At 42.0% G+C, this 66,006-nt stretch overlaps 1 long non-coding RNA gene across 1 annotated transcript; it reads left to right on the forward strand.

Moving 5' to 3' along the window:
- The first annotated feature begins 20,537 nt into the window (after window positions 1-20,537).
- LOC128440079 (uncharacterized) lies at window positions 20,538-41,394 on the forward strand. Its single transcript, XR_008338474.1, has 3 exons — window positions 20,538-20,781; window positions 20,935-21,023; window positions 37,719-41,394. It is a non-coding gene; the product is annotated as an uncharacterized LOC128440079 (long non-coding RNA).
- Window positions 41,395-66,006: the final 24,612 nt, after the last annotated feature.

Here is a 66,006-nt window from a genome sequence, read left to right on the forward strand (position 1 = left end):
ACACACACACACGCTTACACATCCTTCCTAAGAGGTATACGATACTTTCTGTACGCACACATGTTTATTTATATCAGTATGTGTTTTTGAACACACGGTTCAAGTGTGTGTGGGAACCCCTCGAACAATCATACAAGAATCTGCTCACTTAAAAGAGAAATCAGACTCCACCCGTCCCTGCCTCTCCCGTGCTGGGCCAGAGGCGTTGGAAATCAAAATGTCAGGCATAGTGACGAGCGATGGTTTTTCCTTGTGCAAGGCCGAGTGATTATATTAGGCTTTAATTCCTCCATCCACAGCATATATGTCATCTTAGTCTCTGCTTTATCGGCTAATGTTATGCTCAATCACTTGATATTAATGGAAAAACAGAGAGCTAGGAGGCCCCGTAATGGCGGCTGGTGCATGTGTGTGTCTTTGTTGATGAGCGGCAGGATGGGGTTGGGTTGGGTGCGCTGGGATGGAGAGGGTTAATGGTCTAGGGTTCACATGCATATCAATGTCGGAGAGTGCCATCAAGAAATATTAGCATGTTTACAGCGCCAAGCCATGTATGAGGCTCATTTAATGAGGCTTAGAGTCACACATGCTTTAATGTGGCTGCGGACGCTCACCACAAGGCCTTGTTTTCACTGGCTTTCACATTTCTTTACAAGGATTGAGGTATCATTGTCATTTATGCTGACATGTTTGAAAATGTGGAATTTATGAAGCTGGGTTTTAGGGCGACTGTCCGAATTACAGCTGTAATTCTATATTTATTAGAAACAAATGTCCCCAGGAGCAGGAGAGGATGAGAATAATCCTCTAAAGTGAAGACGGTTTGCTTCTCCCCGAGTATGAAGACCAACAGCGTTAAGATAAAGTTAAGATTAGACGTGCAGAGACTTCTAAGGAGCGTCACAGCTACTTTTCTTCAATAACTTATTTTCCAGGATTTCAAAATTAAGCTGGTCAATATGTCAAAATGTACGATGACAGCACAGAGTAAAAACTGCAGCGAATGATGCCATGGACACGGAGAACACAAGAGGTCTCCACACTGTAGATCTTCATCTCTGTGTCATTCACTTACATCGGTTGTTGAGTTGAGTCATTAATGTCCCCGCTGTTACTTTCCAAATACCATATATCACCTGTAACTTTAGTTCTATTTATTCTTACTGCACTGTCTGTTCTTGTGTCTTTGGCAGCAACCACTGGTGTTTTCCATGCCAATAAATGGAACGTGAATTGATGGGAGAAACAGATCTGCATACTAACATTAAACAACTTGAGTGACAATTAAGTTGCCACCATTCCAATGTGTGTTTCCATGCCTAGTTGCACCCCTGGAGAACATATTTTCCTTAAGGCAACATTTTAAAACCTGTTTATAAGAAAAAAAAGCTGTCACACAGTTTTCTGTCTCTCTGTGAGTTTTAGTTCAACATTGATACTGTAGCTTGAGAACCTCCTGCATGTCACCCTCCAACAAAGGTTTGAGGATTTTTTTCCTAATAATCTTTATATGATTGAACTTGTCCTACATCATCCTTGCCGTAACATGCAATTAAAATGCAACCTGAGAACTCTATAAAGCTATTTTTCCTTGGCCTTGATATTTAATAACTGTGTTGTTAGCATGCTAGTCTGACTCTAGGCACAGTACATAATGGATCAAAGCGTCAGCACCTTTCCTCTTGGCCATTGGTTGGAGCATGTGTCTGAATGGAGTTTAACTTTCAAAGAACTGAATTTGTGTGTTTGCGACAGTATGTATGCATTTGTACCAGTGCAGTAAATACACACAGCTATGAATTATTTCAGGAAGGAGACACCATGTAATTAGGCCTGAAGACCAGCGGAAAAGATTAGGAAGGTCTCTTTAATGTCAATGTGTGTGTGTGTGTGTGTGTGTGTGTGTGTGTGTGTGTAAGAGTGTGGCCGTGCATTAACATGCATCTTGGGTGATGCGGGTACAGTGGACTGTTCTAAGTACAGCTGTGAATGCACTCAAAGTGCATTTGCTTTTGAGATACCATCACTCAGGCGGAATTTTGGAAGTGGCCTTTGATGCCTGTAGATACTTTCTGTTGGCATTGTGAATATGGTTGTGCATTAATAACTGAAGTGACTTTTTTTTATAGCAAAGTACATGTTTTTTTGCAGATAGAACTGGGAAATGAGATCCGATCACAGGTGTTCTTTCAAGACACATGTGGAGACACGTTTCAATGGCAGGTGCGAATTGATGCACTAAGAGCTTTCCACTTGTGATGGATCAGCAAGATGCATGTTAATGCCACATCTGAACAGGACCTGTGTATGTGTGTGTATGTGTGTGTGTGTGTTCACCTGTAAAACCAACCTCAGCATATGAGACATGTAACCCAGGCTACAGGTAGAACAAGATGGCAAACAGGGCCTTACTTCACAACCTCTGAGTGCTGTTATGGCAACCAAACCTTAAGGGATTACATACACATGCACACACACTTACATGATACACACAATAACTCTGGTGCTGCAGACACATAACTGTGATTTGTGACAGCTGTGTGCAGGACATCATGTGACAGCTGCACACATGCACCCCCCCCCCCAAGCACACCCACCACCCCCCACCCCCAATGTAAAACAGACCGTTTGCCATGTCTGCCATGCCTTGACACCGGCCGCAATTGATTAGTGTGATTTACAACATAACTCCCACACGTACAGACACATGGTGCACACACATGCAGACACTCCATATCGGTAAGATGTGTGTTTGAACATGGTTAATCGTGTGTGTGTGTCTGTGTGTGTGTGTGTTCTGGTTTGGTCTACGGGATCAACAAACATTGCGTCTAGCCGTATGTCTCTTGTAACACAGCCTGTGATGTTAATGAAAGTATCTCAACTATGAGGGTAAAGGAGCTTTTTGATCACAGAATAAAAACCGCACCACACAAAACTGTGTCTGCACCTGATAACCCTCGGCACTGGGAATAGAATAGTTTTTTTTCAAATGCACAAGCACCAAAATGAGACAATTTGGGCTTTTTGATTAGCTCAAATTGAAGGGACGTGGAGAAATTACGTAATTAGCATTGCACAGTGTTTTACCGTCTGATGTTACAGATGTTGATGATTAAGACCTTTGTTTCAAAGCTGAACTTAACTTTGGGGGAAGAAAGAAAAAACATGTGTTGACACAGCCTCTATCTTTCAATAAGTGCTCGGGCTATTTTTAATTTAATGCTCTGTGCACCAGCAAACAAAACTCTGCCATAGCCAGGGCTGAATGTTTACATCCTCATTGAAGTTAAAGCCTGGAGATAACTTCAATAACATTTCTAATAGATTCTATTAGATTTTTGTGGAATAGTGGATATCTCATTTCACTTTCATTCCACAGTGATGCAGCCTCCGTCCCCGGATCTATCCGTCTTAATCTCTGAAATTCTTGACTGAGATATGTAATGGTTGCTTTGGCTTAAACCGTGTGGCGATGATTCATGCAGCATGGCCAAGTGAAATGAAGCCCATATGACATAAGGGAATTATTTAACACAAATTGCTGGGAATGTTTTGAAATTCATGAGCGATTAGAGTCTGAAAGATGATCAACAATTAATTGATTTCTCAGAAATCCCCCCCCCCCCCACCACAGTTTTGGTTTCAGGACATTGGCCCTCGCACACCCAGATTAGATTTCATTCAAGTCAGACTAAATGGAGGACATGAATGAAAATGTATCCTATTTTCAGGCCTTCACAAATTAGTTTGAGTGTTCCAGGGTAGATTCCTCTTGAACAGTAGCAGTGTAGTCATGTTTAATACCCTGGCAGCTGGAGCCTTAAGCTACAGCCCAGCTTATAATGGTCAATTAATCAATAGCTACATGTTAACCAATCAAGTGTCTATTGACTAGGTTATAAGTGCTAATGAAAGACAAACACATGCACACACACACACACACGGTGATTCACTCATGATCCTGTGATGCCAATGGGCCTTTAAATAGCCTGTGTTCTTTCATTTAGTTCAATCAGAACAGAGGCTTTCATTTCGGTGACATTCTCTGTTCTCTCTCTCTCTGCACACATGTGTATCTGTATGTGTGTGTGATAGGAGAAAGATAGAGTTCTAGAGCGAGAGAGAGAGAGAGAGAGAGACAGAGCCTGAATATAACCCGGGGCAAGGCTTGAGGCGAAATAAATCCTGGAAGAGTGCCAGAAAAGGTAGAATGCAAAATGTTAAATGCTGACTGATGCTCTGTGTGCTGCTTCCATCTCTGCTCTCTCTATCTCTTCCTCTCTCCCTCAGTCTACCCCTTTGACTTTATCTCCAGTTCAAAATATGTGAGAATATCATTTATACCCTAAATAAAAGGTTTTTGGTTTGCTCATTCCGATACATCAATGACTTTTTTACTTAAAAAAAAATTGTCTTTAACAACAAATACAGATTTAAAACATAAATAAAAAGGTCTTCTCAAACTTCCTTGTACAGCAATGGAAATCAATGATAGCAACAAAAAAAAAATTTTTAAAAAGAAAATCAAGTTATTTGCCGGAAGATAAGACACAGTAAAGATGAGAGACAGCCTACTGGTATTTCATATTCTTACATTTTGAAGATAATAGGCAGTGTGGTGATTTCCAGACTTCCATTACAGCTCCGCTCCGGCCCCTCTCTTGCTGGACCACAGTTTGTTTCTTGGATCAGTCATCAGATAAACTTTTTCATTTTTTAGGGGTTTATTTCTTTCACGCTAATGCAACAGGTAACAATAACCCACAGAACACTACTTTCGATGCTGATAAAGTGACAAATAGAAACCAGAAAGCCTGAAGCAACATTAAGGCCAAAAATAACCTTGAACACCAACAAGTCCTCCAACCTAAACGACCACATGGTTCGACTGCTGCTACCATCGATACAACTCATAGGCGTGTACCAGTGGCTGCAACATGTTTTCACTCCTGTCCTTTTTTTAAATGTGCTTTTGTTGCCTAAACCTAACCACAGATGTGAGTCTTTCCAAAGTGTGATGTGACAGTTGTGAGCTTTGTGTGCCCACCATCCACCACAATCACTTCCTGGTCCCTCCATTGCTGCTAATACATGTAGCCCCTCATTAATGCTGTGTCCTGCACAGGGCAGAGGTACGAATGGAGCCAGTGTGTTAGAAAGTGACAAAGCATCTGCACCAGGAGACATTCATAACCTTAACCGTTTAGGGAACAATGAAGCTTTGGGTGAAGCATACCTCCAGTTTTCCCCTGTTACCTTTTCAACAAGTAATTACCGAACTGATCAGAAGCAGGTGAAACCTTGTAAATGTTTATAAATCATATAAATCTTTAAATAGAGTGGATCTTCTCTGGGAGCTTCATCACTTCAGACCTTCTCAAATCAGCCGGTATGTGTAATATTAGATCATCGGGTTGCGTCTTCCTGTTTGTCTCTTTCTGTCTGTTTCGCCCTGTGCCTACATTTCTCTCTCCCATACTGTTGTTATGTCTCACAGCCTGGCTGGTGGTGTTTACAGAACATTGGGTTCCATCGGTGCGCTCGCTCTGTATAAACTCCGGATAATAAATGGTGGTGAGAAAATGAGGGGTGTCAAAACAAGCAGGGACCCGGCATGGGAGATCAAAGATGTGACACAAGAGGAGAAGGCTGGAGATCCTATCTAATACTTCAGCACTGATGTAAATGCACATATGAAAGCTAAGCAGAGTGTGCAAGCAAAATGTACACACTCTGACACACACACACATACACACACACACAATCTCATATGTATATATCTTTGGAAACAAGATTTTTAGGTTTGTGAAAAAAGTATTAATCATTCCTTACCTAGCTAAAGAACAAATTTTTTCGATCACTTATGTTTTTAGCAGAGTTATAAATTATTCCTGTGCATAACAAAAAAAAGTGTTTTATAATCTGTACTCACGGTGCTTTTAAGTGGAACTGACAGCTGCAAAGGATACTCCCAATGGGGAGTCACACAGTAATGCCAGAATAACTAACTTCATCACACACACACATTTTTTTTTGTTTGCAAAAATATACTGTGGCAGACTTCTGATGTTTGTAGGTTTAATGTTTTGAATTTTGTTCCTAATAGAAAACCAAAGTAAAAGCCGAACCTCAAGGTTCCGGTCCAGGAAAAATTAAACCAAACTCACCTGTAGATTTTCACAATCCACTACAAATCCATTCTCAACAAAAAAAGTCTGAACAAGTGTGTCTCTTAAGAAAAGGGGATTCAAAGCTTTTATGAAACAACACAATGCTTACTTTAATTAAAAATTTTAAAAAGAACATTTCCTACTAGCAGTCAGCAGCTTGACAGACACAGGCCCGTCACACTGCGGAGCTACTGTCCCATGATGACAACAAGTGAGACAGGAGAGCAGGTAGAGGGTTTTTAGCACGATAGTTGAAGCATCCTGACACCTTAATGGGTTCTCTGTCTAAATCAGACATCAAGCTTCTGTCTCGTCATACTCGCCTCTCGTTCCTTCTTCCTTTTGTCTCCCTAGCGGTAAAATTCTCCAAAAAAAAGAAAAAAAACGTAAAATGCCAAAAAAATAAGCCATCTCTGAAACATTGACAGAGCAGGGGCTTATCACTCAGTCTGGTCTATTGCTGCATAAGTGCGACTGCGGGTGACGGATGAATCCACACCAGTTTGAAGAGCTATTTCCTTCTCGCTGCCTTTTCTTTTTTTCTTTTTTAAAATCCTTTCACTCCTTTTTCCCGCAGATCTCCTCCTAATTAATTAGAGCGGGTGGCACTGACTAACAGGAGCGCTTGTTTTATCAGCACTCGCTCATTCCACTCCTCTGTGAAATGGGGGGGGGGGGGTGTCTAAAGTTACTACAAAAAGGCAGTGAAAGAAGCAAGAGCCCTCTTTTTCTCACCTTTTCTATTTTACCTCCTCCCCCTCTCTTCCTGGGCGAACCCAGGGCGAAGTGCCGGCAAGGGTCATATCTTTTTAATTATCTTTCCCTGCTTTGATTAATTATTCGGCGTGACAACGGCGCGTTCATAATGCTTTTCACCTGCCGCCGCTGACTGACGGCCCCTCTGTCGAACTCAAAAGCAAACAGCTGCTGCCATGATCGCCTAGCAACCGGCCGGTGATGGATGAGTACGAGAGATGGATGGCCACAATAAATCACCACATCTGCCTTGGCGCAGTAGAAGGCAGGGAAGAGTGAGAGAGATGGAAGAGAGCGAAGGAGGGAAGGGAAGAGAAGGGGGGGGGGGGCATACCATGTTATTTAAAATGATTACATAAGTGTGAACGAGTTTTGTGAGCAAAGTTTGTTGTTGTTGTTCCCTCCTCTTTTTTTTTTACTTCCCATCTCTACTTCTACGTATCCTCTTGTTTTTATGGATTCATTTCAGCTCAACTGCTCAAAAGGAACATCGGATAATCAATGAGGTGTTCGATTGTCTCGCTTTGACACAACCGTTCCATATCAAACGGTGTAGCTGATCCAGACTGTGGCATTAAATCACTTTGGACCACCACTGACATCAAGAGAGCCTGTAAAACTTAAACGTTACACTTCACTGCAGACTGATCTGTGATCCGGTCATACCACATCTGTGATGGTGACCCAGACTGTGATTGTACGAAAGCATTGTAGAATTAAAAAAACATAAAGAAACACATATATCCATTTAAGTTATACATTCTGAAAGTACTGCCTGCTACGGGGTTTTGAACGCACCACCTGCAGGAGAGTAAACAATTATCAAAATATCACAAATGGTATTTTACGTTGTAATATTATTATATTGAAACACGGATATCCATGCCACTGTAAGTGTGTTTGCTATGTCACTGTCTCATGTGCGTTGGCAGACAAATCCTTGTTATATATTGGGGCTGTTCGGTGAGAGGATGCCAAGGCTGCAGATCTTAGAGCCAATAACACATTTGTGCAAATGTCCAAACATAATCCAGCAACTGGAGTATTTTGGCCACGATCATAAATGAACACAGCCACGATTCTTTCATTGCCTACTTCAGACCTAATCATTAAAGGAATGCATGAAAGTCACCAGGAACAGCACTGGGCCGTGAGGCCGGGAGGTGGTTGTGACGTGTAGTCTGAACTGTTTGTTCCATGACACTGTTTGACCCAAATAGACAGAATCTCCATACTACAAAAGACGCTGATATAAAGATCATTAGGCAGATTCAGCCTTCAGATAACTGCATCAGTCACAGAACGCTGTATGTAACTTATTTCATGACATTCATGTGGAAAGCCAGCATGACGTCATGCAGCTCAGGCAGGGGACGACTCTGAAGAAAGGCTGTGAAACTTTGGTGCCTTGCTCAATGAGCAGAGATGAGGGGCAGGTTACAGATGCCTGGTGAGGTAACTTCTTTAAAACTCACTCATAAATCAGAATTCACAAATATAGTGTGCGTATGGACGGACATTGCCTCATGTAAGAACAGATACCCATCATCACCAGCGACCTTTGACCTTTTGTGTTTTTATTTGTTGCACAGTTTTGGTCACTTCCTGTCCTCCCTCACTGTTGTGCTCCTTCCCTTCCTTTCTTGAGACCCTGACTGTCCCCTCTTCCTCCCACCCCCCCATTTACCTGCCACGTCCCCATAGACCCACACACACACACACAAGCACGAAGCTGTGGCTCAGGTTACAGCTCTGTAGTGATCCAGTCTAAATAATATAGCAGTGATGAATGGCAGGGCCAGATTCATATCCATCAACGGGTCCTTTTTTTAAGGGGCATCCATCTTCTATAAGGCCTCCCTTTGAATCAGGGAAAAGTGAAGTGAGAGAGAGAGAGACTGCACTGCCCAAACCCTTGGGAAACCCTTGTGTGCAGTCGCGACTGGTTGTGCACGTCCACGAATGTGTGTGTTTGTGCGCATTAGATAAGAGATTGTGACTGATACACGCCTGCAAGCAACCCCCTGAACACACATAAGCATGGGTGAGAGACATACAGAGATTGTTATTGACACACAAACACAAGTATATGCCTGCATATGCAGCAGGGAGATTAATGGAGGTGTGATTTACAATCTATAGTAATCTATCACGTGAAATGTGAGTAATTGTGTGTAAAATACTATTTAAAGTTGCTGTATAAATATCACATTCACATGCTGTTTTCCTCCCGATCACCCACAGGGGATATGGAAAGTGGCCCGAGCCAAAACATTAGTGAAACTAGTCCAGCCGATTCCTTCTTCCACCCCCCCTCCCCCCTTCCCCTCCTTTTCTTCGCACACACTCACTCATTCAGCACCAGTAATCCCCCTCTCTCTGTTTCTCCCTCTCCTCCTCACTCTTCATCCCTCAATTCCTCCCTCCTTCCCCGGAGGACCTCAGAGGCAGAAGGAAGGAACTCGCCTAAACGCTGAAATACACATGTGCTCTCGTATACACACAGAAACGTGTGCACACACACCGCTGTGCACGCACACATGTGAGGGCCTGGCAAAGCCCAGTTTGATAAATGACACACGTCATTGTGTCAGGAGAGAAGGGTGGGTCTGTGATGTATGGTGGGGACAATGAGAGGGGGAAATCGACTGTTTGGCAGTGAGACGGTGCTCGTCTATTCGCTGCTCTCCTCCTCTGGTTTCTGGAAACACGCACAACCCCCCCCCCCCAGCATGCAACCAAACATACAGCACATGCATCCACGTAACTACTTTAAATACACCACATCAATGCACAGTCTAATACGTGAGTGCACACAGACATGCGCTCAAACCTGCACCAGATAGCCGCTCTGGCTGAGCGTGTTTGGAGCAAAGAAAAGGTTGCCCTATTTTTCTTTTTTCAGTTACTCCTTTTTCTTTTTTCTTGTGCTCTCTCTTTCTTCTTACGCCTTTTTCTCACTTTATTTTCTTTCAAGACCTTCACTTTCCCGGACTGAGTTACAGAGAGGAAGAGTTCATCGAGGAAAAAGAAAAAGAGAGAGAGAAGCAACTGCTGGTTGTGGGCAGGCAAGCGGCAAGAGGGGCGCAGCGATATTAATCACAGTCCCGTTTGGCAACAGAGATACTAGTATTACAAATAAAACAGCCAAACCTAGACAAATAGCCTTAACATGGGGCTGTAACCTGAGCGGCCCCCAGCACCACCCTTAAACTTCTCATAAAGTGGAGAAACAGAGAAAGGCTTCTGCTTTGTATTTCTTCTTTTTTTCTCCCGATCTTCCTCACCGACTATCTTTCTCCTGCCTCTTTTCTTTCTTTGTCGTTAGCAGGCGAGTTGGCTGACATCTGCAGAGTGCATTTAAAGAGAAAAAAATGTGTCAGAGGAGTGTGATGCACTCTTTTGCACGCATGCACACACACACACACATACGCTCACGCACGCAGGCGGCCCCCCTTGCTCGGTTTCATTAGCTCACTGGCAGGGTGGCACTTCTCAAGCTCATTACTGAGGAAGGATTTATGGCGCGGCAGCCAGTGGCGGAGAAAAGGCATCTGTCAATAATTGCAGGGAGCAGCAACTCCCATCTCCACCAGCTTTGAAATCTCATTAGGTATGCAGTTATCAGGCATAAAGATCAAAAACATTACTCAGCTCCGACAGAAACCGACCAAGAAACATTAATTAGCAACAGGCCCTCGCAGTATAAAATAAAACAGCCTTCTTCCCAGCTCCTTGCATCTCTCTCACTTTTCTCGCTCTGTTCAGCATGGTCGACTCTCTCTCTCTCTCTCTCTCTCTCTCTCTCTCTCTCTCTCTCTCTCTCTCTCTCTCTCTCTCTCTCTCTCTCTCTCTCTCTCTCTCTCTCTCTCTCTCTCTCTCTCTCTCTCTCTCTCTCTCTCTCTCTCTCTCTCTCTCTCTCTCTCTCTCTCTCTCTCACCTGCCTTTCCTCTTAAACCTCCTTCAAACCACGCACAAAATACACACTCCGAGGTGAGTTTGCCACTCAATACGCACCTCTACTTCCACATCCCTGTCAAGCTGTGCATTTCCTTGATTGACTCACAAACCTTCAGACAGACATAGACACAGTTGTGGTGCTGTGGAGGGTAACAACACTTTGCAGCCTTTGAAACAGATCAAACCGCGATGGAAGAATAGGACGGCCTTTTGGTAGTGACTGAGTGGTGACCATTCTGCCGACTGTGTTGGTGTGTGTGTGTGTGTGTGTGAGGAGAAAAGAGGAAGATGCTGTCAGTTTGAGAAGGATGTCAGTTCAGGCTGGCCCTGATTACCAGGGCCCGGGACGGGTCCTCACTGGCCCCCCTGCTTTTCATCAAAGCCACTGTCTCTCTCTCTCCCTCTCTCTCTCACACACACAAGCACGAACATGCACATAAACTCACACACAAACAAGACTGATGGCTGCCAGTCTCGTCTAGAGCCAAAGCCTCCGTGGGAAAGTGAAGCAAATGGCCCTGATAGTGTGAGCATGCACACAAACACACTCATACACACACTTTGCAGACATAAAGGCAACCCCCACTGAGGGTAAGAAGAAACCCAGACCTGGAGCCAAGCCCAGATGACACTCAAAAGACACACACACACACACGCACACACACACATACAAGTACACACACACACACACACACACACCTTGTCTTGACACTGTCTCATCCTCCTACTGGGTCTACAGTTCCCTACACACCATTACCCAGTTGTACATGCTAAAAAAGAGATTGTCCATCTATCTTAGTGATCAAACCATAATTTTGTCTCTTTATTTGATTGATATCAAGTATATGACTTAATGTTTTTGTGTTCTCTTTTTGCTTTCGAATGTAATATAGCTTGCAGTGGAATTTTAGGAGTAAATACACATACACTTGCCTTCAGTATATGTGTGTGTGTGTGTGTGTGTGTGTGTGTGTGTGTGTGTGTGTGTGTGTGTGTGTGTAAAATCAAACTCATTTCACTCCAATCCCTGTTTAAGCAGTTTTCTCAACATGGGCTCATCAGCCAATCAGACCACTGATCATAGAGCCACTGGCTGGCTTTGGACCAATACCCTTTGATTGCTATTATTACAGGCACACTTGACGTCTTTTCCATGGTTTCACTTTTTCTATTAAATGGAAGGAAGCACGAACCATGAATCTTATTCCGACACAAAACCGTAACATAATCAAGAGTTTGATTCACATTCGATATTTAAGCATTTTCATTATAGCTATCAAATGTTTTGCATGCTGAGAAATTGGGGCTCCCTCCTTCAACCAGGGCTAAAATACACATTGGTATTTTATCATCTTTATTACATATATTTAAAGTTTTTTCAATTTGATTCTTTTAATGTTTTATTCTTCTTTTTATTTCCTGAGTTAACTCTTATTCTACATATTAATCTTTACTGCATATTGGCCTTTTTTAGCACAGTCTCATAAGTGTGTGACCCTGCATTTCTGTGCATATACTTTATGATTGTGACAAATAAAAACTTTTGAATCACACACTTGCTTAGCGTAGTGTAAGCTATATGGGCTACAGTCAGAATACGTATCGTTCACAGCTATTTTACGAAATGTGATTTGTTACACATAGGGCATTATTAACAATAATATAATAAATATATTTAACCTTATTTGTCTCCTTTCCTTAACACATCTAAGGTTTATGTCCTAAACTAAACTTTGTGCCTAAAATAAAATGAACAGAAAAAATATAGATACAGATTCAAATACGTGAGCTTATTTCTCTCCTCTACATGCAGGCACAATCCACTGCTCTCTTCTCACAAAACAATCTTTTGGGAGAAAGAGGAGAACAGGGAGGGGGTAGACAGAGAAGTGAGGGGGGGTGCAGGATGCAGTCTTGTGAGCCAATTTAAGAAATAACTGCTGATGCATCAGCTATTGACTGTTTGAGCGCTCGTGATAACGCTCAAGGCGAAACTGGGAGCAAAATGACAGCATCAACTGCCTGCAATAAAGTGCAGTGCGCCAGACCAAGGGAGCTCTAATTGACAGCTGTCAACCTAATGGGAGCCATGACGGAAGATTCTGGGAGAGGGAGGAAAAGAAACACTGTTTATAAACCATCAGCCACTTATCCTCAAGGAAGCTCTCGCTCCCCTCCCTCCATCCCGGCCTCCCTCCTTTCCTCCCTCCCTCTTTCTCTCGCTCTATGATTGTCATTTGTCTACTCGCTTGCTTTTCCATTCACTTCTACTTTCTCCTGCCCATGCTCATAATCTTTTTTTACAATCTCATTCCCTTTCTGTCTTTCCCTATGATAGAATACTTAACTATGCAACAGTTCCCCCACTTCATACAGTACATTCTCTCCGTCTCTCTCTTGGTTCATTGTGGCAGAGCGTAGTGGGGCAGGAGCACAGAGAAAAGCAGAGGAAGGGCCATAACTAATCACAGTGTCAGTTAGCTGCCTGGGAAAGACTCACTCTGCACAAAGTAATGCAGGGAGCAGCACCGCGGCTGGGACGCCGACACTGACTGAAACAGAGAGTGCTGTCAGCTTAACATACGTGCAAAAGTTAGGAAACATGATCAGCTTTAGTCAGAGACGGCCTGCTGAGGGCAGGGAGAAATGTTTGGTGACTACAATTATATCCCACACACTATTCCATTTGTGCCAATAGTTAAAGAAAATGGCACCAAAAAGGAAAAGGAAAAACATCGTAAAACTCTCCCACCTGAAAACAGTGCGACAAATGCATTGAATAAAAGGTTGATGTGATCAGCAGATGAGGAATTAATGATAAAGCTTTGAAGTGGTGCTATTTAAATGTGTTCGCCTCATCATGAGGTTGTAGCAGATGACTTTCACTTCAAGTAACCTCTGAATTTCTTCTTTCAATTCTTTGACTTTGTCATATTGATCATTTTCTTTTGCGAACTTATGTTCAAGAAGGATACTGTAAAAGAAATAAAAATCTGATTTTGAAATGTCTTTGCGCCTACAATTATCAAGAAAATGCAAAAGACATGTAGTTCCATTTATTTCTATTACATGATGCAAAACGAGATAAATAAGCGCTGTATGAAAAATTATATTTATAATATAATTAATATATATTTTGACGCAACTTAACCTTTATTAGATTTAATGAAAATGTATTTAAAACAAGGTTTATTAGCTGCATTACCATGACCTGTTTCATCAGATCCCATTGGACGAGACAATGGGCTCTGATATGACATGCCAGTATATTATAATATAATATATACTATACATAATATATTTTCACTGTGGCCACCTCTCAATTGAAATGCATTTTAAAACAGCACATGTCTTGTACTCAATAAATAAAATATTCCTGTTAAAATGTTTGGTATATGCAGCTGAACAGCGTAAACATGTGTGCATCTGCATTGTGCGTGTGTACCCGCGCCCTCCTATGAAACTGTGAACGTGTGTGTGTGTGTGTGTGTGTGAGCGAGCACATTTAAATGGGCCACTGCATCTCGACTTAGATCCACCGCGAGTGCAACGTTAACACACATCAAGCGTGATTAATCTCTCGCTCTCATCTACAATCAATCACACACACACACTCGCAGACGTACACACACACACACAAACGCGCGCACACACAGGGAGGCAGAGAAATCACAGAAATCAGCTGCTTTTCCTCCACGGCTGCCATCTATCTCCTGTAGGACAGAACCAGATCTGTCTTGATGTTAATATTTACATAAATCATGCTTAGCCTCTTTGGACACCATGCTGATGATAGGTGTTTCTGAAAAATCAACTCGGGTGAAAAATCCCCCCACTCTGGGAAAGTGTCATTGAGTAGCTAATAATGACCAGTGTCAACGTCATCAATCTGCAGCGGGCTCATAGGAGGACAATACGCTTTTAAACACACAAAATCACACGTACACACGCACACACAAAGCTATGTTAGGAGCATGCGGCTATTACGGCTAAACATCCTTCATTTTAAATAACCCACATAGCTTTGAAACAATAGATTGGTCGTTTCACATGTGAGGACATGCTGTAATTATGTAGAATAAGGAACTATAAAAAAAGAAAACAGGTAGAAAAACGTACTGTGTGTTTGATGCTAAGGCTTCCTCTCCTATAACAATGATCTGTTTGCTCGAGCCGGGCTTTGAAGGCAGCGGACAAAAGCCCGCTGCTCGCCTGAGCTTTGTCCTTCCCTGATGTCAGGAGCACTGAAAAAATAAATACCTCAGAAAATGGTGTGTGTGTGGTCATCCTGGCTTATCCATGTCCGCATGTGTACGTGCGCACTCACACACACACTCACTCACACACAGACACACACACACACACACATGCAATGTCAACATCTTAACATACAAATTTTTCTGGTCTGCTCCAAGAAACATCCTCACGGCTAATTCTAAGAGCGACCAGGATTAGCTTCTACCCATCGAGGGACACTTATACACACACACACCATGACACCGCTGTCCAAACTCTCACCTGTGGTGGGCTGGGAAAACGGGTAGAAGGTGTGAGTGGTTGGGGGTGAGGGTGAGGGGCAAATGAGGACGGTGTAAGATCAAGCTGATTACATCCAGCGACGCTGCAGACCTAATTGGCGAGCGTGACAGTGTGCGGAGCTTGTCATCTCCAATCATTAGGCCTGTCAGAGATCCATCAGACGCTCGGCTAATTAGGGGAACGCTAATGAAGCTGGCAAAACAACTCTTCTTTTTAGATGGCTGAGTGCGCTCCGTCGCCAGGTTGGGAAGAGTGTTTGTTAGTGGTGGCAGTGTGGGGGAAGTAGAGAGTGTGGGATCACAGAAAGGACAGAGAAAGATGGAGAATTGTGTATGGTAAAACCAATTGTTCTTCTCCTTCACAGGGTTCTGTTAGGATACGGCTGTATCCTAACAGAACCCTGTGGCAGAGCTTGGATGCGATGGCAGCGAAGCTCAACGTTCACATGGAACCACAGATGGTCTGATGTTGTAATAAACAAACATGTGAAAAGTTCCAAATCAGCTAAAGTAAAGGAACTTTTCACTAAGCCCTCTGACCTTTAACAAGATTTACTAGTTTCTGTCATTTTAACACATTTGATGGTTGAATGAATCACGGCCTTTAACCGCAAGCCCATCAATAAGGCTTCATTGTGTAGGTGCAGGAGAGAGAGACCAAATCAGTGACATAAAGGGGAGGAAAAAGTGAAGAAAGAAAGAGATAGAATAAAACTAAAGCCCTCAGCCCATCCCCATCCCAAGCTCCTAATCAAGGCCTATCATTTTGCCATCCTCCCATAACTCCTGCCATCAGTGTGGCGCAATCAATTTGTCATCACTTTTTGTGTGCCATGCAGTTCTCCTCAACCTTATAACTTGCAGCTGTGTGCCAGAGAGGGAGGGAGAGAGGGAGCAGGCGATGGAGGGAGGAAGAGGAGAAGGAAGAATGCCTCGTGTTTGTTCTTGTCCGCTCACCAAAGAAATAAATGCCTCATTTTCTCACTGGCTCAATCCAGCTGAATAAAAGACTTCCATCAATCTATCAATCCATCCATCCATCCATTGTTTTGCCCCCACCCATAGTGTCCATTAGCTAAAACATTTAGATCAAGCAAGGCACTGGGCTGAGAATACATAAGACTCTCTTTCTCTCCATCGTTCTCTCTCTCTCTCAGCCTCTGATTGACCATTAAGGCCATTGATGAATGTGGCTGTGAGAGGGCAGACAATTAAATCAAAAATGAAACAGTCTGTGTGACGGCTCCTTCTGATGAAGCAAAACATTCTCTGCCTCACGATTAGGCTAATAGTTCCATTTTTTCATTCCACTCCATACGCGCCTGCTAAAACAAGTATTGCATTCTTGTTTATATGTAGCATAAAGTCATTGCAGCATGTCTTGTGTGCATGCGCCACTGCACGGATGTACTTACATGGGTTAAAGGTGTGTGTGTGTGTGTGTGTGTGTGTGTGTGTGTGTGTGTGTGTGTGAGCACTGCTAGACTGAAAGTAACTGTGGATGCTGGTCTTGCTCAAGAGTTAAACAAAGTTGAGCTTGGCCTATAATGAAATGTTAAAGGTCATGAATAAATTATTACACTTAGTGTTTCGAAGCCACATTACCGCATGCTACAGACAAACGAAGACGACAAAAATGTAAAGATCGAATAATCAAATTCGCATAATCCTATAGATCCTATATATAAAAAGCTTGTTTATCATCACAAATCATTGGTCTCGAAAAATGATCTGATCTGAAGAAGAACGACGTTCCTCCACTTGAGTTGAAGCGTAAATTAAAATCTGAATTACTTTCTTAATTTGTGTCAAATCCGAGGCAAAGAAAAAAACAATTGTAGAAAAATTTAGCCTGATTAAAAAGGATGAATAGAAACATTCAATTAAATGATGGCTAGAAGTTTGCAGGGCCAGACGTGACTTCAGCAGGGCCCCGCTTTGCTACCAGAGTGAGCGAGAGGGGGGAGCTGGAGGGAGGGGAGATTTATTGACACTTATCGGGAATGAACAGATCAAAGGCTCGGCCAGATGACAGGCGATCAATCAGGCATCAAATCAAAGATGGCAATTGTCCATTAAAGCTCTCTTCCAGTATGCACCGCCTCACCAGGCTGTGAAAGAACCTTTAGACAATAAGAAAAGTATTTCCCAGAAACCGAAGGGAAGGAGAAAAAGAAAACAGACCGAGCCCTGACGAAAAACAAGGCTGGTAGAAATTTCGCAGAGAGGTTTCTACATTAACGTCTCAGAGAAACAGAGAGCACAGACTGAGAACATGCTACGAGATAAGTGTTTATGAGAATAGCGGGGATAAAATACTTTAACAAATTTAACAATATATTCAAACATTAGGAATTGCCGCAGAGAAGATTACTGCAGCACAATATTATTACTGGTTTTGCCATCAAAACAATCTATTAGAGATATTAGAGAAAGATTTCCCTGAGAACAGTAACACAGATAGAAAGTTACGAGACAAGTGTGGCTACAGGATTTAACTTCCTGTAAATCACTGAGATATTTAAGACTTAAATCAGATTTCCCCAAAAGAAGTCAAGCAAGCATTAGAGGCCTATGAGACAGTCAGCTGACCCTTGGGTTCCACCACACCTCCCCAGTACAGATCCTTACACGCCTCAGTCAAAGGAAGAAGAATGAGGAGGAAGACGAGAAGGAGGGTGCGCGAGGAGTGAAAAGAGGTAAGGGAAGATCTATAAAAGATTGAGTTCCCTGAGGCGAGGTGAAAAACAAGAGTGAGAAGGAAAAGGACTGGAAACTCTCACGCTGTCCCTCTCTCCTACAGGATGCATGTACCAGTATAGTGAGCGGCTGGACTGTGACTTGTAATAACAGGACAGTCCACTTTCAACATACTGTAAACCAAATGAAAAATACCATGAAAAACACCAATCAAATCAAGTAATGATTTACTGAGTTCATCTTATCATTATTTCCCTTCTTTTTATCAGTTAATAAAAAATTGCACATCACCGTTTTTAAAGCCTCAGCTGATGTCAACAAATATCTTGTTCCATCCAACCAGTAAAACTCAGTTTGTTTTTTTGTATTTCTCAAAAGGGCATGTGTTGATATTTTTACTTGAAAAGTGACTGCGGCAATGAACAGATTTTACCAAACTGAATAAGTGCACATTACATCATGGACGACCTATTGATGGACTTAGAGAAAAAATATAAAACTTTGGGGTTAGGCGTCTTTGGAAATATGGCAAATCCTGATCAGATGTTATAGCAGAGGTATCGCTCGCTGTGATTATAATGTTATAATTACTGCAGAATTTCTAGTAGATATCATATATGAAAGGGCAAAGTTGCGGTGAGGTCAGTGGAGCTGTGAAACGTACACGAAGGGTGCTGGGTTTCTGCACTTTTACAGCTGGCTCGCCAACAGAGGATGTTGTTGCAGTTACATAAATGTTTCTGTGTGGGTGAGGCAAATATCAATGAAAAGTACCTGAATGGGGGAGGCGGGGAGGAGGGGAGAGACACAAACAGAGAGAGAGAAGGGGAAGGAGAGAGAGTGAGAGTGGTAAACTGCATGCAGACCGGAGCCAGTGCGTACCTGCGGCGCGCCGCGGCGCTTGCTGCTTCCTCCGCGGCATGTCGGCTCCGGGTGCCCGGCGGGGAGTTCTCTGGCCCCGGTGGTCCGAGGCTGCCTGGGGAATCCGCGAAGCTTTGATACACAGTTTTGCCCCCCTGGGTGCGCGCTCAGGGCTCCCACATAGATCGGGGAGGGTGCCCGTCGGGAGGAGGGGTAATGTGCAGTTTTGGATCGCAAAAAGAAATCAAAGGAGAAAAGAGCCAGTAGATGCGAAGACAAGTAAAGAAAAAAAAAGGGGAGAGAGGGGGGGGGGCGGGAAACCAGCGTGACTCCCCCCGGCTGGCTGCTCACTCCGTCGGCGGCGCGGTCTCTCGCTCGCCCGCTCCGGCTTTGATGGAAGCGGCGAGGGGCAGGAACAGAGGGGGCTCCGCGGTAGAAAAACACCAGACGGAAGAAATTGTTAAAAAAGCACCGTACGCCTCCGTGGGATCCTCCGTTCGGCGTCGGGGGCTGCAACAGGCAAGCTTGGAGAGACAAAACCAAATGATCGCGTCAGTCAAAAGTCCGCAAACAAGGGGACAACACATCAAGAGCTGACACAACTGAAGCCCTGCGCCTCCTCTACGGTTCAACCTCTCCGCCGCTGATAGGCGTCACGTAGCTCCCTGTCTCTCTCTCTCTCCCTCGCTCTCTCTACCCCCACCCTTTCTGCCTCTCCTACCCCCCTGACTCTCTTGCCCCTCTCACTCCTCCTGTCATTCACCACCTTATTCCAGCCCCGGCTATTGCGAGCAACCGGGGCAAAATCGCAAGCCCGTGGTTGTGTGGCTTTGAAACGTGCGTAATATCAGTCGTACTGCAGATGGGGAGAGGAGGGGAGCAGACATGCGGGCACATGGGAGGCACACACACACACACACACATATACAGTATCATTCACAAGCACGCGAATAGGCTGACAAGCGTGGTGGGAACGGGAATGCGCACACTTACTTCAGGGGCTGATCCTCCGCAGCGCTATCCATGAGCTTTCCGGCAATCAAGCGCAATTCAAAGCCAAGAGCCAGACCAGCTGAAACGTGCCCGAAAGCATCTCATAAAAATCCATTCGCCTCTGGCAAGTCCTGAAGGCGGTGTGAGGGGGAAAAAACAAAGCCACATGCAGCTTTTTTTTCAGTTTGTTAATTCTCAGGAGCGATAGCGGAGGAGAAAAAGAGGAGGAGGAAGAGGGAAAAGGAGGAGGTGACGGCCGGGACTGGTCGCCCACACGCTGCCCTGCCTGGCACGACTCACGTTATTTTGTCCGAGAGCGCTTTGAAAAATCCGCTGAGGGCAAGTCACTCAGTCGCTATGTGCGCGTATGCACGTGTGGGCGTGCGTGTGGTTGTGTAGCTGCGCGCGCGTGTGTGCGTGAATCGATGAGATACGTGCTTGATTGGGTCTCCCTTGTTGTAATAATGTACATGAGGAGGAGGAGGAGGAGGAGGAGGTGACGGGCTCAGGCTGCTCCCATGCATGCAGGCTCGCTGGAGCGCACGGATCAGCCGAGTTCTGGCGCCCAGTGCCAAACACTTAGTTGGCCGCTGACGGTACTTTTCTCCCCCTTTTTCCCTTCTTCACGCGGACTGATAGGAGCTATTTAAATCAGCCACGCAGCGAATCACACGCGTCTCCCCGCGCTGCGCTCCGCTCTCCCTCCTGCGCCTCCAGTGACCGGAGAGGCGCAAAACCCTCACCGAGCGATGTCCCCCGTTATTGCCACTGACTGGAGTAAAGTACTTGTTTCTTCACAGGTAAGCGCTAGCACCTTGAGCTGCAAGTTATTCAGGTGTTTTCTGGAGATGCCCTTGCTCCCCCACTTCTCTCGCAGAGATGGGTAAAACTTTGGGGCTTCAAGTAAGTTGGTGAAGTGGATAAAAACGAAAATGTTATCCTGTCTTTTTCAGGCAATCCTCAGAGTGGCTCCGCGGGGGTGAGGGCAAAGGGATAAGACTCTCGGAGAGGGGATGGAGGAACAAGGGAGGGCACTAAACGGGTGAGTTGCCAAAGGCTGTCTGTCTCTCTCCTCCTGTCCTCCTCTGCGCCAGATGTGGTGCTGCTGCGCCTCGTCTCTCACGCTCGTCAAAAGCCGGTGGAAACAGCCTTTCTCCCCCCCCCCCGCATCGGTTCCCGTCGAGGGAATCCGATCTGCTCAGCGTCTCTCCTCCTCGTGTCGCTCTTCGTGTGAACCGGGGAGTCTCTCGGTTCCAGCGCCGTGCAGCGGGCTCGGTGGATGGGTCGGTGATTGGTGACTCTCCGACGATCGAAGATGTTTTCGCCCGAATCTCGCCGCGACTCTGTGCGCCGCTCCACCACTGCGTGCCGTTAGATCCGCCCAAGCATCTGTCCGTCTTTCCATTGGCGCATCCATCAGTGTCACACACACTCACGCGCACACAGCTGCCGTGCTCGCATTCCTTGTGATGCTACAACAGCCCCCCCCCCCCCCCTCCCCTCCTCTCAGCGTACAATCAAACATAACACTCGTGCACACACACACACACAAACACGGGACTCTCGCACACGCGTGGGCGATGGAGAGCTCTCCTCTCCGTCTGAGTGACAGAGTCCACTTCCTCCCGAGCTCCTCAGCGGGAGATCTGCACTGTGGTTCTGCGTCTCCAGCCCCGAAGAGGAGCGCCAGGCTCTTTCTGTCTGTTTGTCCTTTCTTTTCTTTTTCCTCTTCTCGTGGCGTCAACCAACAAAAACAACAGCTGACTTTCGAGACACTGATGTAGGTTATGTGTATTGTCAGCGGATCATTGACATTTTTTTTATTCCAGGCTCCGCTGAGGTGCTATATGAACGAATGAAAAGAACAAAAAAATAAATAAATAATAAGATTTAAATCTGAAATTTGCGTCTGATATAATAAAAACAGGACAAGACACAGGTCGACTTGATAACCGGGGCGATCACAAGCTGCAGGCAAAGGCGAATCCTGCGTTTTTGGTCAGCACTAAATCTGCCACCATGTTATAAATGTTTGTGATTAAGTAAAAATTGGAGGTTTGCCTCCAAAAGTCTAAACAAATAAAACTATTTAATGATTAGCCTACAATTGTGTCTAAAATCTGCAATTTTTAAGTTTAATTTTACCTGTGAAATTTAATATGTTCTCCTGGTTTACTTCTCATGCATCAAACCAGGTTATCTCTGCTTTCCTCTGAAACATGTTCTGGAATCATTTGACAAATGTCTCGAGCCGGGTACAGTGTAATAACTAATGTGGACAAAGACCAACATTCAGCACAAGGATTATTCGGAGGGAGTTCTTTAAGGTGTTGCAAACATTTGCCATTTTTTATATAAAGCTCAACTGTGTCCTCACGAAGACTAGTTCTCTTTAAACTAGTTTCAAGCTAATTACGCACTTTTCACTCGGGTGTGCACTGCGGATTTAGGTCCTGGGGCTTTGTGTAGCTCGCTTGGCGCTGCCTTGGGTTTAAAACCCAGGTTCAACAACTCGCAGCTCGTTGTGTGCCAGATGTGTTTGGAGAGAGTGCATCCAGTGTGCGCTCACACACTGGATGAAGGGTTAATGTACGTTTTAAGCGCTCTCTTCTCTCCGAACATCATGTGGGGAATCAAATCACTGCACCAAAGTGCTGCTGAGTCCAAACAGGACTCGTGAAAGCAGCAGTGTGACTATCAGACATCCAACATAACCCAATACAAAGCAAATGACTTTTCTATTTCGGTGTCACATCAGTGGGTCCCATTTACAAGATTGTCGCTCTTCTCATATTTTAGTTATTGTTTCATGACATACCCTACATTATGTGCGTGTGTTTCCGTGCGTGCGCATGTGTTTGTGTGTAGTTAATTTAGAGGAATTGATCTTATTACGACACAGAAAAAACTTTGGAATATATTCCGTCTGACGCAAGGCTTTCATATTAGTTTTTAACGATTATGGAGTAAAGTGCTGTGTGTGCGCGTGTGTGTTCGTGTGTAAGTGTGTGTTCGTGTGTGACACAGGGACAGAGAGGTTACACTAATCATTCATTTATGTCACTCACAACCTAAATGTGTGAATTACTAAACAAATTGGGCCCCATTTGTGTTAAACACACTAATAAACACACTGAGCTGAGTTTACAAAAAGTAAATCTATTTTTCAGCATGTCGAGCTCTGCGTCTATTAATGAAAACAATATATATTTTCCCACGACTCATCCATGCATGCAATCGAAATATCTAGTTTCGAAAACTATAGTTCAGAGTAAAATGATGCACTTTATATATATATATATTTCTATGTATCTGATAAACACGCATCTCTCGTGTATTAATTTTATATGAATTCCCTGTGTGTTTAACTTTCTGATTTTAAGAAAACATTTTATTTTCCGGATTTTTTTTTGTAACACACATGGTGTGTTTATTTTTTATCTTATGATGAAATACTTTTATTAACGTGCTGGTTGCGACAAAGACGACATAATTACAAACAAAATCACCACAACTTCATATGTTAACTCTTGCTAATGGGCCTATAGGATAAATCACAGTATATCGCTGTGTTGCCTGGTGCGTCTGTTATCACTTATATTAAAACTGAATTAATTTTACTCTGTCGCCCTCGGTGTTTTGAATCTGTGATATTCAAGTCGCACTGATGATATGAACAGATTTACATCTCCCCTCTTAAAACAATATGCGTCATGCGGAGAAATAAATCTGCGGTGACATATTTGAGTCCGCTGGAATTACAGGACGCGGACTCTATAAAGGCAGAGTCGCGCAGGAATATTATGACAGCCACGTCCATGACTCATGTTTGAGTGCTTGAGCCGTGGACTGTTTAGGGACGTGGGGGGGATGGGGGTGCACAAGTCATGAAGGGAGTTGTAATGCTGATTCCAGCAATGATTAAAAGAAGCGCTTTTACATTTTTATTATTGTGAGAGTGCCTGCGCCAAAAACTCCACTTCTGCCCATACAAGTCAGTCATTTATGCAGTTCTCCCTCAGTATCCCGTGTTGTGTGTGTGTGTGTGTGTGTGTGTGTGTGTGTGTGTGTGTGTGTGTGTGTGTGTGTGTGTGTGTGTGTGTGTGTGTGTGTGTGTGTGTGTGTGTGTGTGTGTGTGTGTGTGTGTGTGTGTGCGTGTTTGTGTGCCTGTTTGTGTGAGAGAGAGAGAGAGGTGGGGTGTGAGGGGCGGGTGGCGGGTTGTCTTTACGCACAGGTCGGACCTCCACAAGCCTGTTCACGGACCGGACGCACGGCATGGCACGGGTTTTGGCACTCACTCTAAAAGGAGCGTGTCCAAATTTGACCCCTTGGTTCTATTACTGTTTTCATTCAGTGATGAACCACCAGGTTAATTCGAACCTGACTGAAATCCTGCAGATGCCTCATCCAAGCAAGCGCGCAGACACGTGCTTTTCACACTGTGTTTTGGTGGTAGCGACACACACCTTAACATGAATGTGTGTAAAAAAGTTTAAGTTGAGTGACACACTTTTCCCCGGAGAAATATAATCAGCAAATGCGAGTTTCAAAGTTAGTAACCCTAACCCATGTGCACATTGTTCTGGCTGCAGGGACATTGTCACCGTGCGCGTTAGGCTTCCGCCCCCCACCTCAAAACGCAAATAGATGCGTTCGGTTCAGTAGAAACAGGGGGAGGTTTAGAGCACAACTACTGTGATTTATCTCTCTGAGCTCCACCACTCCACACCATCCGTGATTTACTTTTTTTTTTTGCTTCTCTTTTTTTCTTCTCTTTCCTCTTCTTCTATGATGATCACTTTGGCGTGGAGAGGCGGCGTGGCGCACCGGCTTCTTCACGGCACACTGGTTTCTAGTAGAGTGGATAAAGAGCCAGAGGGAGGGACAGTTGGCAGAGCAGCTTGGAAAATTGAAAAAAAGGAAAAGAACTGGTATGATATACTATTTGTCCCCTAAACCCCAAACTATGGCACAGCCCCTGAATCATTTGATCCGTTCTCTTGCATGCGTGGATTCCAGGACAAAAAGTGGGACAATGGCTAATAAATATAGCTGATTAAAAAGTGTGTAGGTCACCAATTTAGTGCTTGCTTAATGGATAATAATAAATAATTATTAACAGTATTCTTCTTAACAATTTATTTTCTCTGGTTCACTTGAAAACCTCTTCAAATAAATGTTGCTATAAATTGTGTGAGAATAAAACATGTATTAAAAACTTTTATGATCCTTCAGAATCCAGAAGATGAGTGAAAATAAGTTCTTGTAAAATTTGAATGTAAAAAAATTAATAACAATAGTTTATCTTTCAAGAAGAAATGGCTGAAATAAGAAGTCCAAAAGCCTTATAAACACATATTTTAGTTTTATATTACAGAACTAAAACCATATTGTGTTTTGTTTTTTCCTTCATCCAATAAATCTGTGTTTTTTTCACCCTGGTTTTGATTTTCTTCATCTCAGCCTGAGGCCGTGCCTGCGGCTGTTGGCCACAGCCTCCTACCTAACCCACCTCAATTTGAGACAGACTGTTTTATTATGTAGTGTTAAGGTTTCGTCGATATCTAAATGACCTCAAATCTCCTCGCCCCTAACACACACCCCTGGTATTCAGTGAAAAACAAGACAAGCTACTGATTTGCATGGAGAGAGAGAGAGCGGAAAAAAATGGAGGCCAGGGTGAGTCTCTCCTCAAATAACCTTAAAAGTTACAAACTCCCACTAAAAACAAGTCAAGCATTGACAAGGGAAGCTGAGAAAGATGGATGCGCTCTCTTTCTCTCTCCAACCCCTTTCTCTCTCTCTCTCTCTCTCTCTCTCTCTCTCTCTCTCTCTCTCTCTCTCTCTCTCTCTCTCTCTCTCTCTCTCTCTCTCCCCAGTGTCCTCCCTCCCTCGTTGGGTGAGCTGCGGAGCTAGCAGGGTTGAGAGGGCAAGTGCTGACCAGCCCTCTTTCTTTCACTGTCTGCTGTTACTAGGTCACCCCAACCACACACACACACACACACACACACACACACACACACACACACACACACACACACACACACACACACACACACACGCACACACACGCACACACACCTCTCCTTGCGGTCAGTGTTGCCACCAGGGAGAGGGGTAATTTAAGCCCTCCTTGATGTAGCCTATTCATCACTGTCCTGTGGACGGTGCTTCAAAATTAAAGTCTGATCTACAAAGTTAGAGTGAAATGAGATAAAAATTGGCAGAGGTCACCATGGGCCAGTCTGGTCAAAACACAAAGCTGAGACGTGGCAGGGCCAGCTAGCGGTGCTGCTTTTATTGCTTTTCTCTATGTTTTGTGTGTTACTGGTCGTGATTTTTGTTTTTGGGAGGAGGGGGGAGCCAAATTAGAGGAAGAACTTGTTTGCAAGCCTGGTGGGTCAGTGCCAAGACTCTTGTAGTGAAGGCTAGTGTAGTCCTGACTGAATCTTCGTAGCCTGAATCAGTTACCTCAGTCTGTTCCAATATCGGATTTTAGATGTATGCATCATATTATGGAACCTCTGCTATTATTCCGGTAAAAATGTGATAAAACAACAATATAGACAAAACACCCTTCAGTAAAAAAAGTGTCCACAACTAATCTAAATTTAAGTAATAATAATGAAATTAGAAAACCTAGCCCTGCTTTTATTATTGTCTTAATGTCATCAAAATCATGAGAACATTACAAAATCAGTTATGGAAACAAAATCAAATATTTCTGTTCCTTCTTTTGTTTCGTAGGAGTTGACTTTACATCATCATTACTGTTGTATGTGAAACAATAGGGACTATTATTTTAAAACAAATCCTTTTTATCTTCTTTGCCTTCCTGTCAGACCTAATATATATAAACAATTTGATAAGTAGTACAAACCCTTCCCATTTGAATCAAACTGGGATTGCACAGTTTATGACTGCGACATAAAACCAAAATGACCATGAAGTGTTGTAATTACACTAAATAGGCAAATGTATATGCTTCATTATTTATGATTTAATTTTTGGTGTTGCATTAAAATGTATCCTTCAAATACAGAAGATCTATCTACAGTCCTGTGCCAAATTAATAATAATGTATCTGAAACATATCATCATCTCAAAAAAAGCTAAATTCATTCAGTAGTATTTTTCTTATCCAAGGTCCCGGGGGGAGAACACCTCAAACAGAACATTTTGGTTAAAGATGCAGAGAAATGATAAATTTAGCAACTTCCTCCATCTACATTATTGGAGGATGTGAATAAATGAGACTGTAACTGTAAAGTTTTCACTGTTGTCCAAACACAGAGTTATGACCTATGACGTCACTCCTGTAGCTCTTAAAAGTCACAAGCTAATGAGGACAAGGGTTTTCTTACAGCATGATTTGATTTCACTTGATAAATTGATCTTTAAGTCTCATCACGCAGGATCAATGATCCCAAAAACTTTTGGTTAAGTCAAAAGTGGTTGACTTTTCCACGTGTATTTTACATAGACAAAGCAAAACAGACAGAATATAACTGGGAAGAGGCATTTTCCATTTCACTGTATCTTTAAGTGAGAGGCACAATTAGTGTGATTTAGTTTTTATAACAAGTCATAAACTGTGAACTCAATTCACAGACGGGAATATTTTTAGAAGGAGCAGGTATTGCAGAGGAAATGTTTGTCTAGAACGTCTGGTGCAAGTCTGATGAGTTGTACTGTTTATCAGCGTACAGTGTGATGGCGCACTGCTGAGTGAGTCACCGCTTCCTCCTTACTGTGATTGTGTGTGTGTGTGTGTGTGTGTGTGTGTGTGTGTGTTTTGGATGCATGTGTGTGCGGAAACCACGCTGACAGCTGCAGCTCATTACAGGCACTATTACTGATGGGGACTGCTGGGGGAAATTCCTTCTTCCAGAGAGCAAACCACCCTGTTTACCACACGCACACACACACACGCTCGCTTTCACAAATGCATGCACATACACACACACACACACACGGGCCTTGTGAAACAAAAAAAAGGAGAGTAGTAACATCTACTAAACATTTACTCTTAAGTGAAAAATGACGAGTAAGAAAAACTACATGCTATAAAAAGAGATGAAACGTCTTTCCAGTTGCTGGAGAATGAAGGACATGAAGTAGACTCGTCTACATGTCGTACACAGTAAGTACTGTACGTATGTGTGTGCACGTAAACAAACACGGACACGTACACACAGCCACAGGGTGAGCAAACTTGAGATGAGATCACCAAGGCACTCTAAGCCTTGCCATATTGGCAAACTCTCTCCCTACCTCCCCTCTCTCTCTCTCCCTCTCACCCACCCACCCACCCACCCACAGACACACGCACACACACAAACACACACACACACACACACATACACACACACACAAACACATACACACACAGCAATGGAGTATACAGTGTCCAGTGACGTTAATGAGAGAGCTGAAAGCCAGACACACATGTGCTAGAGTCATTAGGGAAGATTTCATAGCTACACTTCAGGCCACTACACTCCATTACCGTACTTCATTGGTTTCACTGCTCGAAAACAGTGGTTTCTTAAAGTCAAGTTGAGGGACCACCTGGGCTCCTTCTCGAGCCCCCGGGGAGTTCCTCTTTAGATAAAACAAAATAAATACCGCTTACCTGTTTCTCTCTATCTTATTTAGTTCAAGCACAAACAAATGCAGGCATGCCTCGTTTACTCTGTAATTCACACAATCAAATACACAAGATATTTTTGTTATAACACAGATTCAAATAGTGCAGGCAAAATTAGGACACAACCCTATTCATTCCTCATTGGTGTAGTATCATTATTTCTGGCCGAGTAACAGCAGTTGCAAGCAGTAGCACTGTAGGAACAAATCTCCACTACACATCAATAAAACAGTGAAAATCACTTGATCATACAACACAAAGAAAATAGATTACCCCGCGTCAAGATACAGATGGAAGAATGAAGCTGACAATATTTTGTATTTTTGTTATTCTAAAGATGTCCCATCAATAAATTAAATCGTGACCAAAATGTTTGTCCAAGTCCTCTGATTGCTTTTAAAGGTGAAGTTTAAAAATAAACATATGGAGTTTCATTTAGTTTAAAAAGAGGAGCAGACTAATATTCTTCAGAAAATAAAATTCTGCTGTGGCTTAATAAGGATTTTGGATGAAAAGAGAAGAGCTCTATAGCACAGAAGAACAAGGTTTCCAAGGTCAGCAGCCCGGCAGTAAATGAGTGTATCATAAGCATGAAGACAAAAACTGAGCCAGTTTCAGTTTTTTACAATTGCAACTGAAAGATTTGGCCTTGAGAAACAAAATACATAAATAAAAATCTGAGAGATTCATTATAAGCACTTTCTGTCATAACCTAATAATGCCATGCTCTGTCTCTACCCTTTCATGAACAGAGGAAGAGAGAAAGAGAGAGAGATGGTCCACTCCATGCTGTGATGTATCTGTTGCATTAATCAGCCCTCTTAAATTGGAACGGCCTGCTTTTATTAATTATGTTCAGCGTGAGGATGATGGGGCCTCTCCCAACCACCCCTCCCGCCTCTTTAAGACACACAAATCACTTTCAGGAAGACAGGAAGACAGTAGAAGGAAAGATAGAGTGAGAGAGAGCACATCATTACAAGCAAATGAAAAGAAAAGTGAGATGATGCAAAAAGGAAATGGGGCTGAACAACGAGGTTGTGTATTTACAAAATAAAATCTGAAGTTACACAAAAGTACGGCTGAGTTTTACTTGCATCTTTAGTGTATTTACCTACAGGCTAAATTAGTGTGAAAAGTACATCCAGTGCCCACCTGCAGATATTACATTGATAGTGTTAGAGCATTCACTTTCTATTTACCGTCCTGATACAGTAATTACATTCTTTTACTTTATTTTCACTTTTATCCCTGAATTAATAATTTCTCGCAAAATATATTATTATTAGTTGCTTCCCATATTTTAAGCTCCCAACAATCTATAGTGTCATCGGCTCAGTTAGAAATAGTTTTGATTAGCTGTGTGATACATATTTGAGTTAGTAGTGTTTTACATTAAATCTCCAGTAAGAATGGAAACACATCTGGCTGATACCAGACCCTTTCTTCTGATTTTAGAAATCACTTAACTGTAAGCACATAGATCTGGACTGTGTGTGTGTGTGTGTGTGTGTGTGTGTGTGTGTGTGTGTGAATTATTTAAAGGTGATATTTTATATCAATTCATCATTGCTAATGAAATTAGAATTTTTTTTAATGTAGACATCTTGAAACATTAAAAGAACATGTTGCTGGCATGGGAACATCCAGCAGACTATCTTATAAAACTATATTACCTTCAAAGTGACAAAGAAAACCATGATCCTCTTATGGGACATAGAGTCCCACAGTTATCTGTGATGGGGAATTCAAGTGTTATGTTGCCTCACTTTACAGAGCTCTAGCGCTCTAAATAAATGTGACTTACAAGTTTTATGGGTTTTTGTGCACCTTTCAGGCCACAAAAATGTGCACCACACTGGGAGGGGGGTCAAAGTTTAACTAGTAGGGCTATACGCTATGGTGGTTGTTTATAGCTGGCAATTTGGGTTACAACCAATTGCCTTTGTTTTCTCTTCCAAATCAATATGATTAACCTGGGTAGTTGTCAACCTGTCAATACTTTTGGGCCCTTGGATTTAACTTTTGCAACGTGGCTGCATTCTGAGAGCTCAAGAAATACTTTTGTTGAGTAGCCTACAATGTTTCATTACTTTCAGAACCAATGTCTGAAGTGACAACACATGTTTTTTTATAGTATACCCTGAATTGTATTGGACAATATGGCATGCAAGACCATGAAGACCCCAGGACATATTTTCTTTATAAGCTATAATTCTAACAGTTATCTTGTCAAATTAAGGTTGTGTATTGGCTACAGTCACAGTCCCACATTGTAAAAGAGAAAGGTATCAGTAGAATATATTTGAAAATTACAAACCAGTGGTTTCTTTTAGAGAGCTTGGGATGGATCGGGTGAAACTTTAAACAGCCCCTTATTAGCTCTTTATTAGCAGCTTCACTGTGGTAACAGTACAGCAGGTACAACACTGCTGGCTGTAAACAAACAAAGCACTAGTTTACAGAAACACTCAGGAGTCAAATGCTATATATATTTCAGGATGTATAGTGAGTGGGTTGGAGCCACTCCACACTGAGAGCTCCAGTGGATACAAATCACGTTACGATACTCTTGTCACGTCAGCCACTTCGACTGCAGTGTTTATCTTCGTATGACATTCTCCCTGCTGATACGCTACCCCCCTATACCCTGTATAGGATAGCTGCTAAATGGAAGGAGAGACAGATGAGTTGAATGGTTGAGAGATACAGAGTAAAGTGAAGTGAAAAGGGAAAGGGGGGGGTGATGAGCGCACATTTGTCCTCTGTGACAATGCTGATGCTGTCAGCTTATGAGACACTCTGATGGGACACAAGGGATATTTGAAGTTGTCCTGTTTCATTTTAAGAACACAAGTGCAGTATGTATGTGTGTGTGTTTGTATGTGTGCGTGTGCGTGTGTGTGTCTGTGTGTGTGCGTATGTGTGTGTGTGCGCATGTGTGTGTAGGCTATTGTATGCATTGTGGGGGCCAGTCTGTATTTGTGAGGTTTAAGTTCTGGTACTGACCCACACTAGCAGGTCTTCAAACTGGCCACTGATCAGCTTCAGGAAGTGCTGGAAACGAGAAGACAGTGGATGCACCTGTGAATAGATCACTTGGATTTACACCCGACTGGATTCTCTGGCTTCTCCACAGCAGGTAACATGCAGCTATAGTAGTCTCTTCAACCAGTTGTCATGTGAATATTCTGAGTTTTTGTGTGTTCGCATTTCTTGCCCCAGTTCACTTCATGGTAGAGGGAACAAAGCATCTGATTCAGGTCACTTGAAAGACATGTTGATTTATTTGATGTCAAAGCAGGGGTTGGCTATTTTGGTTAAACCAGCAAGTAACTCCTTCCTTTAGGCCTCCCATCAAAGCCAATCCTACAAAAAAAAAGTATATGCATGTGGTCGGCCTGAAAACTGCAGAGGGACGAGTCCATAACAGAAAGTACTTGGGAGAGGAGCAGAGTCCATCATTGTCATCATCCCTAACGGTATCTTACTAGATCATGCCTAATTCACATCTAAAATAAATCACAAAACACGGTAAATGTGTGGCGATTGTCAGTAGCTGTCTAGGTAATGCAGGGACATTTTGATTGGAAATTAAGTTTGCTCCAATAACTTGTTTTCGCCTGCCTAACAGCAGGTTGCATAAAACATTAGATATTAGCTTAAACCACCAACAAGATAAGCAATTCTAACCACCCAGTGATTGTATTCTGTTACAGTCACTGACCCATTGATGAATGTCAATTTTGTGTTGGACAGAATTTACAATGCGTTGCTCCTCGATTAGAGCATTGTGTGGTCCAATAAAGCACTTCATGGTCAAAGAGGACAGACCTGGGCTCTATAGGGTGATGAAGAGGAGACCCTGTGAGAGAGAGGGCAGAGGAAGGGGAGGTCAGAATACCATGGGCCAAGGAGATGTTCTCACACGCTTCTTTTTTCCAGCAGGGTGCAGACAATAACAATGTAGTTTGTACTTGTTTTTTATTCTATCATCTTTCCCCTTATGAAACCACATTTAAATTCACTATATGTAGATTTCAATTGGGATTCGCACCTAATTGCACACACTAATAAATATCAGTCCCAAAACATGATTATTTCATCAAGAGCCATGAATTATTCTCAATCAAGGAAAATGTATAAAAATCTCACAATGACACGGAAGGTGAAACAAATCTTCTTGGATCCACCCTCTGTTCCGGATCCGCATCAACATTTAATGGGTTCTCTCCTGACACATTGGATAGTTTTTTCCAGTGACTGCTAGAAAGATAAGCGTTTTCAATGTGATAGCTATTGAGGCCAATAGGTTGTTGGACATATTTTAGATTTTAGATAGGCTAAAGACGTACGTTAAATTTGCACATAAATTTTTACATTTATAGTCTTTTCATAGTCAGCAATTTTAGTTATTATAGAGTTAACAACATTAAGAATTATTTGCACCTTTAACAGTTTCGTTACAATGCACAGCCATGTTTAATAACGTTTTGCCATGATCTCATCTACAATGCAGACAATGGCAAAAGACGGATAGATTTGATATAAGGTGAGTGTAAATATAGCTTTGATATGTGCTAGCTTTCAGCTACAGCATGGATTCAGCTTTGGGCTACTACGGAATGCTAGCTACACCAGCTACCTAAATTCCCCCTCAAACCTATTGATTACCTTTCCAACCGCGAAACATCAACTGTTTTTGTCACTTCTCCGGCCCTTCATCTCCCGTTTCTTCCCCCTGTCTGCTTCTCCTCACCCACAATGAGTGTACGTGCAGAGAGGTGCAGGTGGTCAGATACACTGTACTGCACTGAAATGAGTTAAATCCACTTAAAATAGTCTGTGTGCAGATTACGGTTGCAAAGGGGTGGAAACTTTCCAGTAAATTTCCGGAAACTTTCAGGAAACTTTCCATGGGAATATTCAGCTCGGGAATTTGGGGAATTTTGAAAAAAATATATATACGCAAATTAAACGCTGAGCAATAAAAACATCATTCAAAACTCTATATTAAAGATGTATTGAATGCAGCACACACTGCTCTGTGAATTTCAACCCTCCACTGTGCATTTCTCCATCACATGCACAGATAATTCCCAGCATCCTGAACACTACAGCAGGGCTATAGAGGCCTGCTGTAGTGTGCCGGACTAGTCAAGTAAGTTTCGATGATATTACTGGGGAAAATATATTAACATGCTGATTGAGCATGGTTCATCTGTTCATCTAGCCTATTACTATTAATTTATCTATCAATTGTAAAATATTTTTAAAGACGATTCCAATTGGCCATCTATTTATATCTCTGGTATTGCTTTAGTGTTTTTTTACAAGCTTTTTTCTCATCTTATTCTACAGAGCATTGCCACGTGCACTATCTCATGTGTGGAGACATTTCACCCCAGCCAATGTAGAAGGAAAGGCTGTGTACATTTGCAAATACGATGCAAAGACCTATGTTAAGAATGACACAGATCCAGAACCATATAGTCAAGTGCCAAAAGTTTCCTCAGGGCTCAAATCAGCCTATGACAAAACAAATGTTTAAATTTATGTCTGTATAAGACAAGGTAAAAACAGTTAGTATAAATTACCCACGATATTTCCCGTTAATTTTCGTTAATTCCCGTATATTCCCGTTAATTCCCATGGAAAGTTTCCAACTTTGAATATTCCCAGAATTTTGCAACCCTAGTGCAGATTAGCTTTAACACTGAGCGGTCCATGCATACTTTTTTTTACAAACAGTGTTACAGGTATTCTCAATCAGATCATGTTTGTCTTTTTACTTACTAGCAGATATGTTTCCTTTTAACAGGACAATAATGAAATATATTTGAGTTGAGTTATCATAAGTTATAAAATCCTGTCTGTACTGCATTCGCGGAAGTCACTAGGGAAATATCTCCTCGATCAAATAAACATTAGCATTTCATGCACTTGAACTTTCGACACATTGACCTCATGTTCAACCAACATACATAGGCTTGTCCACAGTTGTGCATGCAGAGTAGATAGTATACGGTGTTAAATGCAGGCACCCTGGGGTGCACTTGCCACAGGTTCTCCCTTACAAACTGGCGGTCGGCCCAGATGCCCCTGGGCCCAGTGAAGATGCGAGCTGACTTGACATTCATGTTGGAGCTACGTCTGCTTCACGCCGATCTGAATTAGTGCTTCACTGCAGGGCTGAAACGGCCTGCAATCTGCCCTGTACCTCGGGGGAGGCAAGAGGAGAGGTCAATATGCTCAAATGATTTTCCACTTCTGTAGAGAGTGCGTAGTCCTAGCTTTAGGATATTCAGTGACACGGAGGATTGTTTACTGGCATGATTTTCTCAATGTGTCCCCTGCACTTCAAATACAGAGATGTGGATTTTCATGAGTGCTCGTGATGACTGATGGTTGAGGAAATAGGAAGCAGCGTCCTCAGCAGTGAACAGATGCTGACCAGCAGATCACCATGAGCATGCATCTGAAGCTTTGGACTCTCATTGGGATATGCTGTGTGTCCACATGTGTGTGTGTGTGAGTTTGTGTGTGTGTGTGTGTGTGTGTGTGTGCGTGTAGTCCAAAGGAGTTTGTGAGGGCTTTCTCTCTGTAGTGTCAACCTCCCAGAGAGAGGATCAAGTGCTAAGCTGGGGACTCAGGGACTCTGTGCGCCTGGTGTGTGTGTGTTTGTGTGTGTGTGTCTGTGTGTGTGTGTATGTCTGTGTCCAACAGCCCACACTTGTGGTTTTAGGGATTGAGGAAGTGATATATCCTTTTATCTGTTACTGTGGATGACCACAAGCCAGACCAGAGTCAGCCCTGCAAACTAAATCCATACACTCAAAGGATGGATCTGTATGTGTGTGTGTGTGTGTGTGTGTGTGTGTGTGTGTGTGTGTATGTACGTGTATGTGTCTGTGTGTGCGTGTGTGTTTGTGTGTGTGTGTGTGTGTGTTTGCGGATGTTCAAAGGTGCATCAGAGAGCAGGGCTCTTCCCCAGAGGGGGAAGCGCAGAGTTGAAGGGTCAAACACACATGTGGGGGGTCAGTGAGCAGCCTGGCAAGCGGAACAGAAACCTTATACACACATGGGTCAGTTGCTGTGTGTGTGTGTGTATGAGAGAGAGAGAGAGAGAGAGAGAGAGAGAGAGAGGTTCTATATCAGTACATTTTGAAGCTCTAGTGTTTTTTGTCCTACACAAACAGTAAACGTCCAAGAATGTCATCAACCACTACATTTAAGTGTACAGGATTCAAGGATGAAGTATTTCTACTGTAATGTTCACATGCCGAGCACTTTATTTAGAACACCTGTACACCTGCATCAACATCATGAATCCATGTACCCAGCCGGCCTCGTGTCAGCAGTTCAGGCTGCTGCTGCTGGTGTAATGGTGTGAGTAATGCTTCCTTGGCACACTTTGTGCCCCTTATCACAATTCAATCATTATCTGAATGTCTTTGTCTATCTCAGTTTTGTTGCTGACCATGTGCATCCCTTTATGACCACAATTCTTCTAATGGCCTCTTCCAACACACGTGTCTTCAAGATCATTTAGATTCTTCATCCTGAGGGGTAGAGGGGATTATATTTACTCAATGAATGGTAAGGAAGTAGTTATTTCCTTATTTCCTTCGATCAAATGACTCCCATTTTCTTCTAGGGCCGTAGTCAATCAAAGAAAATCCCACTCAACTGAAATTGTATCTACTCTTCATCCAATCGATTGGTTGCAGGAGAAAAAAGAATCTCTCCGTTATCTCTAGATTAACTTAATTGACCGAGGTGAACTGAGAGCACTCTACCTGGCAGCCATGTTTGCTGAAATAAACTGTGTATGAATATAAAAAGCTAGTATTTGTAGCACTTTAAATTATTATCATTATTAATAGACCAATATGCCCATTCTGATGAATTCACACTTAAAGCCTCGGGCTTTAATCAAATAGCTGATGAATCATCCTATTACAGAATGTATCCTAATGAAGTCAGCTTAATGTTCTCAGATGAAATGCATTGCATATTAGTTATTGAGCTGTGATACTGTTGTTTCTGATCTTTCAGAAACTATTGCCTTTTTGCCAAATACATTCAATATAAAATGTTCAATGTAATGTGAGTTTGAAACTCATGACCAATGTGGGCAGAAGTGTGTGTTCTGCCTCGGCTCGGCAGTGGAACTCTCAGAGCTCAAAGCTTTCAGTGTTGCCAAGGGGAAACTGACACTGGAGTCAGTAGATGGTTTCCCTGAGCACGTAACACTGACGCAAATAGTCATCTGAGAACCCTGCTCATCATTATGCAGATACCAAACTGTACCTTTTGTGTATCTATGAGTGACCAGCGGGTCTGAATGTTTGCTGTCAAAGCATAGACATACAGAGTATAAATATAGCATACACAAACAACACGTACTTTATTATCTTGGCTCCACATTTTCGAAGCAAAAGTTTATATAAAAAATTTAAGCAAAAACTGAACGTTTCGTTTAATATTTGTTGCTGTTTAATAATGCTGTTATAAATCCTGATCAATATTTTTCACGGCAAAATAGAGTCATGTATTGCAGAATAACAGCATGTAGAAAACTCTTTGCGTATGTTGTATTATTTTACACTCCTCATGTTGGTCACAAACATGGGTGTTCTATTAGTAAATGTTGCCGAGTGGACACCATGGTTACACCTTTACACTAATAAACCTATCTCTCCCTTCATATCATCTTTTCTCTATTTATAAAACAAGGCAAGCGCAGGCAAGCTCAGACCATCAACCTACGCAGCAGCGACAGAAGCATGACTCTCATTTACACTCACACTGAAAATATGGGATGTACACTCGACTCCAACGTATTATACCAGGGTTTAGTGTTGTAGTTGGAGGCGGTGCATGTCACGGGGGGCCGAGCTATGAGACAATGCAGGGAGATATGTGTTAAAAGCCAAACCGTGTTTGTCACTGTGTTTTCACAGTTGTGCTTGAAACTACAACAGGAGTTGGTGTTACAGCGAGGACAAAAGGACAACTCCGATGAGGACTTTGTGGTAACGTCTCATCTCTTGCTTTCTCTGCTTCTTCTTCTTTGTTCTGCAGGTTGGGGCAGGGATTTGGAAGATCATTGGCTGCGATCTGGTGCATTTGACCTCAAATGGAGCCAATAAGCTGTCTGGGTATGAGGGACTGTATGCACGCAAACACACACACACACTTGGGTGCAAAAAGTCAGTCATGAAGGGAGTGTACACATCGCTCTCAGCTAAGTAGAAGTTTCACTCATCTCTCATGTTCTCGGTCTCTGTCCATGTCATTCTTCATCACTCTACTTTCACATTAACCATCAGTTAGTCTTTGTCTCTCACACACACACACACACACACACCTCCACATCAGCTATCAGTTTGTCCGACAGATACATAAATGTACATCTTCACATTCACGCAGAGACCAACTCCTTCACATCACACGTCAACTCACCCAAGAATCACACGCACACACAATGCATCACACATCAGTTATATCTTTTAGGCTGAAGGAGAAAGGGGTTTGTTGGCAGCGGGGGTTGAAGGGGGGGTTGACAGGAGAGAAGAGGAAGTACACAGGAAGTACATTAGTTATCACTCCCATGTCTTCTCCACCTTTTCACGTCTTATCACCACCGGACGTCTAAGATCCCCGCCAAGCTGCTTCTCCTTCTCATCACTACCCTTCTCTCTCTCTCTCTCTCCCTCTCTCCCTCTCTCCCTCTCTCTCTCTCTCTCTCTCACACAAACACACAGACACTTACATCTGAAAATGACTTCCGCGCTCCACTTTCGTGTCGGGCCCTGGGATCTAGATGACACTTGGCATGCCGCAGAAGCCGCAAGACAACTGGATGAAATATTTAAATGAAAGACGGCAGGGGTAGAAGAGGTGAAGAAAAGAAGGAAGGGGGGAAAAGAGGAAGAGAAATGAACACAGGAGAGAGGACAAGGGAAGGAGAGAGGGGCGATATTCAGATGGCGAGCAGAATATGAAGAATTTCTCGGCAGAGAGGTGGGCTGTGTGACAAGAAGTGCAGACGAATTGGCTTACACCTTAGAAGTAGCCTTAAGAGACATATTCCAATATAGTATGAGATCCCATCAGTTTATCTTGGGATCATCAGCAAGTCTCAGTATGAACCAAAGTACTTTCAACAGCGTGCCAGCTCAGCTGCTTGGAGGAGGGCAATGAATCTAACATATGACCAAATGAAATGTAACTTTGCTATCATGATTTTTGCGACTTTAGAATTAGGTTCCAGCTGACTTTGTTATATTATCAAGACTAAATCCCTGTCCCAATTGTTCTTCCTTGGCCCTACCCGTAGATATGAACTGCCCTTCGCTGGGAGTGTCCCCCTCCAACAGAGCCACAAAGGGGAGGGCTTGAAAATCTTGCCCTAGGAATTGTGGTACCACTCACTATGTCATCGGCAGCCAACAAATGTTATTACAGTGACAAACAATTCAATCAACTACAGTCAAGCCTTGCAGTAAAAACCTTATAACACGAGGGGGACACTTTGCAAAATTTGCAGCTTGACAATGTTTCAAACTTCATATACTGGACATGGGAGAAAAAAACGTTTCTCGTTACTCTCACTCAGGCTGTTTACATGCTTGTTTTGACGGCGTGAACAGCAATTTTCCTGAAACACTGTGATTCAATTACATTTTCATTAGCTACTGGATTAAAACAAGATATTCAGTATATTTGTATCGGTGCACCTATCTTGCACTGATGATGTCATTTGAATAGTATAGTATTTAGGAATGTGTAATAATGAAGTTCTGCAGATATAACCGCCTAGCTGATCCCGAGTCAGTCACCCCATTTGATAGCATCAAATTACTAATAAAAGAGCTAACTAATCTGACACATTGATGCTTGAATTTAAATGAGTGGTGTAAAAAACTATACCGTAAAAACAGAAACCTTCTTTTGGCAAAATGGTTGGATATGTCCTTCCACTTGTTAGTTTGGGCTCATCTGCTAACATGGAGGAGGTAGGTTCATGACCCATACTGCAGTCAGCCAGCTGAGGGAGATCAAGATTTCTGGCATCGTTTTTGTGGATTTGTCATATCATCTACCTTCATATACAGCCATTGAGCTGTACTAACTGCTATTGCTAATATGATAACATGCCTAACGACAGAGCTAATATGCTGCGATTTAAAATGTGAACTAACTTCATAATCTCTATATGCTAGTTTACTAACACTTGCTATTATACACCTATATTTTACACTAACTGTTGCAATAAGAAAAGTCAGATAATCACTTAAATAATTACATCCCCTCCAACAGGGCTCATTAATGAATCTATGCCAAATTGTAAAGCAAACCTTCCAATATCTGTTGACATATTTCACACATAATCACAAATGTCAACCTCACAGAAGAAGCCGAGGAAAAGTTTCATTGAATTATAAATCTATTTAACTGAGTGGCCTAAAAACTCTAACCTGCTGGTGGAACTAGATTAAAAATCTAAGTATGCCAACCCAATGGTGGTGCTGGAGGTTCAACAAAATAAGTATTATTTACCCACAAGGGACCATGAACTTCTTAAAAAAACGCATTGGCCATCGACCCGAAATAAATATTAAACGATGGATCAGTGTGATCATCTACAGAGGCGTCCCACTGGCATGGCAAAAAATGTGAATTAACATTTAGCGCAAGTTTATTCATTTATTTATTGAATTGTTTATCGTCTTAAGGGAGTAACGGTTCTAGGCTCTTCAGAAGTAATTCTATATTTCACTTCAGTACATTTCTATACATTTTGAGAATTACACAGCTTAAGCCAGTGTTTGTAAGAATTATTTTATAAATGCTTTATTTACAACTCAATATAGTATTTAGTTAAGGCAAACTTTTAATTATATCAGAGTGTAGGTTTCTAGTTAAATGAGTGAACTGATCCTAGTTGAACAGGAATCAGACCAAAACCAAAACCTACAAGTTTTGTAGGTTTTGGACAAGTGGAACAGTAACAAAAATCTTTTGTTATCAACATTTATTAAACACGGCTGTGTATGTATTAAACCAGCAATTTCCCTATAATAACTACATTATATATTATATTATTAAACTAATAAAACTAACATTTTATTTTAGACGTTAGGTAGAGGTGTGTTGATTTAGAGCAGTAGGTTATCTTTTATTTTGATTACTTCTCCCCCTACATCATATGCAGATATGAAAACCTCTGCATTTTAAAACTTGAATCCCAGCTAGAGCCTTAATTCTGTAATTCCAATCATGCTTTATTTCATATTCCATTTAAGACATACAATACAATAAGCATTCATGTGTATACTGCATGTGTGTGGTTTATTCAATTGCCTACACTTACTGCGTAAGGTCTTTTAAGTTATTTTCTCAACCAGTCATGTGTGCAGCGCTGCATGCTGGTTGTGCAGATGCTCCTCTTTTTATTTGTGTGCATGTGTGTTTGTCGCAGTGTGTGTGCGTGCATATTCTGCATACACACAATTGTACTGTAATGCTCATCTGCAACATGTGTGCATTGGGTTTGTGTATGCAGTTTAATTTATGCCTCTTCATGTTGCAGTACTGATTGTATGTTTGCAGTCCTACAAAGAACTGGGCTTTTGGCAAAGCTGGACAGCAGGCCTGTCAGTCAATGAACTGAAGCAGCTCACTAGCTTGTAGAGACAAGCAACTTAGATGTGAAGAGAAGAAAGAAATACTACTGTGTCATGTAGTGTTCATGTAATTGGGGGGAGTCAATAAAAATGAAAATTTGATATGAAAAGTGTGTGATATCTTTTGTAGTTTACACACATCACTACACTTTGTATTCATTTCCCTGGAATGCTGCCATGCTGCTTAGTGGTTTACGTCTCTTGTTACTTTTGCACCATGTTTCACCGATATGTGATGATTATGACATGAATAAATTGTAAAAGGAAAGTACAGAAAAGAACAAATATGTAACACATGAAGGCATTACAAAAAATCAGGGCTACCTTTTATACCAGCTTCACGTCAAAATTAGCAGAGTAAATGACATATGCACCACCAAAAAAAGGGGGGAGAGGGGGAAAAAAGTGGCATTATGAACTGTATGTGTTTTACATTCACACCGTTTTCTGGTTATTGTAGCAAAAAAAGAAAAGAGAGCGAGGGAGGAAAAATAGGTTATTCATTACTCTCCAGAGCAGATTATGCATGCAGTAATGAAAATGCTAACGTATTGCCGTCCAGTAGTTCCCAGTAAAGTATTACTTCAAATAAACATTCTGTTTCCCAGTGCCGGGCTTTGTGAATAAATGGAACGGAGAAGGAACAGAGGGGTTTTCTCCCGTGCTGATTGGGTGCAGATGTGAGCTCCAGTCTGGGTTTGGTTAAAGTCCCACTGCCAGGAATATTCGCTCCAATTCAATAAATAGAGCTGTTAGGAGCGAGGCATTTCCTTGTCACCATGTCAAGGTTTCAGAGCGGATGTTTCACACTGGGTGTTTTCACTCCGTCTATAGTGTATCTAATGCTTCGACTACAGTATACAGCCGGCTCCGTGTGAAACACTGTAACCCGAGACCGCTGCCATTGAAAAGCTGAAGATTAAATGATTAGCTTGAACTTAACATTTAGGCTTAGGAAGTTTTCTTTATGGAACATGTTAAATTAATAAGTATATATTTGGAAACTCATGAATGAGTGGAGGAACTGTTCCTGCTTTTAAATAACTCCTACATTCAGAGAAAAATGTAAAAAGGAAATATGTGTGAGGGACATGAAAATGGTCACTGCTGAAGAGATTTAAATGTTTACTGACATTTTCTAAATCCTAAACTTCACATATTGTACAAAAAAAATCATTTAAATTAGGAGCTACCAAGAAATAATGTATTTGACTAATTAAATAAAAAGTATGTATGGATGAAATTTGAGAACCTGCAAAGGTTTTTACCCGTACAATCATGATTTAGCTTGAAAATAAGAGAGGTGTTTACTAGATGAGGCCCTACAACAGAGCGTCTGTATTTTGTGAGTGAAAAATAAATGAGCAAATCAAGTGTGTGAATAAACTGAAACAGAGGAGACTTCAGCAGCCGTACGAGCCTCGCATCACACACATGCACGCTCAGCTCGCCCATGTCCTCATCGCCCCTGCTGCACCACAGCCCTGAGTTCACTAATCTGCCCTTCCTTCTACTTCCCCCCTCCCCTGTGCCCATGAGGTGATCAAATCGTCGCATGGAGAAATCCTGGTGATCCAAGAGGGCCGGCCAGAAAGGTCACCGAGAGAGTCCGTAAAATGGATGAAGCCTAATGATTAGCTCAACCTTTACCTGATCAATAATCATTTATCCAACAATATCACCGCCAGCCATAGCCCCATTTGCCATTAACCTCAGTGGTGAGGAGAGAGGCAGTATTGTTTCCTCTGGCAGCTTTATGGCACTCAGATGAGTGGTAGAGCCCGGGATGGAAGCTTAAGGTTGGATCTTGATGGCTCAGATCCTATTAAGGGACCGTAGGTATTTTAGCGAAGTCGTGTCATATAATTACCTTTCTGAATGATTGACTGTGACACTGGCCATAGTGTTGAAATGGTAGAATAGGACAGCCTTTTTATGAAAGCATAAAATGCCAAAAAGGCATCCTACATTCATGTTATAAATGATAAGACGAACTAATAAAATGAAGTGTTGAAAATACTAAATCCCAAATAGTCTAATCTGCTGCTTTCAAACCAAACTTTGCCCTATAATGTATCTTCTTTATTTCCTTTTGTCATACAGTTTTAAAGAGAGAAAATGGATAATATTTATGTTTAATTTATATTTTATCTTCATATTTTTAAGCACAAAACATAAAAAAACATGGAAACATATTTTGCAACATGGGAAATATCTCTTCACACACTCACACACACACACACACACACACAAGCAGCAGCAGCAGCGGTCCCTGTCTCCTCTGTGTCTCTCCATGATGCCATCTTCATCATAACCTCTCCGTCTTTATTGCTTTTAATGACTCCCCCTCTCCTTTCATTAATTCTTTATCGATTCCTCCTGACGTTGCCTGAATTATTTTCCAATTACGGCAAATAAAAGAAAAGGAGAATCTATTGCAAATACGTGCCTGCATGTCTGTGTGTGGTTATGTACCTTCCACCAACATTTAATTAACTGCACACATACAGTGGCTACCTACACACATGTACGAGTGCTTATGTTTATTTTTGAGGCGTCGCTTGTATTTGGTGCACGGACTTGAGGAAATTCGTGCCGTTTATTTATTTACTTTTTGTGTTCACACGCACGCATACACACACACACACACACACACACACTCACACACACACACACACACAGACGAGGCGGAATGTGAATGTGACGGCAGAGAATGAGTGGAAAAGGTCACAGGAAGCTAATGGCTCCAGCTATCTAACATGGAATAAGCTCAGACACTTTGGACAGGTTTGTGTGTGTGTGTCGGAGAGGATCGGGGCCAGACGTGAGTGGAAAACAATGCAATACATTCACACAGATCCACTGAGAATCGAGACCCACACAGTTCAAATGGGCAAAGACACACACACACACACACACACACACATAGATATATATTAAGTGTTTGTGCCGCAACAGAAGCTACAGAATCTTTTAATGCTGTTTTGAGAGTGTGACTGATGCTGGCGGTACCGGATAGATTCAGTTGCGGAGTTAGCCTCAAAGGTCCGTCGGATGGCTCTAGTTAATACCCACAGGTCATTAATTACAACAATTATTCACCCTCATATCGCAGACACGTATCGACTCTTGTTTTTTACGCCCCGGCCCGGGTTGTCTGATGATGCACCCAAAAGGCTCAGCGGGAAAATAAAGCAAGTGCATTAAGCATGTGCGTGTTTTTTGTGGGTGTATTGGGGATGGAAATAGATTTTCACCTGCATCGGAACCTTGAATAGTTTATTTCATCCTGTGCAGTGCACCGGCCCCTCTGTTGCCCAATTAGATCATATTACTCTGAGGCAGAGTCAGAGAAAGTGATGGTTAATGATGTAAAACATGATTCAGACGAGCCTGGTACAAATGCACAATGCACAAATGTGCACGTGAAGTCTTTTTTTGCTATCAGTTACATTACTCTCATGACTTTGAAATGAGCAGCAAGGGGAAATTAAATTAACTTCTATTATGCGCTTACCTGAGAAGTGTTTGGTTGCTCTGTTGCTTCCTCAGTTTTAGCAAATGAGAGCCATATGTTATCTGCTTTGTGTACGTGTCAGTGTGCATGTCGGCCAGCAGCAGGTATTATCTGACCTCTCACTCCAAAGTGTGCATATATGCTTGTGTTTAGAGTGGGTCCACCACTGTGTATGCCTGCTTTTGGGAGCGCGTGTTTAAATGTGTCCCTGAGCGTGTAGCCCATATGTGCGTGCATTTTTGTGTGTGTGTGTGTGTGTGTGTGTGTCCTGACCTCTCCCGCCCTCTCTCTTCCATCCCTCCTTTGAGAGTGTGTGTGATATACAGAGCTCTAATTGTCAGGTCTGGCCCCGACATTCCTCGCCTCAACCAGCCTACCAACACTGTGTCACTTTAACAACCGCAAATTATCACCGCGATGGAGATCTCGGCTTCACAGTGGCTCTACGAGAATATAGATACATTTCCTTCCATAAATTACCCCCTCCAACCACCAGCACTGCACAATCACACCCGCACACACACACTACCTGTCCACAACGCCCCCTCTTCCTCCCTCATGTTCGCTGCTCTTTGACTGACGTTTTTACCACAACATTATTGCGTCTGCCTCAAGATGGGAGAGTCGTCACTGCGCCAAATGTCGCTAAAGTATCTGCCTAAAAGTAGATGAGATTAATCTCGCCCCCCCCTGTGTCATTTGACCAGGTTTATTGATTCCCACAGAGCCGAGCGGGATCTGAGCAGGGTTCCGAGCTTGTTTCCCATAAAGCCGGCGGCTGCTGGGACTGCACACTGGGGAAGAGGACAGGGCACACAGACGACCATAATACAGTACGTATAGAGATTGTTTCTCCTATTAGCATCTGTTCTGACTTAATTTTTGCTCAGGCTAAAGTCTGCTTCATCTTTCTCAAATTCATCTGATCCCTTTTTTTCTGTTTGCTGGAGTTTATTCAAAGAGGATGTTTCATGCTTTGCATCTATTCCTTTTCCTGGCTGTGAAATAACATTTTCTGTTAATACAATAAAATTTGAGTGACGTCAAAAGCAGTGGGTTATGGTTTTTTCTCCATCACTCTTAACCATCCAGCAGAACACAACAATTGAGATCCTAAATATCTTTACCCCCCCCCCCCCACCTCACAACACACTGGCTTTACAGAATGTACGATGGTGAACAAAGTCATTATCAAACTGGGGCCATTAGATCCCAGTCTGCCATGTGGTTCATTTTTATATCAGCCCTAAACAAAAATAATTCCAACCACCCAATCGGATGCAGCTTAAGTACTTCAACATGGCCTTTGCGAAGCGAAGCAGTCATCCTCTCCAGCAGACGGGATGCCACGTAAGTGTTTCAGTCTGTCTTTATAGAAGTCCAGGCCAGCTCCGCTACAGGCTCAGCCAGGACCGGGGGTTCAGCTTAATGAAAGGCAGATTGAAAAAGGCTCTTGATTGATTTCCTACATCTTGATTTGATATCCTGAATTAATTACTTGAACTTGAATAATATATAAAGGAAGAATAAATGTAGAACACTCAGGGGAAACTGGGAGAGGGCTTCAGTGTCACTGCTGCGGCTCTTGTTCAGATACTGTATCCATTGGCCGACGTTGCTGTGGAGGAACGCTCTGTGTGTCTGTGTGTTTTGGTGTGTGTAAGTAGGCATGTCACGTGTGTGGTGGTACGGACAGCTGTGGTACATGTGTATGTTGTGTAGCTTTAGCTTGTGTTAGTGTGTGTGTGTGTGTGAGTGTGTGGAGGGGAAAGAAGATGGTTTATGTAGTTGACTTCTCACAGAATTGTATCAGTACCCTTCCAGATTGTTGTGGATTTAGAATGAAGCTACAGTGCCAAATACTTTGAAAAAGTCAAACCTGGGTGTAATAATATGTGGTGATGAAGCAAAATGTGTAACTTTTTGCAAAATTCTCTTTAGAGATTTAGATGAAAGATGTACATATCAATTATTTACACATAAAGGGACCATTCTAGGGCAAAGAAAACAACAACTTGTACAATTTAGATGAAACACACCAGTGAAAATATCACTAGGATTTGTTTTTTTCAATTTCTGCCATTTCACCTAAATCTTACACACTGGACCTTTAAGGACCACAATCTCACCAGATGATTTGAATTATTTATTTTCATCATTGAGTCCTCAATCAAACAGTTCTAAAGTATACTGTCACTTTTGGTGCTGGACGTTGTCTGCAGAGCTTTTTATCAACATTCTATGTGCCAGACATACAGATTTGATTAAATGAGTGCCCTCTATATAAGTTAATATAATTACATACAATGAATTTCAATTATTCCGAAGGTCTGTTAAGCAATCGCAACAATCTACAGACCTAAATTCACAACTTCTCAAAATAAAAGCTCTGCAGTTCAGCTCGTGTGCTTTTACCTTGTAGACAAGTGTTGTTGCCATGACAAAGATTAGCCCCAGTGGCTCCAGTGAAGTGAGTTAGCCTAATATGGTGGAATAAATATAATCTGAATCAAAATGATCTGGCAGCAACTTTGAACCGTGTTTCGATGCAGTTACCAATCGCTACTGTGTGCACCCACTTCACTGCTCCAGGGCACTAGTCTTCTGTATATAACATTTGTATTCATATCGAATCTATCACACATCCAAATTGCAACAAATTTAACACTGCACATCGTCAGGGAATAAAAACATACACACCATATGAGAAGCTGATGAGTTTAATGGTTCGTGAGACAGACAAACATTTGTGGAATCAGTATGTAGAGGACCACGTGTCAACAAGTTATTGCTAATGTGTTAGATAATTTAGGTTGGTCTCGATTAGTCACCAGGATGTTAAGAGATATAACTGCATCTAACTATCCCTCAGGAAATTAACTTATAGAAAGAAAATGCAATGAAACAAGAGGAAATTCATAAGGGTCCCCTTAGCTTCAAGTGACATTCTTTACAATAATAAAATAGATAGATATATAAATGAGTTATTTGGCAAAAATATTAAAATGATTTACAAAGACCCATTTTAACTGCAGCCCTACTACATAAAATAAATCAAGTGTGTGTGTGTGTGTGTGTGTGTGTGTATGTGTGTGTGAGACAGAGAGAGAGAGAGAGAGAGAGACAGAGGCTAGACACTAGTCCTCTTATTGATAAAACAAGAAATCTAGTTTCCCCTAACAATACAATATTCTAAACTACAGTCTCATCCACATATAGCTCATTCTCCAGTACAGGTGCCAGGGGCCCAGCTCATTCTGCTGTGGCATCAGAGGAAACATTAAACACTCCTCCTGCTCATCTTCTCCTCTCAGCCTGGAGAAGAAAGATGAAGGGAAGATGAGAGATACTGAGGGAGGGAGGGAGGCAGACTATCAGCCGGGTTCAATTGGACAACTATATGCTGCCTTCCCACACTGCCACCTATTTTGTTCTCGCTCTCTCCCTGCTGACACCCAGATTATCATAAAAGAAGACGACTGCCATGTAGGCGCTGATTTACAGGGAGCTTGAACCAATCAATCTCCAAAGTTAAGATTAACAGTAAAGGCTTCGAGCTCTTCTCTGTCCTCTCACTACCTCATCCCCGCCTCTCCCCATTCTGTTGTCTCAATTTCCCTCCCTACCTTTTCTTTCTTTCCTTTACTGTATATTTTAATCTAAGTGAGAAACAAAAAGGGAGGCCTTTAAATGTAATAGCTTCTAGAAAACTCAGGCAAGTATTCATTGTTGTTCTGCTTTTCCCTTTCAACCTCCCGGCTGAGGGTCCCGGCTCATGACAACTTTATATATGATGCCCTGTTCTTAAAATGCCATTGATGCCTTTGGATGAGCTACAGTGTGATCTTGCAAAACAACCCCTCCTCAACATTTCTTTGTTATCGACACACGCTGTCAGAGAGATCAGCCTGAGTGCCCAAGGCCTCACTCATCCAGACACGATAAAAGCACCTACACTGATTATACCCGAATCTAAACCAGGCATAATTACTCCCTGGATATTTTAGGATAATTGTCATAACTTATGATAACTACTTCTTTTTTTCCCTTCCACCTGTTTTATGGGGAAGATCAGCAATGTCATAAAGAACAAGGTGCAGCTTTTAATCATCAGGACAAATACGCCATTAACTTTTGAATTCATTTCCTGAATCTGCATCAGCAGTGGTAAACTCTTCCTCATTACGGAAGCAGATGCTTTCAAAGCCAGACTGGATGGGATCAAAGGCCAGCGAGGGAGAGAGCGACTGGCTCCCTCGCTTGCCGCTTTAGCTCATTTTCATTACCATCCGCTGACTAAAACATCTATCGCATTATGCATTAACAGTTTAAAAGCTCCTCTTTTCTCCGGCCTCTTGAACACCTTTTCTTTATTAGTGGATGTCATCATGGCCAAAGCACGGCAGAAAGGCTTGCATCAAGTTGGTCAAATCATTGGCACTAATGGTGACAGCTCTGGGAGAGGGTTTGATGAGAGGCAAAAAAGGAGGACACACACACACATACACACAGGGGCGAGACACAAATGTTAACAATTTTCCTCTAGCAGCCTTAGGGTCAAGCTATGCATGAGTGTATACAATATACAGTATGGATGTGCCTGTGTGCTGGGCAAGGCCGAGGTGGCCGATGGTAATGTATTTTCCTCCAAACAAGAAAGATTGCTGTATCCCTGCCTCCTGGAATAGAGGCAGGGGGAGCGGGGGGGCTGCGCAGTGATGCCGGGGTTTCAGGTATATGGATGTCCTAAGGAGGTTTACATCATTCATAAAGTGCGGCCGCTGTATGTGCCCTGACGCCGAATTGATCTTGCAAAAGAAGCAGGGTGGCAGAGCGACCACTTCATTAGTCTCCCTGAGCTACAAATCACCCGCTAGCACTGTGGCACTCAGAGGTACTGGTGTTACCCACACTACATTAGTAGACTAAAGTGACCAGCCATTCACACAGCCATTATGAGTGAGTTATGTAGCCACGCAAAAATATTCTCTATACATCTGGTATTACAGTCAACACTCCTACGATAGATGTGCTAGCTCTAAGTGCTAGCTCAAAGCAACATAATCCAGAAAGTAAAAAGCTCTGCTGCTGGGGAAGAAGAAAATAAGTGAAGAACAATATATGGAAGATCACATTCAAACTACAAGTAATATGTAGATGATTTAAGGAGATTTTGGAGTGTACCACTGCATGAGTTTGCATATTAAGGAGGAAAAAATAGAAAAGCATCAGGCAGCACAAGTGCTTTTTGCTTAAATCTGCTTTTTGATCAAATCGTGGCACAAATGGTTCAATTTCACCAATGAAACGTGGTGAAAGTGATTATTCAGGTCTCTCTCCCTGCTTTTACACACACACACACACACACACACACAGACACACACACACACACACACACACACATACACACACACACACACACTAAGTTACAAATCCAAGTCCTGCAGCAAGTGGTCCTGCCACTGTCAGTGGCAGTAATTCGAATAATTTGAGTGTCTGAGTGTTTTATTTCAACATTTATGCTGGATTTCACTTGAATGAGTGCAAAAGAAGTTTTTCTAGTTTAAGATTTACTGAGCACAACTTCAGTTATACCCATGTTCGTTCTGATGATGCAGATCATGCCTGAGTCTGTAGCAAACACAGTTTTTATATCCAAAAACAAAAGCAGTGGTTGACCAGCTGCTGGTCTGAGGAGACACAGTATTGCAATCCATGCGTATCTCTACATCATCTACTATACACTATGGACTTCTCCACACAACAGAAGATCGGCAGACAAAGATTTACCTTTATTCATGCTCTTAGAAAACAGGACTGTGTAAGTAGTAGGTAAAATACACTATGAACTCCTAAAGAATATACCTGAAGGCAGAACCTGGTGCTGATCACACGTTTTTATCATCTCAAGAGCTGCATTTACAGGAAATTGCTAAGCAGATTTTAAATCAGTTACACATGTCAACAGGTAAACCCAAATGGAATAACCAAGAACTTGCACCTTCTGGTAACTGAACAGTTAAATGGACTTTCTTATTATATATTTGGTCCATGACATCAATTCTAAAAAAAAAGCATGTTTCAATGCCAGAAGTTGTTCTAAGCCCCAAAGATCTATAAAACCTGCCCCTTGTCCCAGGCACTACAGGTGATGCATGCAAATCGAGCGCCCTGTGGAGCAGCATTCGTGCCTCCCTGACCTGCCTTCATTGGTGAAAGCCAGATAACGATGGTGTTTTCACCTCTCAACATTGTTTGGCACTGTTAACCACTGTGATGGGGATAACAGTTACAAATGGAAAAACTTTGAAAGATCCACCATCATTTTTTTTCTCCATTTAATACTCAGCAGACCCAGCATGCACCTGGAAGTCACACAACATGACGAACAAGACATTGTGGACAAATTACCAAAGGACATCAGTCCATTTGATGTTCGAGAATGGGAGAAGAAAGACAAATAGAGAAATCCTGATCAGGTAAATTTATTTGTAGATCTTTCAAAACAGGGAAAGAATTCTGAGGCAATGATCACATCGACTCCAGTAACAGCCGTGCCCTGCACTCTGTGTACCTGTCACCTGGAATCTGTTGCTAGTGGGAGCAACGTTTGTGTGCATGCAGATGCACCCTAGCTACCGACATAGATTGATTTAATGTTGCAGAGAATTAAAATTCCTGGATCAACCCATTTATTCGGATGTGCACCTTAATTTAATGGTTTTTTTCTTGAACCATACCGCATCCATTCCACCAAATTTGATGGTTATCTGTCTTGTAGTTCTTGTGTAATCCTGCTAAGTAAAGGACAAATAAACAAAATCGCAACCTCTTTGTTTGAGGTTATAAAAGCAATTGAAATACACAGTTTCAAGGATAATAACTCATTAGAATGTGTAGTGTTTATATATCTACAGGCCAGGAGGCCAAGGCTACAATAGAGTCACCAACATGAGAGGTGTGTATTATGGTCTTCAAGCCAGAACGCATGCATACAGGGAGAAGGTCCTCTAAGTGGGCTGCAAAGCAGAGAAGCTGTATGCTCTTTGCCCTGGCTCCCCAATGTGCCATGTGGCCTTGAAATATCAATATGTCTTATGTGAGGTTCAAGCAGCTGTTGAATACTCTATGGTCTTGCAGAAAGAGAGCACTGAAGACTCTTGAGAGTATTTGTGTAACTGTTGTGAAGCTCCTTGATGACACAAGTGAAAGCGATCCACCTGACCTAGACCAGGTGGATGCTAAGATTCATATTTATTCTCTGCCAGTAAATCCCCAGCCCAGTGATCCAAATCACTGCTCTAGCTTTAGATTATCTGCAGGAGGAAAGCTTGGACCACTCCACTGCCAACTATTGATGGATTGAAGTTGAATTTACATTGACGTTGGGTTGATGGCTGGCTTCTCACTTTGCAAACAATGAGGTCTGAAGTGGAGTTTGAGGAAATACTTGGAGGTGCATCAGACAGAGCCTCAACATGCCAGTACCTTCTGTAGTTCCCTGTCAGGAGACAAAACAGAAAGTGGCTCTGAGTTTCCAACAAGTGATCAGTTTTAGATTTTGCAGTCGTACTGCAGGGCTGGAGTCTACTACGCATTTCTAGATGCAAGTGCTAAGGAGCTTAACAGGAGGAAGGTTCAGTGCTTCCATTTTCCACTGGTATGTGCTAGCTGTGTAAGAACCCACAATCTGACACAGAGGAAGCAGTCCACATTATTTGTGATTTCAATGAGGAAGGTCTTTCACAAGATCCTATTGTGAAGGAAAACAATGGGCTGCTCATCTGTTCAACATCATTTGTTGATTAAATTAAAGTATCTGTTAAGGAGAAGGCCTCTCTGACCTTCTCCCATTCGACATGAGGCAATAAACCATTAGGTCATCAGAAACTTCAGACAAAAGGCACAAGCAGAATGCTGCAGTAAAGCAGAAGAATGACTTTGCTGCCTTGATCTCAGTGCAGCCATTTTTTCAATTCTGTGTGAAGATGTTTTGATTTTGAATTGTAGTTTTGTTACAGAATACTCGAGCAAGCAACATGGCTGGTTTTCTTTGCTGTTGCCTGACCTTATGATGAATGCGAAATAATAGATGCTGTACACCATTGTTTGTGTGTGAATAGATCATTTTGTTGAATGCTGTTGAGGATTAAATATCTCCATTGTATTATTAAAATAAATAGATATGTTTAATACCTAAAAGATTGTATGCAACTTTATCCTTTAATAAATAATTATTAGAGAGGTGCCCTTTTTGCTTGATTACATGGCCCCAAAACAATTGTGCATGGCCTTGTCAACATTAAAGTTTCTCCACTGGTTTAGTCAAGTACTCAGTTTGACATAATTATTTTAAGCACAGAAGTTACAGAGGACTCATGCATGTACATTTTTTGCTCCAAGCTGACTGAAAACAAGCACTTAAGCTTTAATGGATGAAAATCATTACCCTGATTAGTGAATGCAGGTCATAGGTTCTGCATTAGTATAAATGATGGGGAAAACTTATCAGACACCTTTTAAACTGCCCTGACAGAAGCCTTTTTCATTTGGTATTTTAAGGATGTTAACACCGATGCCACACTGACATTGTATTACCCCAGGGTGTTGAAGAAGGAAAAAGAACGGAACCTGTAAAATCATTAACATAATTAACATGAGGCGTCAACAGGTACGCATCCTATTTACAAAGTCCAATTTTACTCAGCTCTTGTTTATTCCACGATCAGGAAACAAAAAGAGGATATTTAACAGCGCTCAAATGATGAACACTGTTTTATGTATTTATGCATTTCTTCTCTTTGCTTTTATGCATAGTCAATGATTCCACTCTGCAAGATTTACGTTCAGTGATAATGTTTACTGCCAATGCAGGAGGTGTGGAGATTGCGATAGTGAATGGGAGATGTATGGCGCTTCCATCTTTTATGCAGGAGACTGGAGTTGGCCACCCATCACTTGGTTAGATTTAAAGTTAGTTTCTCCCTTTCTCTGTGCAGATCATATCCATGTTGTTTCACCAAACCTTAACCAGGTGTTTCAGTTCCCTAGATTGAATCATTATTCAATTGTGGTTTATTTTTACAATCCACAATGGTTCGCTAACATTAACTTTACCCTGGGTGTGTGCAGAAATTGGAGAAAGAAATAATTTCATGTTTTCCATTAACTGTATACGTGTTCACTATAACCCAACCTACAGGGAGTATTTATCTCAGGGATAATGGGTGATACGTAAAGTATCATCATAGCATTACAATTTAAAAAATGATTAAAATATGAGTGTATGAGACTGCTCAACATCACAATGCTTGTGAACACAGGCCTGTTACAACGCTAACATACATTACCACACCACATAATTAGTCCAATATCCTTTTCATACTGGCAGGCTCAGAGTAATGATGCCTGGCAGAATGAGAGGGAAGATGGAGCACTCACTAAGGACTTGGTTTGCGATCTCAGAGGAGGCAACTTCACCGAGGCAGGGCAGAGCGAAACAAAGTGCGAAGGCCTTCCATGTACACAAATCTTGTCAATGGTAATTGATCGCTGCTGGTCACCAGCACAGGACCTCGGACGAAATCAAGTGGCTTCTCCATAAAACAATGTCAAATATTGATGATATTTCTCTTCCCTGCCTCTAGAATGAATAGCCTCATCCTCCCTGCAGTTTTGATGAATGTTTGTTATTGCCTTCCTCCGCTTGTTGTCTTTCTGTTGTCATTTTCACCAGCTGCTTACTAGGATGGAGGAGTGATATTTTCACTGCTTCACAAATACAAAAAACAGTACAGGTGCAATGTAATTACTGACCTAACAAGGGAACTTGCCATGAAATAATTGTTTTTAATGATAAATCTTTGTGTGGTTTACGGGTAAAACGGGTTTACGGACTTGCCCATGTTTTAAAGGACAATATTCCTTTTTTGGTACATGACAATCATTTCCACCGCAGAGACGAGGCAGTGAAGACATTTGACTTGGAAATATACAAAGTGAATCCAGTGCCTCCCCAGCTCCTCTCTGCCTTTCCCCCTGTTTCATCTGTCAACATCTCTCTCCCTCTTTAAAAATAAAAGGAAAGGAAAAAAAAACTTTCTTATTGTCTGTTTAAACTTGCATGCCCTCCCAGACACAGACACACACACATACACAGACCCACACACATACACACACGCACACACACACACACAGCCTTCCACACTCTACTCCCTTAACTGTCAGTGCAAGAGGTCTAAAAGCTTGTCTGGTCCACAGTTTCACATCAGAAAGGGTTTGTGTGTTTGTCAGTTCTCGGTCTCTGGCAAATGAAATGAGAGAGACAGAGAGACAGAGGGGGAAAAAAACAACATATGGAGTTTATGATGAATGTTGGAGGGGACAGTACATGGTTTCTGTGATGATGTGAGGGTGGGGATTTTGGGAAGACACACCAACTGTGACGCACACACACACACACACACATTGTGGCAGTCGCTGTCTGCCTTGTGTGTGACTTAACAAATCCATCAGAAGATAGGCATCAATTATTCAATCCACTTGCTTTGGGAAAGTGTGTACCTGTGTGCATTTGTGCACATGAGCACTTGTTTAGGGGGGGTGGGGGGTGGGGGGGGGACTTGATGGTCAAACAAGTCCCTCAAGGTTAGGTTCAGTTGGGGAGTGGGGCCGGGCTAAACGCCAGACAGTGGCGATACAAGCGCAGCACAGGTCCAAGGGGAATTTGGATTCCACAATTGATTTGCACAGAACACCGCAGAGCTCTGATAGGACGTGGGGGTGGTGGGGCGGGAGGTAGCTAGGTTTCAGAGGGGGAGCATCATATGAAATGATCCTGCCCCGAGGGAGAACGTGAAATACTGGTATCTTTACCGAAACATTAACGATGTGTCCGAACTCTCCCCATTGTTTGTGCATTCAACGTTATACTTCATAGATTGTTGTATTGAGACGTATTTTGCTGAATCATCATTGACACAAGTGGGATACTATTTGAAATCTGTTAAATCTTCAATGCAATTCATACTATACACCCTGTCTGATTATATCTGAGAATGTTTTACTTAGACAGTTGATTGAGGGGAAAGAGAAGGGCACAAATCAAAAAGGTGTAGCTGTTATGCAAAGAAATGAGTAGTGTATCTAACATGTAGAGACAGGTCACACTGATCAGTCAAGGTCTCTGATTTACCCATCGTGCAGCAAAGAGGAAAATGTGTCAACACACACAGCTGAAAAACTATTAGTATTAGAATAGATCTAGTATTTCAATACGACTACTTTTGCTGCAAACAATTTATATGTTTTTCAATTTAATAATGAAACAATTAGATAATCTCATTTGTTCTTTACAAAAGGATAGAGGGATGTAAGATTTTGCTAAGAGTAGTGACAACATGTAAGATGTGCTTAAAATGGCACAGACTGACATACTGAGGATTATATATACTCTTACTTTTAAGTATTAAATACCGTGTTCAATAATCTCTCGGTCAGGTGGCACTACTCTTTTTCTAATTATTCTCAAAGATTTTTCTCATGTTAATTCACAAAAGTCAACGCAACTACACGCACAGACACACACACACACACACACATACACACACGCACACATGCCTTGAGACACATGTTGCTAGGACACAAGCACAAGGAGCCGTAGCAAGCTGTCTTGTTTGTGCACTGTATGTGTGTGTGAGATTTTAAATATATGAATTTATTTATATGTATTTGTGTGTGTGTGTGTGAGTGTTTAAATACATGCATTTATTTATATTTCTGTGTGAGTGTGTTAGAGTGATAACCCGCCAAAGAGACTCAAAAGAGGCAGCTAATGGACTCCAACCGAGGAGCGCTTGTCACACAAACATTTCTGCTGTCACAGCAGTTTATCACACATAACACAATGAGACAACCCCCCTACACTCACACGCACACACATTCAAAACGTACACACTCACACAAATGCACACAGTGTCCCAAAGCACCCATTTGTCCCAGCTTGCAGGGAGTGGATGGGAGGGGAGCCGAGCCGAGAACAAAGGAGAAGAGACAGTCAGAGGGAGCAGTTGTGTTTTCACAGTTGTTTTAGCAAATCTGATGTGACAAAGTAAAAAAGAGGGCTTCTTGGCACCACACTGCTCCTGACTGAACACATACTTGACCGTGTGTGGACATGGGCGTACACACAGACTGTTAGACCGGGACTAGCCTTTTATGATATATCACAATGCAGGCAGGGTGTTTTTCCTCTTGATTGAATCCGAATTTTTTTTTACTGCATCCAAATAAATAGAAAATTATATTGTTGAACCTCAAGCACATGGTGGTGTGTGTGTGTGTTCTTAATCAAAGAAATAGCATAATGTCCAGTTTTTGAGTCGAAAATGCCTCAGTGATGGTTCTCACAGGACAATTTGAATATCTCTCTCTGACCCTCCTTCTCCCTGACACACACAAACACTCACACACACACACGGACTTTCACTACTGTCCTCAAGTTATTTCTCCTCATTCAGCAGACCTTTATTTTTTATTAATATTTCTATTATACTATAAAAGAAACTATAAATATTGTCTGTAAACATTTTACTGATATAATATTATCATTACATGTAAAAACAAATATTCTCTCACAGTTACACTTAATACAAAGTTCATGTATGAAAATGTATTTATAAATGTATTTTCTAGGACAGAGTGTTGGTAAAACTATTCCTGCTCCTGAGAGCTGGATCAGTTTTCTTCAGGAGTTTGAACTGATATATGGTTGCTTGATAAATTATAGATATAATGACGGCTTTTATGCATCTGTCTTTTAAAATCTTTAAATCTTCATGTTAAAAAATTTCAATTCCCAATGCCCATTTCTGACAGTAACATGTTAGCAGTGTAACGACCATCTCTGGCTGGTTTCATGTGAATCCAGCATCTTGCTCTTAAACTCAGACTTGGTGTGGGGAAAAAAAGATCAATGCTTTCAATGAAATGGACCCAAGACAAGGATAAATTAGTTTGTGTTGTACCTGGCACTGAATGTGGGAGGATGGTTCAGAGTAAAACAAGTTTGAGAGGCCCTGATATCAGACGTACACAAGAGAGAAGTACCTGCATCACGTGAATCTAAGTAATCTACACACTCTCATATCTCAGTCTTCCATCTCTTCCTACTTTTAGTCCACCCTCCTCTTCCTCTGCAGTTTTAAAACCCCATCCCACATCGCACCCTTTCCTCCCTCTTTCCTCCCCCCTTCCTGACCCTTCATCTCGAGGTCCTCTCTCAGACACAGAGCTCTCTCCATACCTTTCTCTGCATGGCTGAGCTAATTGAGTATCTAAACAAACTAATTAATCATGGGCGTCCGGCGAAGACGGACAGGTCCAGAGAGGTGATGTTCATCAACAGCTCCACCAACCCCCCCCCCCCCCCCAACAATTTTGTTTCCTTAATCCCCACTTGCAGTTTATTTTGCTGAAAGCGCACATTCCCTCCCCCTTTCCTCCCATCCCGCCCGCCCTCCCCTCAAATCTCTTTGCCTCGGCCAAGGTTATACTGGTATACACACTCATTCACTATTTATGATTTTGCATAGAGGATAAGTGCCCACCCTCTACTCCTACCGCCCCTCCTTCCCCTTTCCTCTTTTCCTCTTCTCTTAGAGTCAGGGTATCTGGGTACATTAATCAAAAATAATGAATAAAATGATCAGCCTGACAATGTGGCGAAGCCTCCCTCGGTTTCAGGAGAATAACCGACCAACTTTATTAATCAACATTTCCTGATTAATTGTTACAAAGTGTCATCCATAAATTTCCCTTCATTTTAATAGTACTTTGGCCAACACTAACAATATCCCCTGTGACCACAGATTTATTGAGGCCTTAGCTGATTTGAGAGAGGGGAAAAAGAGAGAGGGAGAGAAAGAGACTGATAGAAGCAGTGGTAAGGAAAACTACATCCCCTTTAACAATGCTTTGAATGCAGGACTGAGACTGTGGGTAGATTTGCAGCTCCTGAACACTTAGTCTTCAGAATTGGCCTAATGGCAGTTTGGTAGCTACAGCACGGCCCCATGGAGCTCTCTCCCTCCCTCTCTCTCTTTCCCTCTCCCTCTCCTTCCCTTGATAAGGTGAGGTGGCGGAGTAAACCATTACGGGTGACAGTTTCACTTTTCTCTCCCTAATTACTTGTTCCTGCCCATGTGGCATTTCTTAGAAAAATTTGTTGAATAATGACCGGCATTAAAATGGAGGCTCTTAAGAATTTATATGCACCAGCTTAATTCATCATGTACTTTCTTTATCTCCTGTGTAGATTTATATCCCGGCGTGTCACAGGGCCCTCTGCCTTGTGACAGGGGCCGTCATCTCCTTAAGGGCACGGCATGTATATCAGTGACAGCAGCCCCTCTACCCACCCAACCGCCGCTGCTCTCCATCAGCGAGCCTTATGAGGCAGGTAGGGTGGAGGCTATTGAGAGCGTTTGTTTCTCTTGTCATTTGTCTGTTAAAGTGGGCTGGAGGGGAGCAGTGCCATAGATTTCTGTTTAGGTGCGCTTGTTTTGCAAGTGGCTAATCTTCTGCATTCCAGACTGCTGGCTGGGCAACAGCTGTTTCAGTTGTTCTGTTGTCCAACTTTCACCATAGATCAAATTTATAGAAAGGGCGAAAGGAGTCAGGGGGTGTCCCCAGTGAACTTGGCAGCTTGTAAGGCCAAGGTCCCTGGTTGGAGTCTGATCAGGAACCCTTTGGGACATTGAGTAATGTCTTTTCAGGGATGGATTAAAACCTAGACTTTAGACAGGGACAACACCATGTTGTACACGATAAGAGCATAACCAGTCTTAAGTCTAGACATGTCATTCGTGTAATTTGTATGGCCTTATGACAATTCATTGACCCCCGCTGCCCAGTGTGAAAGCATCTGTATTCTTTATGATTGCAATGAAGAATTTTTATTTCCTTTATTTGCCAACAATATGTTGTAAAAGTAAAGTTCTCCTTGAAGTGAAAAATAGTAATAAAAAAATCACAGGTGACTTTTGTGACTCACTTTAACAGGCATCTGTAGGAAGTGTCCTTTACTGACTAAACAATAAATGCCATGGGCAAGTGTGTATGTGTGTGTCTGTGTGTGTGTGTGAGGGTGAGACTGTCTGAATGTGAATGTCCCAGACACAGACATGCCATCGAAGCTAAGATTAATACCAGTACAAACAAATGCAATGCAGGTGCCGAGTTTGTCCTTCTGACTCCAGCAGAAGTGATGAGTGTTTGCAGTGGGCTGAAGACATCACAAAGGCATATACACATTTCTGTTACACCGAGTACTCTAGATACCACGTGTGTCCACATGCGTGTGCATCGGACTTTGAAGACAATGTATCATACATGTTTGTATTTGCATGTATATTACACCCCCACCTCCCTATTTAAGTATGCAGAGTTGTTAAGTCAGGCATTAGGATGATTTATGTACGGTATCAGGTGAAATGTTCTGCAAGCCACCTACAGCTTTTCCTTTATTACTGTTGTTTTTTACTGTTTCCTTAGGGTAATTTACTACACGCTCTCTGGAGCATACCCACTTAGGATGGCTTTCCACTTTCAAGGGCATCATGGTTGCCATCTAATATGCAGGGTGCTAATGTCTGAAGGCTTTGGATTGCAGAAGACAAACAGAACCGCACCGGTGCAAGCTAATGCCTCCATGCTAACATGTCTGTAGAGGAGAGTGGGGTAATTTGAACGGCTTAAGATGTTGAGAAGCTCCTTGTCCCATTGGTTCTCACACTGATACCCCTACAGTGTGTCTATACATGCATGCATCTCATGATTAACGTCTTGTGCCAACATTCAGTTCCAGTGCAGGAGGTAATGAGCCCCACATGTCGTGAGGTCAGCAGTAAGAGAGTTGAGGCTGGCGGAGTGGATGGGCGTGTTAACCATATTGGACAGACACATTGAGAAAGTTGTCGCTAATCTGCTGTGTGACTTTCTGTGATGGTGGATGGTGATCGTGGTGGATGGTGATCGTGGTGCAAGCTGACCGTGCGTCATGATGGTGGATTGTAGATTGTGATAACAACTAGATTGCTTGGATAAAAAATATGTCTGCCCACATAAACTAATATTATTGCCAATATGTCTAGCATTACAATTAGCATTACGGCTCCCTTCATCTCTGTCGCACATTTTACTTTCTGTCAATACTTTAAACATTGCTACACCTATCCATTTATGTTAGGCACTGTTTTTTTCTCATCATAACGAAACATATATTGTTATTTTGTTGATGTGTTCTGTTACACACTTATAACACATCTGTTGCACTTCTGAGCATCCTGGGAGAGGGGTCCCTCACATGTGGCTCTGAGGTGTCTATGTCTTTCCCCTCTAGGGTTTTTTTCTGTAATTTTTCATCACTCTTGCTGAGAATAAAGGGAAATGGATGTTGCACCTGTTGATTGATTGATTGATTGATTGATTGATTGATTGAATGATTTATCTACTATTCCTCAGTCTGGATGAGATAGGGTTTTTTTGCTTCCTTCGGCCCCTCAAAACCTAATGTCAAGGTAACTAAGTAGTTTCTAGGGATGATTTTAACTCTGTGCCTTCTGCCCTTCCACTCCTCTGGCACCAACAGACCACAATCCCACCCCCTGCTCTACACTGTAATGTCCCCTAAACACAATAACACACTTGTAATGGACATGTCCAATACTGAGAGTGCAAATCTAAAATAAGAGTCATGTCAAGACACTTAACTGAAGCCAATGTCAGGGTGTCTGAGATTAAATGTAAAACTGAAGGTCAGTGGTGGAGGAAGTATTCAAATCACATATCTAAGTGAAGCTATCTGCCCTGATGAGTTTGAAACAAATTTTAACTGCTTTATAATGACCTGACAATTTCCATTGTGAATCAATCTGCTGTTTTTTTCTGAATTAATTAATGAACTTCAGAAATTAGTGATAAATAAGAGCTTGTTGAATAATAAACCAATTGAAGGAAAAGCAGAAAGTCCCCATAGCTGAGAAGCAGACAAATTAATATCAGATCAAATTGTTAGATATAGAGTTCTTTTATTTTTGGACAAAGGAAATTATTCATGGTTCTAGATGAAAAAATCTTGCATATTTAGGGATCATCAGTGTGTATACTTTGGTGCAGCTTGATTGAGTTAAAAATAGCCTTAGATGATGTATTCGCTCTCCTTTATGCAATTCTAGTACTTTTGTAGAGTTGTTCATATAAAGCGCACATGTAAATGATATAAACCGTCCTCTGATAAAACCAGGTAAAATGTGCCCTGTCCAATTAAAGAATCCCTCCAGTGAATACATTCATCCTTGCACTGAATGTGAGCTGTGATCCGATCAACTGATTTCTTTGGCTCTTCACTGTGTAACCTCAGGGCCTGTGGGCATCTCTATGCTAAGTGCCAGTACATTGTATAATAGGTGGTACACTTTTAATGGGAACATAAAATCATAGAAGAGCACTGAGCCTCTGAGCTGCCAGATAACACCAGAAAGTTTACACAAACAATCCACCCTTTTTAATCTTATATGAGCCAATCTTATAAACCACATTTACCATATATACCATACCTGATGGAGAAAACTATGATAATGTACCAGAGGTAGTGACTACAATTAAATGTAGTAATATAAAAAGAAAAGTCACCAGGGGTACTGTTTAGACCCCCCTCCCCACCACCACACACACACACACACACACACACACATATACACACACACACAGCCATACGTAGCAGTGCTGTATGTATCAATCAGGTATGACAGCGTTAAAGTGAGAGGCTGTGACATGACAGGAGTTTCCTGCCAGGAGGCTTGTCTTTCTAATGACAGCCACTGCTCTGGAACGGAGACAATCTGGGAGTCACACACACACAGACACACACACACACAGACACACACACACACACACACACACGCATAGACACACACTCGGCCTATGCCTCGATCTCTCTCTTTGATAACTATCACTGTCAAGGGGAGACAGTGCCCAATGTATGACAATTTGTTCATTATCATAGTGAATAGATTTTCACAGGCTCCCCCGCCAGTCTGCCACTGGCGGATAGATGAATATCAAGCAGGCCTCTCCTTTGTCCTAGGGGCCAAATTTAGGAAATAACATCTCATCCTACTCTCTGACTTCCTCCTCTCTCTCTCTCTCTCTCTCTCTACTTATTTTTCCCCCCAACCCAGAAGGACAAGTGACACCTCAGGTAATGTGTACGTGTGTGTTTCTGTGGAGAAATTATGAAATATCTGAAACACCTATTCAAACATGACGTGCAAGAACACAAACATTCCCTGTGCAAAGTAGGAATTCAATTATGGCATTTATACTGTATCCTAATAAAATAATCAAACAATAACACAAATATGTCAAGACTTAGTCACTGAATTACATTGTATTTTTCATGAGAGCAACAATCACTATCTCGGTCAATAGAAAGTAATGGTCAACTAGTTACTTTTTCCAACACACAAAATTTCAATTTTTCATCAAGATATTTACAGGAATGAAGTTGAATAAAATGAAATATAATCTTGTGTGATAATGTTTTTTTAAACCTTTGGACACTGATCGGCTGTTTACACATCTCTCCAGTCTCTATGCTAAGCTAAAGTTAGGCTAACCGGCTTCTGACTACATCAGAATCAATCAGAATCAGAGATATTACCTAGAAGTTATTCTCTATTTGCTGTGGTATGTTGTGCTTAGGCATAAATATAAATATATATAAAAAGTAAACAGTATCAAAAGTATTTTATACACTACAAAAAGATATAGCAATACTAACGGTATGTACGATTTGACATATATTCAGCAAGACAATCACTAGCCACGAAATACTCCAGTTTCATAGGTTAGGTGAGGACATTGTTTCTATAGCTTTTTTGACAAGGCAACTAAAAAAAAAATTTATCTTCATATTTAGTGCACAAACATGAGAGTGTTACAGATCTTATTATTTAACAACACCCTGCAAGGATGAAAATATGTGTATTTAGCTAAATGTCAAACTGTTGCTTTAGGATACACTCACTTAACAAATTAAAAAGTTGATCTATTATCCATAAATTGTGTCTCATTAAATCAACCAATGGGACAGAATCCAAAACTGATCTTCAAGCCCGGCCTTTTGTAAATACTGTAGAATATTGTATAATTTATGAGGCATTTTTAAGTTGCAAAAACAATTAAAAGTCCTCATGAAGCCAAAGTAATGATTTCCTACACACTGGAGCAGGTGTTATATTCACATGATGCTTATCAAATATCACCACCCTGGTATATGGATGCGTTCTCCTTTGCTATAATAGAATTATAGAAACAATAGAAAAGCAGTAGTGAGCACCAGATGACTTTAACTGTATTGTTGTATAGATCATGTGTAAAAGTTCATTTTGTAATAACACCTCTTTTCCCAGTGGCAGGTGAAAGATATGCGTTTAATCAAACAGCACTGAGTGTGATGTGTTGGTATTGTGTCTGTCACGGCAGCAGAGGGGTGTGTGTGTGTGTGGTGGGTTTGTGTGTGTGCAGCTTCAGCCCGTGTCCGTTCGGTTGGAGCGCACTCAGCTGACCGTGGCGGTCCATAATTAAAACCTCCAGCAGACAGGATAGAGATCCAAGACCTGCCAGGACCTGACACTCTGTCACACACACCCACACACACCCACACACACCCACATACACACACACACGCACACACACACACACACCCACACACACATACCCACACACACGGGCAAAGCTGGTTCTGTTGCTTTCACTGTCTGTAGAGAATAAAGAAGGAATGAAGGGCAAACAATATATCAGAGAAGAGAATAATGAGCTCTTCCCTTCTTCATTCTTCACTTCCTTCCCTTTATTCATGCTTGTCCTTTCCAATTCTTTCGTAACCTCACCTATATATTTATGATTGTTGCTTCATGAAGTATCACACAGAGCACGTATAAAAGCAAGGCCAACAATCCCTCTTACCTACAGAGTTTTTTTTAGTATGAGATAATTTATGAAAATGACTTTTTGCTCATTTTGTTTAATGTATGCACTTTAACAATTAATAACCCAAGCGCTGGGAGATTTTCAACTAAAGGCCATTAATTTGTATAAATCTGCCAAGCTCTGACAGCAAGAGATTTTTTAAACTGATCTGAGGGAAAGTGAAATTATTCTCTAGCCTCGGGTTAAATATTACTTTTCTCCAGGACTTCTCCAGGTCCGGCGCCTTGCTGCTTTCTGACCTTGTCATTGATCTAACTCTCCCTTACTTGCTCCCTGTCTCCTTATTCTCTCGCCGTGTTATCGGTTTGCATTATTTTTGCTGATCTCTTTGGTTATCGTAGCAAGCCGTGCTTTGTTTGTGTGTTGCCTCAAGGCCTTCTGAAACAGCTCCCTCTGAATTAAAATCTTTTCCTCCCGTCCATGGCCGAAGGAGTCCCAGCTTGTCCTCACACCTTCCGAGAAGAAATAACTAAGTAAGTAAATGCAGTCTGATTTGATTTGATTTATGGAAAAAATGTCTGATGTTACAGGCAAATTAAGACAACTAAAAGTCTGGACAAATCATTAGCTGCTTTCATTGCTAAAAGTGGATATTGTGTTGCGGGAGTTCATTTTATGTTACACTGTCAGTAAATTATTAGTGTATTATGTTGATGCTCGTCGCTGCTCGAAAAAGCCGCGAGATCCCGACATCTGTGCATGTGTGTGTTTGTGTGTGCATATTAGCAAATCGGGTGAAAGAGTTGTTCAAATAAATAAAGCTCATTATCTTTTGTAGTACATCATAGGTATTTTATTATTATAATTTTTTTGCCATGCTGCATGAATGTCACAACATTGACTATATAATTTGTAATTTTCTTGAAATGAAGAGAAGGACTTTACAGGCGCAGCCAGAGATGTGATGGTCACTGTTGCTCAGTCTCTCTAAAGAGAGAAAGCAATACCTGCAGACACTCCAACTGACAAAAGATTCAGGGATTCAACACATATCGATTCCGTCTAAAACAAGCGTATGGCACTCATATCTAACACAGCCTCTGTGCTCATCTCCCTGAATTGTGGCTCTTTAAGTGTGTTCACCTGGCCGCTGCTTCAGCTGGATCTGTTA

This window comes from Pleuronectes platessa, chromosome 1 (assembly GCF_947347685.1).
Source record: "Pleuronectes platessa chromosome 1, fPlePla1.1, whole genome shotgun sequence".
NCBI classification, from domain to species: domain Eukaryota; kingdom Metazoa; phylum Chordata; class Actinopteri; order Pleuronectiformes; family Pleuronectidae; genus Pleuronectes; species Pleuronectes platessa.